General features: G+C 43.1%; 2 protein-coding genes across 2 annotated transcripts; one reads left to right on the forward strand and one right to left on the reverse strand.

The window, feature by feature from the left end:
* Positions 1 to 16,318: 16,318 nt before the first annotated feature.
* Positions 16,319 to 17,629, reverse strand: LOC147853062 (uncharacterized). Its single transcript, XM_087333355.1, has one exon. The coding sequence runs from the start codon at positions 17,627 to 17,629 to the stop codon at positions 16,319 to 16,321; it is 1,311 nt and encodes a 436-aa protein (XP_087189481.1).
* A 1,658-nt stretch (positions 17,630 to 19,287) lies between these two features.
* On the forward strand, positions 19,288 to 53,378 carry LOC147853063 (MBOAT (membrane bound O-acyl transferase) family protein). The gene is made up of 22 exons (XM_087333356.1): positions 19,288 to 19,407; positions 19,525 to 19,611; positions 33,157 to 33,244; positions 34,591 to 34,661; positions 35,715 to 35,896; positions 37,065 to 37,113; positions 37,209 to 37,312; positions 38,875 to 38,939; positions 39,920 to 39,996; positions 40,075 to 40,134; positions 40,238 to 40,351; positions 40,425 to 40,549; positions 43,927 to 43,978; positions 46,809 to 46,871; positions 46,952 to 47,061; positions 48,618 to 48,710; positions 50,610 to 50,691; positions 50,766 to 50,843; positions 50,939 to 51,014; positions 52,426 to 52,475; positions 52,553 to 52,848; positions 52,968 to 53,378. The coding sequence occupies exons 1-21, from the start codon at positions 19,288 to 19,290 to the stop codon at positions 52,610 to 52,612; spliced, it is 1,806 nt and encodes a 601-aa protein (XP_087189482.1). The 3' UTR covers positions 52,613 to 52,848; positions 52,968 to 53,378.
* Positions 53,379 to 72,089: the final 18,711 nt, after the last annotated feature.

Consider the following 72,089-nt stretch of genomic DNA (forward strand, 5'->3'; position numbering starts at 1 on the left):
TTTGTACACTACGTGAAAAACGTATATAGTATTAGATTCAATAAAAAATGAAGAAATAGAAGAAAATAGCAAAATAAATGGAACATGCATAGGGCAAGATTCGAACCTTGCACCTCCATGTTAATAATGTAATGTCTTACCATTACACTAGCATTTCATTAGTGTTAAAGCATAGATGTCCCACATAGAAAGGTAAATTCACGCTAGGATAAACATTAGAAAAACGCATAACAAAAGAAAAAGCTACACATACACATCTAGCGTGCATGATAAAAAACGCACAAGTTAGAAAAAAGCATGATCACTTTAGATAAAGCATATAGTCTATCTATAGGAAAAGCATGGGGTCTATAGTTAGAGAAAAAGCATGGATTGCTAAGACTTCCTCATCACTACATAAGGATGGGGAGCACAATGTAATTGTGTGTGAAAAATATTTGGAAACTAGATATGTTTCTAAAAAACACCAATTAATAAACTATACTCGTGGGATTCACGAGAATTCTATATCATTCTCTTTCAACCGAAGTTTATATTCTTATATTCATATTGATTAATCTAATACAATACACTCGTGGGATTCACGAGTTTGCTATAACTCTTTTTTACAACATATTTATATTCTTATTAGCCTTAAAACTCTCTTCTTCCTAGTCCAAAACCCCAGTGGTTCCCACCCGACTCACGCAAACGATCCGGAGCCGAAAGGCACGACACCGTGGTAGTCGATCCCGTCAAGTCGGTGTCATCAACCCATTGGCGACGCTTGTCGAGCCTATTGCATGCCCGCTTCACCGCGATCCAATCTGCTACGAGCCCATTTGCTTGGGTATCATCTTCGAGAAGAGTCCCCAACTCCCATCTATCCTTTATGTCCACGGCCTTCAAGAAGTACAAAGTCTTGTCCTCTTCAAGCAACACTTGGTCCGTATTGGGGAGACGACTAAACATCTGGTCGAATTCGTCGTACACCCTCGAGACGCTCATCTTCTTATTCTTCTTCTCTATCCACTTCATCAGGGCATGTCGAGTCATCCTCGTTGAGTCTTCAGTCACGAACTCCGCTAGTATCATTTTCTCGAACTCGGACCATGTTGTCTTACCTTCTTGAAGCTCAATGACGCGTCTTTGGATGTTGTTGGCGACAACTCTCTTGAAGCTTGCGATTTGACGTGCCTCAGACACGTCCCTCTGATTCATCTCCCTTCTATATGCATCAAGGAACTTCGTAACATTCCTTCCATCGAATTGGCCCTCGAGCTCTACGACACGATCGACAGCCTTCTCCATGCTCGCGTCGTTGTCCCGAGATCTCATCATTTGCTCGACGATTAGCATCATCCTTTCGAGCTCTCCTGCTTGGTTGCTTGAGGACGCCATCTCCAAGTATTAATCTCGACTTGATCCTTCCTACCACCTCTTTCACGTCGGGTTCACCACTTAATTATGTCGTGAAGATCCGTCACTACGCGCGGATCGTGAGGTGGAACCGTCGGGGTTCTGGACCGGAAAGATTCAAAGTCGGTACAAGCTTTTTGTAAGCTTTAGCGAGAAAGTACTTAAGATAGATTGGGAAAGAGAGAAGTTGAGATCACCCGATTGAGAGAGATTGATTGAAGTTTAACTTTAGATTTAAGAAACAAGTTACACGATCAATTTGATAATGAATCTCTTCCTCTTAATTTTCATAAAAAAAACCGTGTTTTTTCTCCTCCCCCTTCCCTCTTTTATAGATGCTCTCATGCATATGATGCATGTGAGGGTACAAGACATGCATAAATTGCATGTTTGCCATTTGGCGCTTATGTATTACATGTGGTGCATGATAACCATGTCACTCATTTTAGTTCTCATGTATGAGAATTTACATGTAAAAGTACAATGATAGAAATATAATTTCAACTAAATAGCATGGCTTAATGGTAAGCCAATTGACTCCTAACTTGGAGGTGCAAGGTTTGAATCCTTACTTGCCCTCCTTGTATATGTAAATATGTATATATATTTATATATTTATTTATCTAGTCGTCGGACGCCGGTTCGCCGGATACCAGTGCGTCGTCGGATGCCGTCGGTTACCGTTGCCGTCGCCGGATGCCGTCGGTTACCGGTGCGTCGCCGGATACTGGTGCCGCCACTGGATGCCGTTGGTTACCGGTGCCTCGCCGGATCACCGGCTCCATCGCCGGTCCGGTTTTGGTTGGCCAAAACCCTTTACAAGTAGTTAGCCCACCTCCACTCTTAGTTCAAGTTACCTTGAACTCTCTATGCTCCACACATAGACACAAAGATAATATCTTTTGCTCCACCTTATATATGATGAGAGCTGTATTTGTCGTGCCTATGTGGGATATCTCACAATTTTCTCCTTTCCTTTTACAAACTTTATACCCTCATATCTTGACATTTAGTTGTCCGTTTCTCGTGTAATAAAGTGCATTCGAAACCTCCATCATTTTGTACTTAGATATTAAATCTATTTAAAATGTTATCTTCACAATTATTGTACTATGTGATTCATACTCGATTTCATACGTTTTATGGGATTTTCACTCTATTGCCGAAAATCTTCACGACAACGTGTGCATATGTTCACATACGTATAGACTCACAACTACATTTATGCCCCCTACACATACACAACAACATCATGATAACATTCGACCCTCGCTCATCACACTTGACTCTCCGTACATCTCCTACGGGGTAACACAATATGGCACGCCCGTGGGAGAGTGTCTTGCACGTCGATCCCGCATGCCTTGATGATGATATTTCTTCGACCGGAACTTCCATCGGTCCTTTCAACGATCGACTCCCTCGATCGGAGTGCTTGACTCGAACATCTTTGTCGGTCAGCAAATCTTTACGCGACACGAACATTCTCGTTCTGTCGGCTTACGAACTTCGTCATGGGTCCAAAATCATATCGTGTATATGTATGTTCTTCCTTTGTTTTGAGTGTGTGTGAGTGAGTAGTCTTGGTGCCCTCTTGTTTTTTTAATATGTACCCTCGAGTTTTGAAAATTTCATTTAGTACCCCCAAGTTTCTGAAATTTTAGGCTCTACCCTCAACATTTTAAAATTTCTTCGCATGCCCCTCTCTTCTCTTTTTCCCTCTAATTTTTTTTCCTTGTTTTCTTCTTTTTCTCTTGCATCTGTCGTTTCCCTCCTTCCTCGGTTTTGTGCCTTCTCTTCTTCCATGACTTCTTCCTCTTCCTTCTCTGTTCCTTCTTTTGATTCTTTCGAGAGTTGTGTTTCGTCTTCTATTATGTATTCTATTTCTTTGTTTGCATCTTCTATGTTGTTTCCTATCGTAGCCCTATCATAGCTTTCTCCTCCTCCTTCTCTTCTTCTTTTCTTGTCTCTGTTTTGGTGTTTTGAAGAATGGGGAGGAACGACATCTCCATTGTCGTTGCCGTCTTTGTTGATGTTTCGCTTTTTGGCTCTATTCGACTGTTTGTTTGGTAGCCGTTAAGACGTTGTCTGCTATTCGGTAACTCTCAGGTCGCCAGCTCTGTTTGGTCCGGCATTGTCTGTTGGTCTCTTTCCGACCCTCAGTTTGGCCTCCGCTTTCCAACCTCTCCGGCCTTTGTCTATCTCGTGGCCGCTGTCAAAGTCTTTGTCGGTTTCCGTCAGTTTGAGTCCGCTTCTGTGTCTCCGGCTCCCTTGCGGTTCTCCGGCTCCGTTGTCGTCTCCTTCTCCGTTCCGGCGCCGTTCGACCGCTCCGACCGCTCTCCGGTCGGCGCTTTTCCGGCCTCTCGTCAGTCTTTGTCGGTGTCGCCGTTCTGGCCATCGATCCGTCTTCGTCCGGCCCGTTCCAGTCGTAGTTTGGTCCATTCCGACTGGTTTTCCGGCAGTCGGTTCGGCTGTTGTCCAGCTGCTCCCATCTTTATCCATTTCGGTCTTGCTTTTCTCAAGCTTTCCACTGTTCGACCTCTGTCCGGTAGACTCCATCTTCGGCCAGTGTCTCTCCGGTCTTCTTTCGGCGTCATCATTGTTGCTGCTGTCGGTTGTCGAGCTGCTGTCGTCGCTACAGCCCCTATCCGGCCATTCTGCATGCTGTCCGACCACTCCGGTCACTTCTTGGCCGTCGTTCCGGTCGCTTTACGGCCGTTGTCTGGCTATTCCGGCCCCGTCCGGTCGTCACTATCTTTCTGGCCCTTCCGTTGTCTGATTTTGGCCATCCATCCGGTGTCTCTTTTCGTTTTCGACGTCTTTCGGGCTGTATTCTTCCGGTTCATTCCGTTCTCTTCCCGTTTCTTCTTTCCGGACCATTTCATCGTGTTTATGTATTGTCTCCGGCCCCCATCTGTGGCTTTCTGCATCACGTCGTCTCGTCCGACTTCTCTGTTTCTGGCTATGTCGTGTGTCCGTTTGGCATGTTCGATCATCCCTTTGTTGTCCAGCCCGTCCGTTGTCCGTCTTTGTCTAGTGTGTATCTGGCCGGCCAATCTGGCCATCTTCCTCTCCGTTCTGGCTATGGTTCGGTTATGTCTTTTCGGCCGCCTCTGCAACCTTCTGATCATCGTTGCTATTCTGGCCGTCGTCCGTCCGGTGTTGTTGGTTTCTCTGGTCGTCGATGTCTGGTTTGCGTTTGCATCTCTTCTTTGTCTTCTATGGTCCTTCGGTGTTAACCAACTCTGGTTCTTGTTCCGATTCTGGTTCCGACTCTCTCCGTGTTGTTTCTTCTTGAACCATTGCCTGTGCATTCTCAGCACATCCTGCCGGTTTCCGCTCCACACACTGCAACTTTCTCCGCAGTCTCCTGGTGGGCTTCTCTTTTCGATTGTGTTGACACCGGTTCCCTCTGCGTTGTTGTTTGTCCAGCCGTGCATCTTGCACCACGCTTTTGAGAACACGCACATTGTCGCTAACCGCTTTTGGAAACACGCACATGGACACTAATCGCAACCTCGCACAAACATTGTTGCCATTCATGCATTCCTCCATAGACTTCCTCCAACATCTTCACCGTCATTTCCGCGTTTTACCATTTCTTGCACTTAGTCGCTATGGCTTGCACATCCGCGTATCATTCTTCGACTCCGTTTCCAAAGGGGGGTCGCCTTAGTGGTCGCCAAAAGGTGTTGTACATTTTAGGGTTAGGGTTAATGGTAATGATGATTATCGATGACGAAGATAGAAATGGTGGAATAGTGAAGATGGTGGAGAGTATGATGGTGAGAGAGATTGAGATGAAGATGTTGAGAATCATTGAGAAGCATTGTGGGGTGGGGGGTGGTGCCTAGAATGGCTCCACCCACCTCCCAAGGGGGTTCAACGTTAAGGGGAGAGAGAGGAAAAGAGATGAAAGAGAGAGAGAGAGAGAGAGAGAGAGAGAGAGAGAGAGAGAGAGAGAGAGAGAGAATGATTATTCCTCTTTCATTCATTCCCTATAAGGGGTTAAATAGTATAAGAGGGGGTAGATACATACGGGTGTAAGCCCCCTCGAGCATTCATACTGGACACTCACTCACACCTCCTCGTATCCATCCACATGCACACACGTGTGCATGTGTTCACATACGTATAGACTCACGACTACATTTATGCCCCCTACACATACACAACAACATCATGATAACATTCGACCCTCACTCATCACACTTGACTCTCCGTACATCTCTTACGAGGTAACATAAGTGACAACAACAAATAACAAGATCAAGATTCACACCAACTTATGCATCAGTAATGGCGCAATCATCCCCAAGGCAAACATATAGCCTTGCTCCAACTCCAAGGCAAACATGTAGTCCAGTCCCAATGGATAGTCCTACACCCATGGAGATCAATATGACTCAATGACGAGGACCGTTGTCGGACGAAGAGAAGCAACGACGCCGAGCAAACCGTCTGTGCTTATATTGCGGAGGTCCAGGACATATAGCCATTCATTGCTCCCGTAGGCCGAGACATCAGGTAAATCAAATTCACTATGACAATAAAAATGAGTCCAACATTTTAGACGCAGTTAGTGAATTTAATATTATGAATAATCCACCCTTGTCCAATAAGTTTGAAGTCCTAAACCAATTAGAAGAGGAGTCAAACGAATAAGTCCGGCCAAAATAGGAGCCATTTGGTTGGACAACCCGAGATATGTACAAGCTAGTGTGGGTTCCATTTCTTCCAAGCATGTTAGTATGTTGGGAAGTCGGTCCCTCCGGTGTGTGTAATGGAGAGTAAACATCCTATGTACTCTCTATTGTTCATGTGTGTACGTGCGTTCACCCTCTACTTCCCATTACTATGTTTGATTCTCATTGAAGTGATTCAAGACTCGGTTGTGACCGAGCAATATTCCGCACTATTTCCTTCAATCTAGTATCAGAGCGAACAACACAGGAAATGGAAGAATCGTTCGGCGGCATGTTCAAGCTCACTGGCTCCAACTACTCAGTGTGGAAGTCGAAGATGAGGGATATGCTAGTGGTTAAAGATCTTTGGTTCCCGGTTCAGTTCGGAGACAAGAGACTGGATAAGATCGACGCCACAGTGTGGGAGGTGATGCACATGAAGACGACGGCATACATCCGGTGCTTCATCGACATGAGCCTATACAACAATTTCAATGACGAGAGCAAGGTTCATGAACTCTGGGAGAAGATCGGCATCATGTTCCAGAACAAGAATGCTATTAATCGGGTTTCGGTATTCCGGAAGTTAGTGAGGCTTCGGTACCAAGATGGCTCCAATATGGCGGAGCACATGTATGCCTTCCAGGGGCTAATACATCAAGCTACCTCGTTGGAAGTACCTCTCACGGATGAGGTACTTGCATTGCTCTTGCTCGGTTCCCTCCCGGATAGTTGGGAGACGTTAGTTGTCACGTTGGGCAACGCCGGGCCGGAAGGAAAGCAGTTGTCCCTAGCAAGGGTAAAATCAAGCTTCCTAGATGAAGAAGCTCACCTAAACGACCGGGAGTTCGGAACCGATCCAAAGGCCTTGGTTATAGAAGATGACCACAACCAGAGAAGAGGCTGGTATCGGAGTCCCCAAAACTGGGACAAATCAGGGATGAGGTCGAAGTCAAGGGGGAGGCCTACTTGCTTCTAATGTGGGAAGCCGGGGCACTTCCAGAAAAACTGTCGGCATTTCCGGAAAGAGAAAGGAACCGACAGTGCCGATTCGAAGAAGGGTTTGGACCAAAAAGGCTCGAATTGGAAGGGAATGTCGGCAATCACGACAAGTGAAGAAGAACTGATGCTCATTATCGAGGAGGATGCGTTAAACCTTGGAGGCGATGAGACAACATGGGTTGTCGATTCCGGAGCATCGTTCCATCTTACACCAGACCGGAGATGCTTCTCATCCTACACAACCGGAGATCATGGTTGTGTCCGGATGGGAAATGAAGGTACATGCCAAATTATCGGCATCAACTGGATGCAAGTTGTTGCTGAAGGAACCTAACACGTTCCGGAGGTTCGACTGAACCTGATATCAACCGGTCGGCTAGATGATGAAGGCTACATGGGTAGCATCCAGAACGGAGTCATGAAATTCAGCAAAAGAAGACTGATTGTGGCTTGTTACCCGACCGACAAAGGACTTAAAGACCAGAATGTGAAAGGGATTGTTATTCGGAATCTATTTTAATTAAGTAGAATAGATTATAATTGAGTAGTGAATGGACGGACCAAAATCGGTATGCCGATCCGGATCCGAACCGGTTCCGAACAGGTGCCGATTGGCACCGTTTTGTACGTAGCACCGATGACCTATATAAAGGCCCGGTTACAATGTAAAACTTTAACGGAGAATTAATATAAGCTTCTTGTTTTATCTTCACGTATTGATTACTATTCTGTATTAATGGTTATATCTTACGTGTGTATTAAGTGAATGTCATATTGCTAAGTAGCCAATTAAGTCGGATTAATCGTTGTGTCTTAAGTTATCTCGTCGTAACACCCCTTTGGTGAAGTGTCCTCCGTAGACACCTGTGTTAGGCCATTGTCCGACCCTAAGGATTAACACAGTTTTTGGCGACCACGATTCCTGCACAATCGCAACAAACATCGGCGGGAATGGATGACTAGACCAACGAACGACTCGGTTACGGAGTGAGCAAGGAGACTTGCTGAACAGCTGAGGAAGCGAGAGGCTTTCCAGCAAGCGGCAGAAGAAATCAGAGCGGATCGCTAATTTTCCAAAGTGATCCGGAAAGTGGCCAAGGAGTCACTTCGTTTACAACAAAACGACTACCCGGACGAAGGAAGCAACCTAAGTAGCCTCCGAGAAGTGGAATCCCTTCTCCAGGTATTGGCAGCAGGCGAAGGCGAATCCGAAGCATTTTCGGCATTTGAATCGGGTTCAGACGAGAAATACAGCGCGAACACAAGAACACAAGATCCCAACAACATCCCCATGTTTGAAACATTAAAGACAAAAATTTTGCATTTCTTCCATAAGGAGATGGTCCAACGGGAAATGGTAGGGTTATTTTACAGTATCCGGCAGGAACCAACGGAGAACATTCAACAGTTTGTCCTCCGGTTCCAGCAGATCCACAGTCAGCTCAGCCGAACACCACCGAAGGAAAAAACAAAGGCCATACTCTTAGGAGCACTCCGGTAACCCTTACGGACAGTGTGCACCGTCATTGATTTCCGCACCAGCAGCATAGATCAAGTGATCGACCGAGTTCGGGAAATGGAAAACTCAAGTTCATGGCTAACCATGGGCACACTTCAGCGTCCACTACCGACAGATGAGGACCTCCGTTTTTGGCAAGCAATTCAATGTACGACATGCCTGAATGCCGGACATTCGATGCTGGAATGCACCATGCATTCCCAATGCTTGCTCTGCCACTCCAGAAGTCACACAATGGAACGGTGTGAGTATAACTTGTTAAATCGGCAAGCACCACCGATCCGGCAAATTGAACCACGAAGCAACCGGGATGAAGAAGAAGAACGTTGGCGGCAAGAGGAGTGCTACCAGCCGGCACAAGATGTCTGGTACAGCGATCGAAGAGACGCTTATGACCAGTATGACAGACAGGATAGATACCAGGACTATAATGGATAGTACGAGAGATACAACCGGGATCACTCCCCTGGTTACAACCAACGACGGGACGACTATGGCAAGTATGACGACCAGCACCGTCAAGGTTATCGAAACAAAAAGAATTTCAACAAGAAACATCATTTCAACAAAAACGGGGGTCATCCACGGGAACCGGAAAAGGGCGCTCCAAGCAGCCAACTGGACCAAAACGAAGCACTTACCATTGGACCATCGATCCAAGCACCGGTGACTCCAGTAGATGTACAGAATAAAGAAACATCGGCACCTATACATAACAATAAGACCTCGGAGACGGAACCAGTCCCAGAGATAGTGGCGGCGCAAGCAAGAGAGCTTGCTGAATTGAGGGATGAACTGGCCGCACAAGAAGCATTATGCACCCGAGAGAGGAACTTGAAGAAAGCGGCAGAAGAAGAGAAAAGAAAGACTATTGAGAAGCTTCGTCGAGCAGAAGAGAATCTGCGGAAAGGACATCAGGCATATGACCAGCTGAAGGAGGAGAAAGAGAAGGCGTTGCAAGAAAAGGAGAAGCTGCGATGGATGGCAGAAACAGAGATCGAAAGACTTAAAGAAGAACTCCGTCAACAAAAGGATCAGGAAAACCGCGCTCGTCGGCAACTCAACCAAAAGCTTAAGCAGAAGACCGATGATTTTGAGCACCTACACCGGGACTACAAGCACTTGGATACGGAGCATAAGAAACAATAGGAGAAGATGGCAGAACTCCGACAGGAGGTGCATCGAGCTGAGACGGCGCTAGCAGAGGAACGGGCTGAAAGAACCACGTTGTTGGAGGAAGCCGCGCAAGAACGTATGGAGCTCCATAAGCAGCATTATGAAGAGAAGGAAAGAGCAACAATGGTATTGCAGAGGTTGCAGAACACCTATGAAAACCAATTGTCACATTACCGGGAGCAGGAGGTGGATACGGTGGCACTGATCAAGCAATTGAAGGACGAACGGCAAGCCGCGGAGGACAAATCGAAGATGGGATTGGAGCGGATCCAGTTCATTGTCCATGCATGGAGGAACAAGACCAAACGCTTGATTGACGAAAGCTCTGTGCAATGGTGGGACAAATGGACAAAGCACACAACCGAGCTCCAGTTGCTAAGGGCAGACGTGGAAAACTGGCAGAAGGATGGCGACGATTGCTACATGCTAACAAAAGAGGACTTCACCGCCATGAGAGATGAGTTAGCAGAAGATTTTGTAACTCTGGCGGAGGAACAGTCAGCAATGGTCCGACAATTGGTAGCCTAGCTAGACGATGATCGACTGGATGATCAAATCCAGTTTGAAAGCTATGAGCGGACCAGGATACGAAGAGAAGAAACAAAGCAGGCCGCGACCGTCAACCTTAGCGTTGAGGAGCCATCACCGGAGCAAGGATCGGACGGAGACAAGGCCGGGGCGAGTCAACCGGAGTCAAATCCGGCAGAGCAGCTAATGGAGGAATCACCGCCACAACCGTCGGTACCGGGAGCCGAACAAATGCCATCAAAGTAGCAATAGTCGGAGGAGCCGGAGCCACAACAACAACAACAACCACAACAACACCCACAACAACCACAACAGCAACAACAGTCGTAGCAACAACAACAGAGTTCCGAACAACCATTGGATACCCTGGAGTAGAGTATTCTGGATATCTTGGACGAAGGCGAAGGGCCGGATAGTGGGATTCGACGTACAAGGTACTGTCCCACGGGCGTGCCATGTGTTACCCGGCCGGCAAAGGAGTTAAAAACCAGAATGTGAAAGGGATTGTTATTTGAAATCTATTTTAATTAAGTAGAATAGATTATAATTAAGTAGTGAACGGATGGACCGGAATCAGTATGCCGATCCGGATCCGGACCGGTTCCGAATAGGTGCCGGTTGGCACCGTTTTGTACGCAGCATCGGTGACCTATATAAAGGCCCGGTTACTGCCACCTCTTGTAATGGAAGTTGCTCCCCCCGCTCAAAACCTGTCTTTGGCAAAACAACATCATTACTAGCATCCTCTACAATCAACGGCTCACCAACATCCTCATGTTGCTCCTCTTGTTGTGAGGCACTCTCTTGTGTATCATCATCCATCATAGGAATTGGATAAATATCTACTAGGTCACCATCTGAAGAGGTACTTGACCTTTCCGCCTTGTCAATGTCCTCAATGGTTTGGTCTTCGATGAACACTACATCACGACTCCTAATAAGCTTCTTTCCCACATGATTGTAACACCAATAACCAAAATCATCTTGACCATATCCAATAAAAATGCATTGTTTAGATTTAGCATCTAACTTCGATCTTTCATCCTTGGGTATATGTACAAAACACTTACACCCAAACACACGTAAGTAATCATAAGAGACATCTTTACCATACCACACTCTATTTGGTACGTCACCTTGCAATGTGGTAGTAGGAGATAGATTAATGATATGTGCAACAGTATTCAAAGCCTCACCCCAAAATGATTTAGGTAACCTTGCATCTGAGAGTAAGCACCCAACTCTCTCAACTAGGGTTCTATTCATTCTTTCGGCCAAACCATTTAATTGGGGAGTCTTAGGAGGGGTTCTTTGATGTTTGATACCTTGGTCTCGACAATACACATCAAAAGATCCACAGTATTCGCCAGCATTATCGCTGCGAATACATTTCAGTTTCTTCCCTGTCTCTCTCTCAACAGAAACGTGAAACTCTTTAAAAACATTAAAAACTTGATCTTTTGATTTCAACATTCGAACCCAAAGCTTCCTAGAATGATCATCAATGAAAGTAACAAAATAAAGTGCTCCACCCATTGACCTTACCTTCAAGGGTCCACACACATCAGAATGCACTAGCTTGAGTATACCTTTTTGTCGAAGAGAAGAATGCTTAAAGGAAACCCTCTTAGCCTTCCCTGCCAAACAATGATCACATGTATCTAACTTCACATCTTTTAAACCTGGTAGGACGTTCGTTTTTGCTAGAAAGTCAAGTCCCTTTTCACTAATATGGGACAATCTCTTATGCCACAATTTTGAAACATCTTGATTTTCAACTGCATTGACAAAGTTAGTAGAGACAGAAGCTTGCAAAAGATATAAACCATTGTGACAACATTTATTTGCTTTCGCAACAATCAAAGAACCCTTACAGATTTTCCACTTACCATTTTGAGACGCATGGTTATAGCCCTCGTCGTCTAATGTACCGGTGGAGATTAGATCCAATCTAATATCGGGCATGTGTCGTACTTGATGTACAATCAACTTGAATCCTGTGTTGGTTTGCAAGCAAATGGTTCTTGTGTCGACTACCTTTGCAAATCCATCATTCCCCATCTTCACAACACCATAGTCACCTGGAGTGTGAGATGAGAAAAAATCCCTTCTAGATGTAACATGGTGGGAGGCACCACTATCAAGAACCCAAGTGGTTTCATGGCTACTTATGTTAACTTCATTGTAACTTGTACATACAACAAGTAAATCATTAGAGGAAGCAACATTAACAGAATTGATATTGTCATTCACATTTTTCTTATCTTTCATGTAGTTCGACACTTTATTTTCCTTCTTCCATTTGAAACAATATTTCTTTATGTGACCTATCTTACCACAAAAATGACAAACTAAATCTTTATATTTAGACTTTGACTTACTTCTACTTCTACCTTTGTTGTTTCGGTCATCACTCTTCTTTTGGTTTCTTCCTCTATTTTCAGCAACGAAGGCTTCCATGTTTGATGTTGCTCCTTGCGTCCTTCGCCGCATTTCTTCATTTAGAATTCCACTCTTCACAAGTTCCATTGTCATACCTCCCTTAGGAGCCGCACTAGCTAGAGTAACCCTAAATGTTTCCCATGACTCGGGAAGAGTATTTAGCAACCATAAAGAAAGAACTTCTTTCAAAGTTTATACCCATGCTAGACAATTGATCAAAACATCCTTGAAATTCATTTAAATGATCTAAAACCGACTTATTTTCTTTATAAGTCAAATGCATCGCTTGTTTGAGTAAAAACAACTTATTATTACCGATTCTAGAAGCATATAAGGTTTCTAATTTATTCCACAAAGTCTTTGCATTTGTTTCATTCACAACATGATTCAAGACATTATCTCCTACCCATTGACGAATGAAACCACATACTTGTTCATTTTCAAAATCCCATTCCTCATCATTTTTCTTTTCGGGTTTGATCTTTGCGAATATCGGTAAATGCATATTTTTAACGAAAACCAAATATTTCATTTTTCCTTTCCATTTTTGATAGTTTGTGCCATTTAAAACAACCATTGTTGATGTGTTTGCCTCCATTTATAATCGAGCAAAAAAAAACACAACCTCCGCTCTGATACCACTTGATGAGGTATAGACACGTAAGAGTGTAACATGCGTCACGTTTTATGCTCGATTATAATGAAAAAGAAACACAAGAAACACACACAATGACACAACAAAGATTACACAAGATTTAACGTGGAAAAACCCTCAATGAGGGAAACAACCACGGGACAAAAGTCCAAAACCAATCCAGTATCACCAAAGAGATACAACACAAGTACAAATTCTACTTCTAGATATACTAGAAATAAGTAGAGATATGTAGCATAGTACTACCGACAAAGATGGTACAATAATCCAAAGGGATAAGATTATCTCTCAAGCATATAAGAGAAAAGAAGAGAGAAGAAAACCCAGATAAGAACGTCCACAAGTTGAAGTAGTAGCCGTGTAGATCTCACGTTGAGTAGTGGAGATGGAAAGGAGATTGGGAGTAGATGAGTTGAGCACCAAGCTTCACCAAGCTTCACCAAGCTTCACTATGCTTCACACTCATCATACTTTGTTCTCACCTCTTCCCATATATATATCTCTCCTTTCCACCCTCTCTTCGGTTTGTCTCTCTCAAAAACAAAAACGGTCGTTTTGTTTTGTTTTCCTCTTTATTATTATTATTTTTTCTTTTCTTTTCTTTCTTTACTCACTAAAAAACGTAACTTACATTTACCCTTTTAAAGAAATAAAGTAAGGGTAATAATTACTAAAGAAACAAAACTTTCGTTTTGTTTTATATTACTATCTAATAATAATAATAAATATTATTAAAAAGGAAAAGACAAAATAGTGACCAGATACATTAACATATGCCTCCGATTCGGCTCCGGTAAACCCCTCATGGAAGGCTTCACCGATTTGAATATGTCGGCTGATGCGAATACCAGCCGATCTACATCCGGATATGTCATGACTTATGCAAGGGGAGTTGTTTCGTGGCAATCGAGGCTGGAGAAGATGGTTGCGTTGTCAACCACGGAGGCGGAGTACATGGTAGTTGTGGAAGCCAGCAAGGAGATAATCTGGATGAAGGACTTCATTGGAGAGCATAGTTCTAGCCATACATCTCAAACGTTGTCGTGAAGGATTTGCTTCACGTTATAAAAATAAACTTCAATATTGTATGAAGTAACATTTGAGAGACTTGAACCCATAACCTCACACACCAAGGACAAAACATATACCATTAGGACAAATTATTTTCTATAGTTATGTTTTTATCATCATACTTATGACATGTGTATCGAGATGAGCATGATGGTTATCATGCATCACATTAAAGCATGTGCGCCAAATGGCGATCATGCATCACATCCATTATATGCATGTCATGCACCCCCATATCATCATATGCATGAGCAAACCCATAAAGAGACGCAAGGAATTAAGGGATGAATCAAGGGGAAAACAGGGTAATCAAGAAGAGAAAGTAAGAAATCAAATAATATAATCAAGCAAAGAAGCTAGCGCATTTGGGGAAGTGTCTTGTCTCTCGGAGGTGAAGTCGAGGGTTCAAATCAAGGGTCGGTAGAGAATGTGTTCAGTTTGCGATCAAGGATTATAAAGTTGGTAAAATATTGTCTTTTTAATATACATCATGTTTATATCAAATACTCTTGCTTCTTGAATCATACTTTCTCTCAATCTTCCTTCTTAAATCATACTTTGTCTCTATCTTGCTTCTTGAATCATATATTGTCTCTATTTTCTATCTATTCTCATCTCTCTCTCACACACACACATTACTCGTAACTCTTCTTCTTGCTATTCTTAACCTTTTTAACATCACCATACAAGCCTTATTAAAATTTAAATTCCTTCAACTCCCCTTAACCTTCGTCCTTGCGACTTCGTCGCACAAACCACAACTACCCCGACAACGTGTCATACTCATACGTGAATATTCGTATCATACTCATAAGTGAAATGGCTCCAAGTATGATTGGAATCCATTCATCTATATTTATTTTTATTTTTATTTTTATTACTCTAAATTTTATTTTTTAATATGAAAAATAAAAAATAAACAAGATTTTTATAGACAAAAATCAAGACCATAAATTCATTGAAAACTAACAAAGTAGCATCCAAAGTTCTAAACATGAACTAAAATTTATCCAAAGTTCAAACATGAACATTAACCTAGAAAGTAGCTCTAAATTCATAGTACTAATACTTAATCTCATCTCTCTATTCTTGAGGTGCATTGTCAATGTTAACATCTTGCCCATCATCATCATCTTCTTCAAAATCCTCATTAACCATAGTTGCATGTTGTCTTTGCAATAGAAAAAGCCTATCATCATCATCTTCTTTATTAATCATATCCAATGTCACTTCTATACGGCTTGAATCTCTTTTTTTTACTTTCTTTAATAGACGATGGTTTGTATGCAAGTATACTAGCTTCTCTATATGATCATGACTCAACCTATTTCTCCTCTTAGTGTGTATCAATGAAAAGGTACTCCAATTTCTCTCCCATGGAGATGCACAAGTACCTTGAGAAAGCACTTGTATCGCAAGTTTACTTAAATTTGGGGTTTCTCCTCCAAATAATTCCCACCACTTAACACCATCTTTCATTCTAGTAGGATCATTTGAAGGTGGAAGTTGAAAAATACCCTTCTCTTTACTTTTATAAGCATGATACTCATCTAATAAATTACCTTGCATCTTAATGTCACCATTTGCATATCTCATAATGGTGTCTATCCAACAAGCATTCACCACATTATCAAAAACTTGAACATTTTCCCACCAAATTGGATGTAAGAGATATCCAATTGCATGTAATGGTGAATGTAACATTTTGCATCTATCCATGCATAATCCTCTAATTTCATCAAGCAACATGTTATTGATTCCTTGCATTTTATTTATTTATTCTATCATTCGTCGTGTACATTCATATATCAACCCCATTGTTGCACCTTCTCTATCCGCCAATCACAACACTTTTAAAATTGGTGAGCATATTTCCACTATCATCTTTACATTTGACCAAAAGGAAGCATTCAATATTATCGAAACTACTTCTTCTGCTTGTTGCGTTTTAGATCCCTTCCATTGGCACCATTCTTCACTAACTACCATTCTTCTTAAACCACTATACACTCTATCATTGAACAAATTTGATAGCACAATGAAACTATAAGCAAACCTTGTAGTAGAAGGCTTCAACAATTCCTTTTTACTAAACTTGCGAAACATTGCAAGCACATATAGCTTTCTTGTGATGAACGTAGTAACCTTCAAACCTAATCTCAAAGCATCATTAACCCAAGCACATTTTCCTATATCCTCAAACAACAAATCAAGGCAATGACATGTGCATCGAGTAAAAAATATCATGGGCCACTCTTTCTCTATCATATGTCCCGTTGCCACACAATTTGATGCATTATCCATGCATACTTGCACAACATTTGTTGGGCCAATTTCAAGAATGGTAGCTTTTAGAATATCAAAGATATACTCCCCCGTTTTACATTCTTCACTTGTATCCACGGACCTCAAAAACACTAAACCAAACATTGATGAAGCTAGAACATTAATTATTGGCCTATTTCTAGTACCTGACCAACCATCACTGACTATAGTGCATCCATATATTTTCCATTTCTCTTTAATGCATGAAAGTTTATCTTCAACAAATTTTACTTCTTCATCTAAGTGCCTCTTTCCCAATTGGAAAGAACTTGGTGGCTTATATGACGGACCAACCTTTGCAATTGCTTGAACCATATCATGAAAAAATGAACTATCAACCTTAAGATGTGGAATATCCTCTACAAAAAAGAATCTTCTCATTGATTCATCGGCAATTTTATTCAAACTTTTTTGCCAAGAGATTTGTAGGGATCCACCAATATTCTCAATTGTCCTCTTCTTACATGATGAAGATGACATGTCAACTACAAATGCACAAGTAGATGGCACAACATTGGCATTAGATATGCTTACATCGACATTATTCTCACTTTCTGCACTAGAATTTTCATTAGCATTAGTATTTTCATGAGCATCAACATCCGATATCAATTTTTTTATCTCATCTTTTATTGCTCCAATGACTTTGCGGCATTTATCCACACCTTGTCCTTTTAGCCCCAAAAGATGGGCTTTAATTCGGTGTGGACCACCAACAAATACATGTTTGCAATGTTTGCAATGTTTGCATTCATTTATATGCATTCCTTTATCGTTTCTCTTCAAGACAGTAATGTGGTCCCATAAAAAGCTCTTTGGTTTACCCATACTACAATCACATTGATTTATAAATCAACAATTTAGGAAGTGAGCTAATAAATCTACAATCTACAATCACGTTGATATGAATATATAAAAAAACATTAGAAAACTACAATTACATTGATTTAATAAAACTACAATCACGAACACTCAGAGCTCTCGATTCTCTCGATTCATTGTTCTTGATTTTAGTTGTTTCCTTTTGAAGTGCTTTTCCTTTTCGGAGTTTATTAAGTTCTATTCGATTTCGAGCAACATTGCCTCAATGTAATTCATTTCTATGTCACTTTCTATGTTACTTTCTATCTTATGTTTCAAATTTCAATATCAAGAATTTCTATGGCTGAAAGCCAAAAGGTTCAATGGTGATTATCTCTCTCTAGAGGCCAAATTTCAATTAGATGAAAAACGTGAACAACTAGTTAAATTCTCTACATTATTACGAATCTTATATGGCCAAGAGGTATCACTTTTCAGCACATTAAGACCTTCTCAATCCCATGCAAGTCAAGTCACAAACCTAAGACAAAGATGTATCATGCAAATTGTTGTTTCTCTTCCTCTTTCAATTATTCGATTAAAAAAACCAAAAAAATGGGTAGTGAAGGAGCGGGGAAGGGCGACATGTCTGGTTTTCTTATCCCTTGAATGATACATCCATTATTTGAGAAAAACAATTTACCTTTATGCTTCCAAGAAGAATCAAGCGAGACAAATTGGTAAGGCAACAGGTTGTAGGGGGGTGAGCGATGAGAAGTAGCACCGAGCACTGAGAAATTAGGAATCGGGAATCAGAAATTAGAAATTAGAGTTGATGGAAGATTGTGCCTTGTTCGTTTCGTCCTTCACAGAAATCTGATTCTCACAATTTTCTCCTCACTACTCACTCAAAGCTCTCGATTCTCTACAATCGAATCTTAGTTACAATTCACGAACACTCAAAGCTCTCGATTCTCTACACTCGACTCTTAGTTATGATTCACGAACACTCAGAGCTCTCGATTCTCTACACTCGACTCTTAGTTACGATTCACGAACACTCAGAGCTCTCGATTCTCAGCTCTCAACTCTTAGTTCAGATTCACGAACACTCAGACTCTCAAACTGTTATCGCTAGGGCCGGACAATGGCCTAACACACGGTGTCCCTTTGAGACACTTCACCAAAGGGGTGTTGCGGTGAGATAAACTTAGACCGAACTATTAATGAAACCCTAATTGGTTACTAATCAGCAATATCATTAGTCACAATACACGCGTAAGATAGATTTCACTTAGCACGGAACGGTAATTAACTTGATTAAGATACAAAACAACAACACTCTATTAATTATCCGTTAATGATTACAATCTAACCGGGCCCTTTTATAGGTCTCCGGCTCTAGGTACAAACCGGTGCCAACTGAGAACCGGCTACAAACCGGTCCGGATCTGGATCGGCATACCGATTCCGGTCCGTCTATTCGCTTCTCAAAATATCCTTCTAAATATTATAGATAATCAGCTCTCAATTATTAATTATCCCCCTTTTCCCATTCTGGACTTCCCTTGCCGGTCGGGTAACACATGGCACACCCGTGGGACAGTACCTTGTATGTCGAATCCCACGATCCGGCCTTCATTCTTCCTCCCAAATGTGTAGAATGCTTTGATCTAAGGGTTCCAATGGTTCCTTGGGAAGCTGTTCAGTCGTCTGTTGTTGTTGTTGTTCCTCCTCCTACTGTTGCCCCGGCTTCTGTTGTTCCTGCGGCTGTGGCTGCTCTTGTTGTTGCTCCGGCTCCAACTGTGACTGCTTTTGCTTGACTTCAGTTTCCTGCGGCTCTATTGATCTTACCAGCTCTTCCTCCTTTTCTGGCTCTACTGGTCTTGGCGTCTCCTGGTGTTGTTGTCCTGCATGCACAGCTTCTTGCAGATGACCTTCCTTTAGCGGCTCCTCCTACTACTGGTTTTCGATGTGCTAGTTTCCGTCTTCCGGTTGCGCCTCCAGAGGTATGTTTGCCTTCTCCTCCTGAGTTCCATACGACTGGCTTGCCCCCGTTCCGGCTTCATTCAACACCTACTCCGAAGACTGCTCTTCATCACTAATGTTGATCGTCGCAGTTCTTCGGACCACTTTGTGTCGTCGCCATTCTCGTTCATACCGCTCGAGCTAGAGTTGTGTATCCAGCTGGTCATCATCCAGCTGCTCCACCAATTGTTTCACTGCCGCCGATTGGTCCCCAGCTAATTATAGGAAGTTATCTGACAATTCCTCCCTTATGGCAACAATGTTTTCCTCGTCCAATTTATAGAAATCGTCGTCGTCCTTCCGTCGGTTCTCCGCATCCGATCACAGCAATTGTAACTCCGCCGCCTGCTTAGCCCATTGAGACCATTATTGAGCCGAACTATCTTCTACCAGTCTTTTCATCCGGTCTCTCCATGCTAGTACAATGTCCCAGATCCATCTTCAACTTGTTCTCCGCGGCCTATTTTTCGTCCTTCAATTGTTTGATCAGATTCGCGGTTGCCACTTCTTGGCTTCTGTAGTGCATGAGATGGGTCTAATAGGTCGTCTGAACTTTGTTCAGAGCCATTGTAGCGCACTCCGTTGCCTCCAAGTACTGTCGGGTCAGCTCTACCTGTTCCTTCGCTGCTTCCGCTAGTTGTTTTGCTGCTTCCGCTAGTTGTTTTGCTGCTTCAGCTCCCTTCGATTGTTCCTCTACCAAGGCTGCCACAGTCCGGTTAACTCCATCATGAAGTTCCAGTAACTTCTCCTACTGCCGGTCACTTTCGGTGATCAATTTCTTGTGTTCCGCATCCAAGTGTTTGTGATCCCGGTGCAGCCGATCAAAGTCCTCCGTTTTCTGTTTCAGTCGTTGGTTGATCAGACGGTGAGCATGGTCTTCCCGATCCTTTTGTTGCCGGAGTTCTTCCTTGAGTCACTCGATCTCTACTTCCGCCGAGCGCTGGAGTTTGTCCTTTTCCTGTAGGATTCTTTCTTTTTCTTCCTTCAGCCGGTCATATGCTTGATGACCTTTTCTCAAGCTTTCCTCTGCTCATCGGAGGTTGTCGACCATCTTCCTTTGTTCCTCCTCCGCCGCTTTTTTCAATTCCCGCTCTCTGGCTCGTAAGGCTTCTTGTGCTGCCAGGTCTTCCCATAATGTGGCGAGCTCTTGTGGTGGCGTTTTATTAGTATCCAGGCCTACTTCAGTCACCGAGGTCTTATTGTTCTGTAAAGTTACTGGAGCCACCGGTTCCAATTGATGTGGTCCTTCTATTACCAACTTGGTCATTTCTGTTCTGGCCTTCTCTATGTCTTCCTCCATGCTCCAGATTCTTGACTAGGCCTTCTCTAATTCCTCGGTTGTGGCTAGCAACCGGTCTTTATGCCCTCTCTCTTCCGCTTCTAATTGGCAGACGACCCCAGTCACTTGTTTTGCTATCCATCGTAGCCATTGACTGTCAGTGCCTTGTTGTCGTGTCGGTTCTGGTCGTGGGATGGCTTCTTCACTGGCCATGAGCCTACTATGGACGGTTAGTCAAGCAGCCACTCCGGTTCTGGCTGTTGCTGCTGCGGCGGCGATGCCGGCAATTCAATGACTGGTTCTTGATCCACCGATACTGCCGTGTCTTGGCCCGTTGATTCTGTTATGTCCTGCCGCACCGATTGCTTTGCCACCAATTCGTGTTGAACCAATTCTGATGCCCTCCTTGGCTGCAGCTCCTCAAGGAGGAGTTCTAGTATACTGTCCTCCATCGGGTTTGATTTCTCCCCTTTGTGGCCCTTGTCACTTGTTTGTCGACGCCGTATCAGAGTCTCGGTAGGCTCGTCTTCTTGCTCTTCTTCCTCTAAGGTCTTACTATTTATTAACACCATCAAGGGGTCCTGCCCCTACGGTTTGTCTGGTTGTTGTTCTACTTGTTGTCCCGTCTGGCGCAACTTGATTTTCACAGGTCTCACCGGGGTGTTCACTAATGCCTCCTCTCTGCCAACTGCTTCCAATTAGGCCGCTCCTTTGCCTTTTGTGAAGTGTCAGCCTCCTTCCAACCTATCGCCTGGGTAGCCATGAGTTACTGCCGTTTTGAAGTTGTTTTGGGGGTCGATTCTATCAGTCTTCCCCGCTTCCTTTGTTTCATGGGCTCCACCAGTGGTGCTAACAGAGTGAGCCATTGCGCCACAGTTGTCCACATCTCTTTGCCATCTTTTATTGAGACAATGGCAGCGCTCAGGCCGTCAGCGATCATTACCGGCCAATCCACCTGTACTCCCTCGTAGGTGGCTATGATCAAACCGGCTCTATTCTTGGGCATGGCCGGTGGTCGGGGGTATACATGACCATACTCGTGGAGTACCCGAGCAATTTCCCGAAACAATAGGTCTTTGCCACATTGTGTGCGGTACGCCTTGCTGCCCAGTGAGTATTCTCCGAAATACCTCGTCAGCAGCTCCTGTGAAGGGTTGTCGATCGAGTATATTCCCCCTTCCGGTAAGCTGGTTAGGGCTCGGATGGCTTCCTCGGTGATGACCTTCGTGTCAATGTCTTTGACGACATTTTCCGCATCTCCATGTGGCGGTGCTTCGACTATCCTCAAGAATCCCTCCAGATTGTGTTGCTTAAGCCATTTCTTGGCCGCTTCTGAGAGCACCATGCATTCCATGTCGTCGTTAGAGTTGGTAGGTTGTGGTAAGATTGGTGCGCCTATGTGTTCTACTTGCTCTCACCTGATCACTCGTAATCGCATGTGTGCGCTGAGATCTCTGTGTTCGTGAAATGAAAGGGACTCTACGCGGTAGAGGTTTTCTTTCTCCATGCGTGGCACCTTTTCTTGATTCCCGCGCATGCATGTCTTGTACTAATATAGCAGTCAGTTGACACATGGTGCGTTTTTAAAGAGGCTTTAATTAGCCACCCACCACACCTTTTCAAAGTGCCCAAAGTGCCCAAAGTGCCCGTTCGCTCCTCGCCTATACATGATGACTTTTCTTTTTCCTTTTTTTCTTTTTTCTTTTTGCAAGTTGAGTTTTTAGTTAACCGGAAGCACCGGGTCCATATCCCAGTTTTTCCCCATATTCACGTTTGCCGGCCACCTATTTGTCATTATCCAGTAACACCAGCTCCGCCTGATTGTCGGGTACTTGTTTACTGCTTCCTACTGTTGCATCAGCCTTTGTCTGCTCAAATGGATTCTGTGGCATAGGTTCACAATATGGTTTGAGTCGAAACCCATTGACCCATTTGCCCATTATCTCACCGGCGAGCGTTCCGAGCTAGCATGAACCGTTGAATTCCCGTGTTATCCAATACGGTCCGGTCCACTGGAACCGTAGCTTTCCCGGCATCTGACCCATCCGGGTCTGGAACACGAGTACCAGCTTGCCGATCCAGAACATCTTCTCATTGCCCTTCCGGTGCCGATCGACAAACGCCTTCCTTCGTTGCTACTCCAGTTCCAATTGCATGAGACTCGCGATCCGATGCTCCTCGAGTTCGCATAGTGCGGCTAACCAGATTTTTTCCGATTCCTTTTCACTTAGTCGTTCTCTAACATGTATTCGCAAACTCGAAACCTGAAATTCAATAGGCATTACTGCTTCCAACCCAAAAGCTAACCGGAATGGTGTTGACCGGATACTCGTTTTGTATGTCGTCTGGTATGCCCATAGTGCACTATTCAGCTTCGTGTCCCAATTGGTCTGGTTTTCATTGACGATCTTTCGCAAGATGTTTTGGAGCGTTTTGTTTGTGGATTCGGCCAATCCATTGGCCTATGGATAATAAGGGGTATTGCGCTTGTGTACCACTGCATAGAATGTTGTTAAGCTCTCCACTACTTGACCGAGAAAATGTCTGCCTTGGTCGCTAATTAACTCAATCGGGCATCCATATCGGCACAAGATGTACTCATATAAGAACTTTGTTGTTGATGTCGCAGTGTTGTCCCGCAAAGCCTTGGCTTCTACCCACTTGGTGCAATAATTTGTGGCGACTATAACATATCTGTTGCCGGTTCTCATTACCGGAGGTTTAAACGGCCCAACGAAGTCCAGCCCCCATTTCTGAAATGGCTCTAAGGGTAGCACCAGCTAGTTAGGCATCCTTGCCTGTTCTGTTGGTTGGCCCATCCGTTGGCATAAATCACAGTCTTTCGCGTATCGAACCGAGTCCTTCAGTGTCGTCGGCCACCATAGCCCGTTGTGCCATATCTTTCTTGCCGTAGTGTCCCCGGCATAGTGCCCTCCGGCAACACCGCAGTGCACTTCTCGTAATATTGTGTCCTTTTCGTCGCTTCGCACTACTCGCCGCCATATGCTATCCGCACCTTTATGGTACAAGGTGTCTTGTAGTAGACAAAAATGTTGGCTTTGTACCGTTAACCGCTTCCGCTCATCCTGGTTCATCTCCTTCGGTGGTAGTTCCGTGCTTAGGAATTGATGCATGTTGGTTAGCCACTTGTCTTCGTCGACTATCGTGCTATCTGTTGCCGTTTCTACTGTTACTTTAAACAACTCGGCATCCGGAAACTCATCTGGGACTCCATCACCGGTCTCGCCGAAGTCTAACCGGTTCAGATAATCGACAACCGCATGTTGTATTCCCGACCAGTGATATATTTCGAACTCAAACTCTTGTAGCAACAATGTCCATCGGGCCAACTTACCGGTGAGCAATGCCTTTGAGACCAAATATAATAGCGTTGAGTGGTCGACATGAAATGAAAATTTCCTTCCCAATAAATAGTGCCTGAACTTGAATCATCCCTAAGGCTTCTCTTTCCGTTGTTGAATAATTTTGTTCCGCCTGGGATAGCTTCCGGCTGACATAATAAACCGGTCGGTACCATTTCGGTTCAATCAATTGCATTAGTGCGCTGCTGATTGCTATGTCGGACGCATCGACGAACACATGGAACTCTTTTGACCAGTCCGGTGGTTGCACCACCGGCGCTTGTGACAGTTGTACTTTCAGTGCCTGGTAAGCCTTATCCTCCGTATTTGTCCATTGAAACGGTGTCTGGTGAACCGTGGCATGCAACGGTGTAGCAAGATTGGCCAAATACCAGAGTATCCAATTATGCCACCAGATTTGCCCTAGAAACTGACTCAAAGCTTTAGCCGTGGATGGTGCCGGTGCTTCTAAGATTGCTTTGACCTTATCGGGGTCTACTGCAATCTCGTCCTTACTGACGATATGGCCTAGCAATGCACCGCTTGTTACTCCGAACACACACTTTGCTGGATTCAGGCTTAACCGATAACTCCTACATTTCTCAAGACATAGTCGGAGGTGTTGGAGATGTTCTCCTTCTCGGCTATACACGGCAATGTCATCCAGGAATACCTACATGAATGTCGGGATGAACTCGCCAAATACTTCCATGATTATTCGTTGGAAGGTCGCCGACGCGGTCTTGAGCCCGAACATCATTACCACTACGACGAAGACTCCCCATTCGGTGACGAACACCGTCTTGTCTTGGTCGTCGAGGTGCATCCTTATTTGATTGTTGTCGTTGAAACCGTCTAGGAAGCTATACACTTCATGACCGGCTACCGCGTCCAACACTCCATCCATAAATGGAAGTGGAAAGGCATCGGTCACTGTTGCCACATTGAGTTTCCGGTAGTCGATGCACACCCGGATCTTACCGTTCTTTTTCGGCACGACGACTATGGGACTTAACCATGTAGCTTTTTTCACTAGTTGGATAAAACCAACCCGTAGCAACTTGGCAATTTCCTCTTTGACCTTTGCCGCATAGTTAGGGTTCATCCGGTAACGCCGTTGTGCTATCGGTTTGGCATCCTTATTGAGATGTATCTGGTGTTGGTACAACTGAGGATCCAGCCCCCGCGTGTCTTCATAGGACCAAGCGAATACATCCCAGAATTCCTTTAATAAAGTGATCATCGCCGTCTTGTTGTCCGGTGACATTTCCTTAGCAATATGAACCGGTCTTGCATCGTCTCCAGTTCCTAAGTTCACTTCTTCTAACTGGGATGCTTTCACGTGTTGGGATACCGCCATCTCCCTCTCCAGAGCTTCCTGTGCTTGTCGTAGTTCTCTGATAGCTTCCTTTTCCGGTTCCTCGTCGGCATCATCCGATTGTGTTATATATGGTGACACTACTTTTAGCCATGGGCGGCCCAACAACAACGGGTGAGCCCCTTGTGCATTGAGCTAGAGAACCACCGCCGAAATGCGGAATGCGTGTCCTCCGATAGTTACGTCTAAATCCCGTATCAAACCAGTAGGTCTTACCGAACTTGTATCTGCCATCCAGAGCCAAAACGGGCAAGGCTCCCATTCCAGGATTCCTAGGGTATTACAAGTCCGTAGACTAATCACGTTCACGCCCGATCCTCCGTCCACAATCGTTCATGGTAGTTCTCGTCGTTTGACGATGGCGATGATTGCCGGACTGTTTGTGTCAACCACTGTTGGCCCTTCTTCCGGATTTGAGAAGAACGCAGGAGTCGGCAACGGGTTTGATGTGGTCATTCTTGATGTCAGCCCTTCTGTAAACCGGGGCACTAGCCGTAATAACCAACCCAATGGCAGTGTAATTTGACATTCTTGTAACGCTTGCCATGTTGGGTTTTTAAGGCTGAATCATGTTGGTGGCCTCTTCCAGTTTGTCCTTTTGTTGTTCAAGCTTAGCCACATTCTGCTCATTTGCCTTCTTCACCCACTCTGTGGCTTGCTTTCGGATTGCCTCCTGTGTTTCCCACTCCGTTGTTTTGCCTTTTGACCTGGTGGTGACTTGTTGTATGTCGACGACTTCTGCTACCACTATATTTATTGTTGGTCATTTCTCGTAACTTTTAACCGAACATTGATTACTATAATGTCCTTCTTGCTGGCAATAGTAGCAGTATGGTTTCTGGGTGTTGCTAGATTCGACGTTCACTCCGGTACCCGGTTGAGGTCCTATTGGTGGTCGGTTAGGTGCTTGGCCTTGGTCCGGTTGGGTACTTGGTGTGCCCTTGTCTGGTTGCCATTGGTGGTCCTCCTTTCTAGTGTTCCATTTTTTGTTGAAGCGTTTTTTGTTCCGGTAACCCTATCGGGGCCGGTTTTCATAATTGCCTTGATCCTCCCTTCGTTGGTTGTAACCGGGGGAGTGATCCCAGTTGTATCGCTCATATCGATCACTGTTGTAATCCCGGTAGCTATCTTGCCGATCTTGGTCGTGAGTGTCTTTTCTGTCGTTGTACCGGACATCTTGCGCCGGCTGGTAACGCTCATCTCGTCGTCAACGTTCTTCTTCCTCCTCCCGGTTACTTCGGGGTTCGATTTGCCTTACCGGTGTCGCTTGTCGCTTGCCGGTTTAGCAAGTTATATTCGCATCGGTCCATGGTGTGCGCCCTAGAATGGCATAACATGCACTGTGTCTGCATGGTACATTCTATTGCTGAGTGCTCGGCATTGAGACAAGTCGTACATTGTATAGCTTGCCGAAAACGTGGGTCGTCTTCTGTCGGTAATGTACGTTGGAGTGCCCCCATTGTTAGCCATGCGCTTGTTTTCTTCATCTCCCTGACCCGTTCTATGACTTGGTCGATCGTGTTGGTGTGGAAATCGATCATTGCGCACACCGTATGCAGGGGTTCCCTGAGTGCGGATAGGAATATTGCTTTAGCCTCTGCTTCCGATGGTGCCCGATTTAGCTGGTTGTGCATTCGTTGGAACCGGATTACGAATTGCTGAATCGTTTCCGTAGGTTCTTGTCGTATAGTGTAGAATAGGCCGACCATCTCCCGCTGATCCACCTCCTTGTTGAAGAACTGTAAAAATCTGGTTTTTAAGTTCTCAAACGTCGTGATGGTGCCGGGAGAGTGCGTCAAGCGCCATTGTGTGGCTGGTCCTTCCAAGGTCATGTCAAACTCTGCAATCTTCGAGCGTTCTGCTTCGGCGGCGGTCAAGCGTTGCGACACATGGTTTGCTTCCCATGTTTGTAGAAATGCATAGATATGAGCTTCTTCATCCCGATCATCCCAGTAGTTGGGATATTGGAACGACATGTCGTCGTCCAGTGTCGGAACGCGGGCTAGTGGTGTCAGAGGTCTCCCCTCTTCTTTCGGTGTCAGAGGTATTTCCTCCTCTTCTTTCGGTGTTTCACGTGGCGGTGTCAAAAGTTGATCCGCCACTTGCTGGTCTGGGGCTTCCAGTTCCGTTAACTCTAGTTCTGGTGTCAGCAAGGTATCCGACTGCTCGTCCTCCGGTCCGTCTGGGGTGTCGTGGTTGCTACGGTAATTCAAATGGGCGATGCATTCGCCGTCCGAATCCGATTTGAGGGCTGAGAACGGTTCCGAATCGCCTTCCCCTATTGCTAATGCTTGTAGAATGGATTCTGCGTCCCGGAGACTGCTCAAGTTGCTTCCTTTGTCCGGGTGGGGAGTCTGATGCTCGCGGAGTGACTCCGCGGCCACTCGCCGGATTACTTTGGAAAATGATTGATCCACACGGATCTCTTCTACCGCCTGCTGGAAAGCCTCTCGCTTCCGCAATCGTTTGGCAAGTCTTCTTGCTCGCTCCGTAATCGGGTCGTTCATTGGTCTAGTCATCCATTCTCGTCGTTGTTCGTTGCGTTTGTGCAAGAATCGTGGTCGCCAAAAACTGTGTTATCGCTAGGGCCGGACAATGGCCTAACATAGGGTGTCCCTTTGAGACACTTCACCAAAGGGGTGTTGCGATGAGATAAACTTAGACCAAACTATTAATGAAACCCTAATTGGTTACTAATTGGCAAGATCATTAGTCACAATACACGCGTAAGATAGATTTCACTTAGCACAGAACGGTAATTAACTTGATTAAGATATAGAACAACAACACTCTATTAATTATCCGCTAAGGATTACAATCTAACCGGGCCCTTTTATAGGTCTCCGGCTCTAGGTACAAACCGGTGCCAACCGACAACTGGCTACGAACCAGTCCGGATCTGGATCGGCATACCGATTCCGGTCCGTCCGTTCGCTTCTCAAAATATCCTTCTAAATATTATAGATAATTAGCTCCCAGTTATTAATTATCCCCCTTTTCCCATTCTGGACTTCCCTTGTCGGCCGGCTAACACAGACTCTTAGACTCGTCACTCCTCACAACCCATCAGAAAAAAACCCCCAAAAAAACCAAACGAATATCGTGTATCATACGCATACGTTTGCAAATGTTCGAGTATGTCCAGTAAATTGGACGTACGTGAATATTAAGAACTATGTTGGAGAGCTAGGGATCCAATAGGAGGAATATCGGCTCTACTGCGATAGTTAAAGTGTCATCCACCTTGCGAGGAACATGGCCTACCATTCCCGGACGAAACATATCCAGCGGAGGTACCACTAGATCTGGGAGAGAGTAGAAGATCAAGAGTTCGTGCTAACGAATATCCACATAGAGGAGAATGGGTCGGATATGTTGACCAAGGTGTTGACAACCAACAAGCTGGACACGTGTCGAAAGCAAATCGGATTGACGAGACATCCCATGCCGGACTAAAGAGGGAGATTGTTGGGAAGTCGGTCCCTCTAGATGGGATCTAGTTATGAATGAAGAGGACCCAGTGAGAACAGGAAGATATCCGAAAACTGGATCAGATGGACCCGGTGAGAACCGGAAGAGAAGACATATTTGTAAATATGTTTTGAGTAAGCCTATTGAGGCTATATTTGTAAATAGCCCTAAGTTCATATGAGTATAAATATGACCTAGGGCAATCACAGAAGTGTGTTGTCATATTGTTGTATGTGCATAACTGTTGTAGAGAGAGAGAGAGAGATACAGAGTGATACCCTGTTGTAACCGCTGCTTGGCAAAGATACTGTGAAGTCAATATTTGCTCGTAAGAAAAGACCATGGCAAATACATCAGATGCTAAGGTGTATAAGAATAAAGCACAATATGAAAGGTCTAAGAGCTAAAAGACGAATAAAATTAAAGGGATATGAAATTAGAGGCGTTTTCCAAAAGTAGAAAAAGCAAGAAAAAAGAAAAAAACGCATAAAAAAGGCAGAGAAAAAGGCTCATAACTTCTTCATCTCATATCCAATTTTCAAAAGAAAAGATTTGTAAGAAAGCTGACAAAGAGAGATTTCTTGTATGACAAATTTGGATGCCAAACTGGAAATAAAGATATGAAAAACACATCACACAAACTCAAGGATATGTAGAAAGAAAAGAAAAGAAAAAAGCAAGAATAACGCAACTAAAAACCTATAAATATGAGGGTATTCTTAGCAATTGGGAGAGACAAAAGGATGAATAGAATATCTACAAGAAGAAGTGAGGAAGAATAAGAAGATTAGAAGAACTGAGAAGAATATTAGTTGAATAAAGAGAGAAGAAGGAAATACTATTTTGGGTAATAGTATATTGAAGTAGTTATTTGGGGTTGTTACTTTTGGAGTCTAAGAGGATTGTATTGTTTTCCTAATAGTATATCGAAGTATTATTTTCTCTTCCTCTTCTCTTCTCTATCTTTTTTCTTTCTCTCATCATCAATACAGAGCTCGAGGTCGTTGCCTCCGAGTCTCTAATTGTAACTTTCTTATATAGTGATAGTTTGGAGTTTGTGGGCTCCCGTGGTTTTTTCCCTATTAGGGTTTTCCACGTAAACATCATGTGTACTCTCTATTGTTCGTGTGTGTACGTGCGTTCACCCTCTACTTGCCATTAATGTGTTTGATTCTCATTGAAGTGATTCAAGTCTCGGATGTGGTTGAGCAATATTCCGCGCTATTTCCTTCAAAAACTTCAAGATTGCACACGACACTCTCCACAATAGAGGCAGAGTATATAGCCACGTCAGAAGCAGCCAAGGAAGCCGTCTGGTTGCACCGATTGTTTATTGATGTTTTGGCTTAAGGCCAAATCGACCATACGACGCCAACCCTTTATTGCGACTCACAAAGCGCAATACACCTCATCCGAAAATCCGATATAACATGCTAAGACAAAGCATATTGAAGTGAGGTACCATCATATTTGGGAGCTTGTCACTCGTAAGAAGGTCAAAGTCCAAAAGGTGGATATCAAGGTGAACATCGTTGACAGCCTGACCAAGCCTCTCCTAGATCAACACTTCAACGCACTAAGAGGACATTTGGGACTACAACAAGTGAGCAAGAAAAGAGGAGCCGAACGAGGAGTAGAAGGTAAGTCGAAGAATAACATGACCAAACAAGTCAAAATGATGAAGTCGAAGGAGCAAGACAGCCTAAAGGCTGTAGACACAATTGAGTGCGAGGAGACCGAAAGGACAGATGACGATTGAGGATCGAGGATCGAGGATCGAATGGAACCGAAAACCAATCAACGACCCATTAAAGAGCAAGGGTACCAACACGCACAAAGAGCCAACAACTTAAAAGCCAAAAGCCGAATCGGTCATCAACCAATTCGAACACCAGCCTACTTGACAAGCAACCGATCAATTGACTCTGACTCTACATCTGTCGATTCAACTACCAACTGATCGGCTTGTAACATACATATAGTAGATTAAGTTTAAGATGTAATTTGAGCCTATGGGGGAGATAACCCAATCACATTGTACGTAAAACAAAGTAGTCCTTTTTCCGAGAGAGTTTGTTGGGATAAAAGTCCCACTCCACCCACTTTGTATTTGTAGTGTGAACATAGTTAACCTAACTATATAAGTAGGTAATTGTTCTTGTAAAGATGAGTTCGACGGTTAATGTAAGATAGTCTTTTTTTAGCACATCTCTCTCTCTCTCTCTCTCTCTCTCTCTCTCTCTCTCTCTCTATATATATATATATATATATATATGCAACTGTCTGATTTCATCTTCTTGAATATTGTCACGATGCATATCTTTATCTTAATCACTACGTGTGTTGTTTGCTAGACTCATTGACAAGTCCTCAATCTTCCACAACATCAATCATAAGATACTCCACAAGATACACTTCATTTTTGCATGAAATATCATTTTTTTTGTCAATATGGTTGTAGTCTAATTGTTGCTATTGAGAGTTGAACTTTGACATATTGCTTGCATGGGATAAATCTATTGATATATGTCTATCTCTCTCTAAACGTATTGCTCCCATATTTTTTGAGTCAATTGACCTTTGACAAGAGGGTGTTGTAATGGAAGCACATGCAGTGAGTGGGTGGAAAGGCTAGTTGGCTACCCAAATCTAAGGCCTTCAAACCCCAACATATTTTAGAAGAGATCTTGTGGATATATAGAAATATTGCATATTATCTCTTGGTTGTTAAATTCTTGTTGATCATTGCATTTGTGTGTGCATAATTGTTGATATCATAGAATTACTCCTAAACCCTCGTAGTTTTTGGCACAACATTGTTGTGCATAGGTGCTCACTAGTTGGTTTGGTACATTTGTTAAGCTCCACAAATCCTACAATATCCTACATTTTACACATGTCAATACAAGTAGAATTGATTCTCTCTAACACTCTCTTTTCGATAGGTTATGTTTCAGCTTCCCTAGGACATTAACCCACTCCATTATTAATCCATTATGATAGAATTATACTCTCAATTTGTTTTGACTCAATGGAGTATACTCATGGGCTTGATCTTGCCTCAACCCCAAGAATAAGAGGAGAAAGAACACCGGTATAACTATTTCCCAAAGGACTTAACTCACATTCTCTTCAATGTGAGATTGTGAATTGTGCCAATATGTTGTTTTGTGTTTGAACAAGGCCACAAGTCAAAGTATCACATAGTAATGAATGCTCTATCCTTCGATTGCATCCAAGCTTGGTGTCCCCAAACCCTATCCATAGACTTTGTTTCTCTCCTAGACACAACATGCACTCTCAACTGAAAACAACCCTCCATAACGGTCAAAAGGCGGAGATGGAAAGAATAGGGACGAATGAACCACCATAAAATCGCTTGAAATAGAAGCCTTTCATGTGATAAGGGAATGAAGTGACCTAGATGGCTTACTCATATAAATCAATCGATCGATATCTATGCATGCATATAAACATGTTCAAATGGGCAGGTAGGTGGACAACACCCCCTCCCCTCCCCCTATATGTGAAGAAATGGCCAAAGGACAAGAATAGGGGCATTTGGGGAAATAAAGGAACTGTAGGGGTTGGGGGGCATTTCTTAGAAATAAAGAAAGAAAGAAAGCAAAAGGCTTCTTCTTCTTCTCTCTTTTCGTTTGAACTTTGAACATTGTTACACACAGTCCGTTTCCATTTCTTTCTTTATTTTTTTTGCTTGAATTCGTTGGCTCCTTTTGTCTGTTGAGAAGGACGAGCAGAGCAGGAGCTGTCGGGATTCGAATGCTTCTAGCTAAGCGGAGCAAGAAAGGGTCCATGTATGGCTTCTGGGGAGCCATGGAACTCGTTTTCCTACTCGTATACGCTGCTCTTTTCTACGCCTTCCTGGCCTCTAGATCGCTTCGACTTGCTGCAGGCCAGTTTCTGATTATATGAAATTTTAATTATCGCTTTTCCAGAACGAAGGAATGGGAGTCTTTTGGATCCCTAATGTTTTCGCCTTACTTATTTTTATTTTGGATCTATATTTTTTGGTTAGTTTTGCTTGGTTCTATGTTCACGTAGACAAGAATTTAGGACATCAAACGTTGTCATCTTAATATCAGAAGGACGGACACGAAATCATGGTAATGATTCTTATCATGAGAGAAATCTCCATTTTTGATCAATCTGATGAATTGACATTCATGTGTTATCAAGCCGAATGATGACTCCATGGTCTTGGTTCGGCATTCTCTATGCTCATTGCCAAAGACATAATAGTTATCATGGAGCCATGTATGGATTTCAAGCATATATTTGTGGTTGAGCCATGTATGGATTTCAAGACTCATTTTGACTATTTTTTGGGATAGTTTCCAACTGCATATTAGGGGTTAACGTCATGAATCTGTGCAAGAATTCCTGGATCCGAGTGATGATTAAATTCCACCTGTGATCAAGTGGAATGATGATTCCGAGGTATGCATATCATGAATGCCAAGCCCAAAAGGTGATGACTTTGTGCAAAGTCTGTTGAAACAATGTGATAATCAATATCCAATCATGATCAACAATGATGACGACTCCAGGTTTCAGTTTGATATAATCTAGATGGAGGGATCAATATGTCCTGGTAAAAATGTGTAGACAGCCATGCTATTGGGTAGATCCTCTGAAGCAACATGATGATTGACATCCTCTTTATGATGATGTCTCCGGAGTCTTGTTTCCGCAGTCTCTCAATGCCTATTGGTAATTATATAGTAGTGAGCAAAGCTTGTGATGGACATGTCATGAAAAAAATGCCAAGACTAAAAGTCTTGCCTTTGTTCAGGGCTCATGGGCATAAGACTTGAGTAATGCTATGCTGCTTGCTTCGTTTTGGAGTGAACTATGGTCTGTTATGTATTGATTGGATCAATGAAGAAGAATGCTTGTACTTATTGAAAAGTTACATTCGGTATATCATTCCGTTGGCTATATCGAGCACTATTGGGAAAGGAGTGTCATTTTGACCATTGAGTTTGGACATTATCAACATTTTTAAATAGAAATTCTGTCATTATGAGTAAGATCTGGTTTGCAAGGGGTGTCTGACATGGCTGAGCATATTAGAAGCTACCAGCTTATGTTTGGAATTTACTGTCAGAAGTTGCAAAAAGGAGCAATAGGGGAATTACACATATTTTCATTGGTCACTCTCAATTGGATTGAAATATGGGAGACATCAATGCTTGGAATTTCTGATGTGGCAAAGGTGCAAATGGAAGACTTCACGAAAGATGCATGATGGTCAAAATTATATTGTTAATAAACTTGGTTGGAGATGTTTAATGATAATTTTGTTATTTATCATCCTAAGTGCACTTTGGAGAGAAGAATAGAATATACTGTTGATTCACAATGTGTCTTGGATTTTCAAGAGCCATTAATATTTGTAAGAATATACTGATTAATTTCTGTTTTCTCCCATTATGAATTGTTTTTACAGAATACAGTATTGGGAGCAAGAATAGTAGATTATGGGGATTACAAAAAGAGAGGTTTTGGATGCAGCTTAATGTAACTTCTCAAATTCTAATGGTTCAATTAAAGTGAATTATACTTCTCTACCTGTCTGTGGAATATAGATCCAGCTATCATACCATATGGGTTGTTTTATGGGAGACTAATGCTCTTTTTATCAATAAACTAAATTAGATTGATGTATTAATCCAATATTGATGTCAGAAAGCAAAACACTCCATTGGGTTTTAAGACAATTTTTACCATCAATTCTTCCTTCACAACAGAGCTCCTTATGTCATTGTTTTTCTTCCACGTTGGTAGAATAGGACTTTTCCATTATGTTGTTGTAGTCATGACTTTCCTTTGGGACGACCTGAAGGAAAGGCACGGGTCTTTCTAAAGGCGTGGCTTCTCTGGTGTATTTAAAGGACGCTTGACATAGATCTCTCTAAAGGGTTGCCTTCCATGGTGCGTATAATTGCATTGGCTATCAGATCGGCATGCCAAGGCATGTTTTTTATTCCTGCTGTATTAGTCTGTGATAGTTCAGTACTTTAGTCCTTTCAATTACAATTGGGGGTTCCTTGCTACAGATGCAAAACTGATTTCTTACACCCTTTATTATATGGTTCTTGTGTCTTTACAAGGAGATAAGAATTCTGACAGGACATTTTTGAACAATGTGAGTTACGGCTACCAGCAATCCATACGATAATGCTGTATACCACTTTAAAGTAAGTTCTACGGCATCCTTTTGGGAACAGAGGGAACAGAGGTTACCATCAACCACAATTAGGTCTATACCTATACATGAGCAAAAAATCACAGATGATTAGGGGTACACTCTATGAAGGGTTACATGTGGTGTCTATTAAGAATTGTGGTTGGGGTGTCACTTCATGTATGGTTTTTCTGTCAAGATTGGGATGTCCAGAACTTCTGGATCCATGTAATACACTGAATCTTTGATTTGGCTTCTAGGATTTAGTTCCCAAGACACTAAGTGCAATATTTTCAACTGTTTGATTAATTTGTATCTTGTAATTTGCATTGCTGTTATTGGATTTGACCTTTTATAACCCAACCTTCATTACCGAATTAATGCAGGATTTGTCAGATAGCCAGTGGCGTAATTTTCGTCAGAACCTGCCAGTTTTGACATTGGTGATGGCTTTTTTCATCCTTGCTGCCAATGCATTGAGAGGATATTTCTCATTACATGGGAAAGGGATGGCACGTGTACTGCTTGTCTTCTCGCTCATCTACATTTCTTATTTGCATGGAGCATGGTATGCTTTCAGTGTAATCAATTTTTTAAAGAAAAACATAGCTGTAAAAATTCATCAAAACTAAGGATATACAAGATATGCATGGTATGAGATAGGTAGATATAATATTTATGTCCATGGGACGCTGCGTATGATCTGTGGAACAGGGCTGAGCTCATGGTGAGGGTCAAACTTGGGTTCCCTCAAGGGGTGAAATGGTGGAGAATCATTGAGAATCAGAAAAACAAGATGTCCATCAAGTTGTGTTGACATGAATCTCTTTTGTTTTAATCAATACAGGAGATGATGAGGATATACTTATCACTTTATTCCAGCTTTCTACTGGAGTTCATTTGAGAGATTTGGGGAACAAAATAATACGCATGCCCATCCATAGAAGAGCACTTTGCTTCTCCAGTATGTGATTTCATGCTCACAAGGGCCAAACTGTAAAGAAATTGGGCAGAGAATTATTGATAAAGTCATTGCTTTGCACATTAATGACCCTTATATATATTGAATGGCAATGAGATTTTATGCTATCCCCGTTTATGCACGTTTAGCTGATTTCTCAGTATTAGTCATATAGTTCTGCCTTAATTGGATTGGTCAAGCTGACAATTATGCAGCACACCTGTGGTAATGGTGGGATAGAAGGGTAAGTATGTCATGTTCACCCTCTATTTTGCGGCTCAAGTTTCAGATACTTTGAGAGTGGAAGTTATTGATGTGAGAAGACAGAACCTTCACACAACTTTAATGGGATTAGGAAAATGGTATTGACCATCAACTGACCATACCATAATAGGTTTCATTTTTTCCAGCACACACCTAGGATAGGAAGATGTCTGCTGCACCAGAGTATCACTTGAAGCTCATATATTGTGTAACAAAGGGGCTGGGTTTGACAAAGTCTTTCGTTTACAGATTTGGATTTAAAATTCTCTCAGATGATTATGTGAATTCATATAAGATTCTAATGGTAGATGGTTTCCTAATATCTTTGAACTTATGACCGTGTATGTTTCTGAAATGTAAGCCATTACTCAAATGGAGTGATTCTAATAAACTAGCTAGGATTCAGGAAATAAGTGGTGTCATGGTGTTATATGACTTTCTAGAAATTAGAAAAATGGGGCAACAAACTGGTTTGTCCTTTACTTAGATACTTTCAAAAATATGTTTGCAGCATTATTTTTCTGCTGATTATTATCTCGGGCAATTATGTGATTGTAAAGGTGAGTTGATTATTTCTTGTCGTACATCAATTGACATATTCTACTGTATCAAAATTCTTTTCTTCCTCATTGCACCTTATTTTGAATTTTTGCAGGCATTAGCCGGAAATTCCTTTTTTCCAGTCGTGTTGTGGGTGTACAACTTACTTTTCCTTGTCAGCAACCGGGTGTTTGAGGGTTACACATTTTCATCATTTGGGTAATTTCAGAAACTTGCAGATGGTTTATGAGCATGGCATTCTTATTTTACATCTGCATGTATAGCCAGCCAGCTGGAAGTCAGTCATTAAATTGGTGAAAATACTTGTAGATGCATTCACATGTTGTGCATTAGAGATTGTTTTTCCTAGTCAAACTACTCTTAAAATTTTCCTTTCGAGCAATATGATAATTCTTTGTTGCTTTGCACTGAATTGGAATGTTTTACAGAATGTGGAAAAGGTCCAGATTTGACTAATGGTAACTATATCTTATTCTCAATCTGCATTTAGGCCGAATAACCACATATGTGCAGCCCTACTCCATCCTTCTTATGGCCAAGGCAATATGTTATTGACACTTACACTACCGAATGGACGGTGGAGAATTAACAAGATATAAAACAGTGCAGTGTTTCTGGGACATCTTTAACTTCACTGTGTCCTCGTCAAAGATACTGTATATCGTGCTTCAAACCACCTTATTTATCACCTGCTTCTATTATATTCTTAGGAGTTCTTATCTCTTTTGTGGGTAGAGTTTTTGTTTTATTTTTCATTCTCCGGTTGTCTTACCATAGGGTAGTATACTTATCATATCCTGTGATATTTTGGTGCCAACAATATCTCTTGGCATTAATGATGTGAGTTGCTCATTGTTCAAGCTATGAAGCCTTGCATTATAAAGCAGGTGATATTCCACATTTTGACAAGGGCATTCAAGTGGCTGAAGTTTGTATCTCTTTTGTGGGTAGAGTTTTGTTTTATTTTTCATCCATTTCCCAGGCTTATCATAAAGATGTATACTGGTCATAAACCATGATGTAATAGAAACTTACTGGATTGTTTCATTTAGGAGCCAACACCTTCTCTTGGATTTATTGATGCAAGTCTCCCATTGTTCAACCTATGAAGCCATCCACGATGATGTAGATAATGTTCCACATTTTGAGAAGGGCATTCAAGAGCTAAAGTTCTTAGCCCTTTTGTGGATGGAGTTTTTCTTCTTCTTTTTTATCCTTTTGCCCGTCTTACCATAAAAAGCGTATGACGCAATAGAAACTTGCATGATTGCTCATTCAGGAGCCAACACCTTCTGTTGGCTTTAATGATGTGAGTCGCTTATTCTTCAAACCATGAAGCCATGCACGATGAAGTAGATGGTGTTTCACTTTTTGAGAAGGGCAATCAAGAGCTGATGCGTGAACTCATTGCATGTGTCTGTTAATGTTTTCTTTTACTTCATTCTTATTTTATCATGATTTGTCTCAACTTGTTTGAGCTTTTTTTTGCTTTGCCTTGGGAGTTTTCTTTATTCAACTTTCTATTCACAAATCCAAATCATAGGAAAGTATATATCATTTTGAGAGCAAGGAAAACTTTAGATGAGTTGAAATCAATGTGTTTGCTTGTTTCAATACAAATCTGAAATTGTTAAATTATGAGTTTGTAAATTGATAGCCAAGTTATATGAACTGTTTCTGGGCAATAATAAATAAAAATTTGAAGACTTGTTATTATCTTAAGGGTCACTTAATTGCAGTGAGTAACTATTTTTCTACAGGAGTGCATTTGGCTATTTGGACAATTATCGAGGCGTGCAGCGCTGGCACATCTGTTACAATTTTGGTACTTGTACTAGTGTTTAAAAAGAAGATGTTTAAATATTTTGTAAATCAATCCTTTTCTCTGTTTTTGTTCTTTGGTGAGTTGTCAATGGTGCTTAAAAATATGAAAGCCACATGCTAGTTGTGAAAGTGAAATTACAAGAAGACGGACAAACTATGCCTTATTGAAGAAACACAAAAGGTTGCGTCTGTTCTTTGACACATGGAAGGAAACCTCTTCCTCAGAAGAATAGCTTGGTGAAGGGATGTCTGACCTAATCTTAATAATCAGACTTTAACTACATTATACAGAAATTCTGGTGACATTTAAACATTCACCAAAGGAAATGGAGATTCTTTTCTCCTAAAGATATAATAGAAAGGTTCTTAGCAGATACATATTTGAACTCTTTGTCAATGATTAAAATTACACAACTTACACCAAAATGACCATAAAAGGATGGGGTTGTCTGGCCTCCAAGCCCATTTGTGACTGTGGAAGGTTTGTCAACAACTCTTAATTTTGCAAACTTGTTAAATGTGATTGAACCTGGCATGAAAGGAGATGTTTGTATAAAGATTTTGGATATCGTGTCTTTGCTGAATCAAAAGCGATGACATTTTGGTTGAGGATCTTTTACTTCAGAAAGAAAGAAAGAAAGCTATATTAACAACTTTTAAGAGACAAAAAAGGCCTATAAGACCAAACAAGAGGTTACATTTTACAATGTTCTCTCGTCTTTGTGAACAACAAACTGAAACAAGTACAACTAAACATGTGATAATGAAGAATCTATATGTCTACCTGGAAAAGTACAATGCTTATTCACTTGGAAGTTTACATCTTATCATTCAAGAAGCTGTAAACTAATCATGCTGAAAGTTACTTCTTCAATATGCATGAGCACAAATTATATTCTACTATCAATACTGTGATATTTTGGCTGTGATATGTGGTCAGATCTGACTTCAATAACTAATGAGTTTGCATATGTCTGCCAGTTATGTTAAGAATGCTAAGCTTTGGCCTGGACTACCACTGGGGTTGCATTTGCCGTTTATCTTCAATTGATTGGGAGGCATGCCAATTTTCATGCACATTCAATTGTTGATGAAATGTTAAAATTGTCAGCTAAAAGTTTTTTTCTTGTGTTTAGAAACATTCTTCAAGTTGTGATGCATGCCGCTCAGGAGCAGTTTGTTATTTGGTCAGGCAGGTCATTGCCTTCTTTAACTTGCATCTCAGTATAGATTTTCCCAACGTGCTTGCATCTTATACTTTGCTTTCATGAAATTGAAATGTATTTGTGTTTGTCATAGGAGAAACACTTACCTTCCAGCAACTGTTCCCCTGAAATATACTTGTGTTATCTCTTTTATCCACCTCTGTACATTGCAGGGCCAATAATATCATTTAATGCTTTTGCATCACAGGTATTTAATCCCTTTATATGATTAGCTTTATATTTAATGCACTTATGTAATTATCCTGATGTGAATAATATAGCTGGAGTCTCCTCAAAAAACGCACAGTAAAGCAGATATCATCGTGTACGGATTGCGATGGATTGGGTGTTTAGTCTTGATGGAGATACTGACTCACTATTTCTACTATAATAGTCTGGCAATCAGGTTTGCTTTTTCTTTCTAGCTCATTGAAACATGTTTTTTATATCTGATTAACTGTGGTCACAGATTCTTTAGTACATGATTTGGATGGTGGTTTCTCTCACTATCCCCCACTCTCTCCGGTCTCTATATAGATGAGGTATCACATTACATAGAGAGATTCGGGGGTTCCGGAGCACGCCTAGAAGGTATAGCTATACAAATATTACTATATGCTGATGACATTGTGCTGATTTCTGACTCTCCGGAGGGACTACAAAGACATCTAAATGCATTAAAACTATTTTGTACGGACAAAGGTTTGTCAATCAACATGGACAAAACTAAAGTGATGGTGTTTAACACCACTTAAGCATGGGTAACAAGATTAGAACCAGAATTCTTCTTGGGAGAGGAAAAGGTGGAATACACACACTCCTACACATACCTAGGAGTAACATTTACAGGACCTAGGTTCTCCTTACAGGAGGCTGCTTGTGCCCGACTTTCTTGTGGATATCCAGCCCTTGGTGCTCTCGAGAGACAATGTGCACATCTGCAGTTCCAAGAGCCACGGACTAAGCTATTGTTATTTGATACACTTGTCACACCAACTCTTCTCTATGGAGTAGAAACATGGGGACCGAGTCTTAACAAGGCAAATCATTGGAAAGATTTAGAGAGACCTTTAGTGTCAATGATTGCTCGCATGATAAGGAGCAAAGCATCGGTGCCCCGCGATATAATCCGGGCAGAGATGGGAGCAGCACCTATAATAACCGAGACATTGTTCCGATCAGTGACATTTATCTAACGTCTTTGGGAGCTACCTAAACAAAGGTACCCAAGGCTGGCACTTATGTCATCAAGACAACTGGCTGAAATTGGAGACACTCATTGTTGGTATGCTGAAATGCAGCAATGGTTCGAGTCACATGGCATGAGTATAAATGCACTACCGCCGTTCCAATATAGCTTGGCCTGTCCCCACGTAAATATGACCAAAGTGGAAAAGAATAGAGTGATCCGGACTGATATTATTAACTTGGAAAACAAGATAACATGGATCAGCCCCAAAATACCACTTGGTACAAAGATGGCCCACTATAAGACGCACTTCTTACATACATCGGAGGATGGATTCGTCATCAGACCACCTTATATGGACATACATCTATCCTATGCGTTGTGTAGTGTGATAGGGCAGCTAAGAACTTCATCACATCAGCTATAGATTGAGGTAGGCAGTAATACACGACTACCTCAAGAAGAGAGAATTTGCCAATTGTGTCATCAAGGAGTGGAATCCGAGGAACCTATGTTTGTCATTGTAGTGTCTTTTATGAAATCAGAGGGAGATACCATTGCCTCTTTAAACAAGGCTTTGGCCCACTACGCAAGGTAATGGAATATGAGGACCAACGATGCCTAAGACTTTTCTTGCTAGAGCTCAAGAGACATCGAGAAAAGTTGTTGAAGAATACAGCCACACAAGCTCATCCACAAAGAACAATCACAACTTTCTTTAGCCCCATCACTCCTACTAATTCTACAAGTCCATCACGGGATACACAAATGGGCTCCAGACCAGGACATAACAAAGGGGTTAGAATTGATCGGGCAATGACAATTTGCCGTGCACGTAGGCCCCGCGCCCATGGACCATGACCTCGACACCGTTGTCATCGATAGATAAAAGCCATTATCTCCCGCCATCGTAGGTGCTTCCCTCGCTTCGGAGACATTTCCATTTGGATCGACCTATGCTAGAGATCTTTCGAAGACAAAAGCTACAATATACCTAACTTGAGAATCTCACATGTGCCAAAAATCAGATTCCCTCGTTTCTTCTCTTTTCATCTTATTTACTTTTATATTTACCAAGTAGTATTTATTTTATTTTGATTTGTTCTCAAAGACGAGACAACACTCAAGATGTAATATCTTATTTGGTCTTATAGGCCATTTTGGCCTTTTAAAAGACATTAATATATCATTTTTCTTTCTTTCTTTCTCATGCACCTCTCATTTCTTTTACGAAAAAAGAAAATATTGAAAATTGAAAAGTATGTGTGAAGTTCTTTAAACACAGAATTTGCTCATATTAAAAATTTAGAGGACATTCGAGCAAAACATTTAAGGGTTTCTCAATAATGGTAACATGCTATCTAGGTATATGCCGATTGTCATGCATATCTTCATATTGGTCTTTGAACAATGGGTGCATAATTAATGTGTAATGCTTAATGACTACGTTTGCCCTCAGAGGTTGACACACCAAGGGGTTTTGAAACTCAGACTTCAAAACAAGAAAGGACTCAGGCATGGAGGTTACACTAACCGTGGAGATTTTGGTCTGAAAATTTGTAAAGATTGAAGCCTACAATTAGTAAAAGTAAGAAGATTCAAAACCTCTGCCACCTCCCAATGGTTCTTGGTTGGACATGAGTATATTGATGGCGCCTACTGCAATGCAACGTTAAGTCTATTGCCCACCATGGCATACATTGAGCACCCGAAAACAGTTTTAAAAGTATGAAACATTAAGCATGCGTTTCTTAGCAACAATCCTCCTTTCTCAATATGTGGTACATCAACAATTGTGTACCAAGAGGTTTGCCCCTCCAGCACTTTGGAGATACCGCGAAATAACTTAGTCTTTTGATTTTGCCTTTGTGCGATCTGCTTGTATAGAAACTTTTGGTGCCCCCAAATCCTTCATGCCAAAGTTCTGACACATCATCTCTTTAGAGCCAACTTGCCATCTTTTGATTTTTCTACAAGCATCATATCCTCGACATACATGTAGCATGATGACATACTGTTCTGCGTGGAAAGCAGTTGCATATTCCATTTGTGAAATACATCAGGCTGTTTGATCCTCTGGATGTTGTGAAATTAAAATCTGGGGAAAATTTAGCACATGCAATGAATGTTAGCGCTATAAGGGGAAAACTAAGATATATTTTCTATTCCATTTGTGATTTTATGGTAATATAATTAAGGGAAAAGTACCATGATACCCTTGGAAGTTCGTCTATTTACCAGAATGCCCTTGGAAGTTCCAAATTTACCAAACTACCCCTATGTCCAAAAAATTACACTTTATGAAGTAATTATACACTCAAATCTTTGGTAAATAGGGCTAGTTCGGGTCCATTTCTTCCATCTTTGGTAAATAGGGCTTGTAGATTTGAGTGTATAATTACTCTATAAAGTGTAATTTTTTGGACATAGGGGTAGTTTGGTAAATTTGGAACTTCCAGGGGCATTCTGGTAAATAGACAAACTTCCAGGGCTATCCTGGTACTTTTCCCTATAATTAACTACCTTGTATGATATGTTAGAAGATGCATAATACCAAAGTGTGTGCATGACTGATGCTAATTTTGTTTGTACAGTGGAGTGTGGCAAACATTATCTCCCTGGGAGATATTTGCTGTTGGTTATGGGGTAAGAATTTCCTCATTTTGATGAAATGTGGATCTCTATTTATAATGTAACTTGTGGTAGAATGCTACTGTGTGTGAAACTCTTAAATTGGGCAAAGATAATAAAGTGTGCATGTTGCATTTCTACTCCTTGTTTGAGTCTACTTCAAATTAAGTCAATTTCTATTTCTATTTCTTTTCAGCTAATATGCAGATTTATTGCTCTTTGCTGTGTTTTTTTCCCTATTCCCTGATCTATTAATAGACCTAAGTTCAGTGGGATGCAATATAGTTTTCACCTTGAAATGCAATAATAAAATACTAACACTGGTGAGATTTATAGCTCGGTGTCTCCATGTGTTTTTCTTATTTTACTAATCAAAAGTCAAGGATCACTATTGTTCTGGAGTTCAGATAGTCAAGATTTAATTGTTGTCATTATTCTGAATACTGAACTAATTACCAGTTTGTGCAATCTGATAAACTCTATGGTTAAGACCAATAGGAGTTTAGAGCTCATCCTTGATGTGCCAGTCAAAAACCCTACAATTCAGGAATCTTGAATCAGAAAACTCTAATTTTTGAGGCAGTAAAAGCTCTAATATTTTTCCGCTGTGAGAAATCCTAAATGTATCTTCAATTGGAATTTAGCACCAATTTACTAATCTACAAAACAGAACATTTCATAAGAAGAAACATAAGTTTCCTGCGGCTAGTTACACCCACCCAACCCAAGGCTGACCATGACACAAAAAATTCAAAGATTTGCACCATGTACTCATGAATAACTTGACTTTATCTGGGTCTTGTTTAACCCCAGAGGCTGAAAGGAGGGTGGAAATGGCCCCGATCACGTGCACTATCAGCTTTATCCAATACATGGTCTTGGATAAAGATTTGCTGTTTACTGCTTACGGAAACATCCGATGATCACACCCCACCCCTGCCACGGGATATTTTTCAGAACTTCAATGACAATGAAATCATAGATTTTACTTAAGACTGTCTTGTAGTGCTGTCTTTGTAAATTAGATGTCCACTATAAGTGCTGAGAAGGCTTTCACATTACATTTTTTTAGGTTTTTGCACTAACTTTTCCTTTGTTTTTAGTTTGTTTACTTGATGTAATGCTCAACCTTTTGATTCCATACACACACACACTCTTTATTTGCATAATTTACAATGTGACGCATGTCAAAACTGTCATACCTGTCCGCATACATGTCAATCTGAGCCTGGGATTCAGTTTCATGTACAACTGCTTGTTTCATGCACCCAAACTGGTCCATAAAGCTTATTTTGAGAAACCATAGGAAACTCAGTTAAGGCAATTACTAATTCGAGGAATGCTGTATTATTGTAACTTGTGCAGTTCAGTTGCATTACACATGCTCGGTTGGGTGATAGTATTGATGGAGATGATGATTGCATGGATGAAAAATAAAGGCCATGATTGTGGATATGAGGATATTTTTGCTAGAATGTCATATGGTCTTAGAGAACCTGGCTATTTCACACAATTTGTGAAAATAGTGTGCTTCCAAAGTTCTAGAGATAGAATTCATAGGAAATAAAAGATCTTTACATAAGCAGTGATTTGGATGGACATCGGATATAGGATACACACTGTTATATAAGAAAAGGTTACAATGAGAATAAGGGAGGTTTAATGTAACTTTAGTGGAAGGGTTCTTCTTTGAGTTTGCAATCTCTCAAATTTCAGTTTTTTAGTAAAACTCTTATATGAAGCAGTAAGACCTATCTTGAGTCCCTGTATTTTATGTCTTTCCCTCTATTATTTGGGTACTGTTTTAAGGTTTTTTTTGTTCAACTAATTACTGCAATAGAAAGTTCTCTAGAAAGAAAGAAATATATATTAAATCTAAGATTTTAAAGTGGCCTATAAGACCAAACAAGAGATTAGACCTTAAAAAGGTGGTTGTGTCTTAGAGAACAACAAAACCAAATAAATGAATTAAAAAGTAAATAATAATAGAAGTCACAAAAGAATCCCATTATCAATATTTATAAGATTCTCAAGTCAGATAGATCATAAATTTTGACTTTGAAATATCTCTAGCATAGATCAATCCAGAATGGATAGATCTCTGAAGTGAGGGAAGCATCTGTGATGGCAGGAGATATCGCCTTTATATGTCAATGACAAAGGTGCTGAGATTGTGATCCAGGAGGTCAGGCCCTACGTGCATGACATTGTTATTGACAGATCTATTTAACCTGTTTGTAATGTCCTGGTCGGCAGCTTCTTGTATAACCCTTCGTTGACTTGTAGCATGAGTCAGAGTGACATCGCTAAAGGAAGTTGTGATATGTTCTTTATTGAAGAGCTTTTGTGGTTGTATTGTTGTGTTTCAACAATGTCTTTATAAAGGTGTTTATGTTCTGCTTTTCGTTAGTCCAAGTGATGAGTGAAATTCTTCTCCCTCTGTCTCTTAAGTTCCAGCAAGAGCAGTTCCAAATGCCAACAGTTCTACCAACTTCTACCTTATTTGGTAGGCCAAACCTTGGTTAAAGAGGCAATGTTATCTTCCCCATTATTTCATGAAACGTAGTACAGTGGCAAACATAGTTTTCTTTGGATTCCACTCCATGATAAAACAAAACAACTGGCAAATTCTTTCTTCCAGGGGTGTGCAATTCTTTTATCTTCTAACATAATGTTCTGTTGGACATCCACATTTACGATTATCCACTCACAAACATAGCAATGCTTAACACCAGCATTCATTAATTTTGCCTTCAAGCCTGTTTAATATGCCTCTTTAATATAGAGAGGTTTGTATTTTGGTAGAAGGGATATATGGATGATATTGGAATTGTTTATGGTGAAGGTTTTGAACTTTATGTGGCTCAAATTTCTCTTAATTTGGCGTTTCTTCAGATTTTGGGCATTGGTATGTCCTCTCTCTCTCTCATTATTATGAAGATTTTCAATAAAATTATGTAAGTCATGTTGACATATAGACAATTCCAGGTTGGTGGCATTGAAGTTATAGAGAACATGCCACATTGCATCAATAATTGCTATGATCTTGAGGGCTTTTGGAAGAGCTGGCATGCTTCCTACAACCGTTGGCTTGTTCGGTATGTATCCTGTTTCTGTGTATGTATATCATTGAAGAGAAGAAAAATCAGATGACAACACAACACATCCATAAATTCAACACTGTTAAAAATGTCATTAAAATATTCTAGATGGGATTGCATTAGCCTTCTATCTCTGTCTCATTTACACTTTCTCCTCTTTCTTCCATTGTTTAACGGCAAGTCCTGCCCCCTAAACACCACATCCATACAAGACCACTGATTGTACTAAAGCTTCATTTCAAAATTCTAGATTTCAACTTTTGCACTTTCATTGCATGGTGTATAAAGCTTGAAGTCCACCATGAGCTCTTTGTTCCACAACCTCATTTCATAAGGTAGGAGTTTAAAATGAAATGATACGCTAACATCTTCAGACAGCTAGAATGGCCTACGAGACCAAAGTTACATACATGTGAAGTTTAGAAATCTGAAAACATAAAGCAAAAAATAAATTGTGTAAAGTAATTTTCTTCCTTATGTAACTGGGTTGTGACCACACTACAATGATATGGGAACCATGGTTACAAGTAATGTGGAGGATGCAATGTACAAAACAATTAAATAGATATCTCGCAGAAGTACAATGTGAGCCAATCAGCTTGCAGTGAATGTGTGGGTGTGGTGTTCCACCTTGGGCAATGATATTATGTATCCTCTGATGCAGACTAAGCTTTCTATGTGATAATTCACATATCCTCCAGCACATGAAATGAACCAAACAAACTACTTAGTCAAGAAATATACCTTTACAGGATCCTGGTCATGCTTTCCCTGAAGTATCTTGGCACAGCCTTCTAAAGAAGCCCTAACATCTGCCTTTGTCAGGTCCTGCTGGCAGTCTACTCAGGAAATTCTCTACATATAGATATCTCTAGTAGAAACAGCCCCAAACATCTCTGATCATAGAAGTCCATGACTCGGGAGAATGGTCCAAATCCCTCCCTAAACAGCCAGTTAAAGCATCCTCGGATCTTGTAGTAAACTGTGCAGCAGCACACGTAGTGGTGGTCATGCTCTGGCAGGAGAGAGAGAGAGCACTGCATCACCATTCGTTTTGTTCATGTTCCCAGGCTCACCTCTTCCACCATGGCTTTATGGTCTTGTTGCTGCTCAGTTGTGCTGTCACTGTTGCTGCTGGCCCCTGTCCCTCAACACCTCCTGCATCTGCTTCTGCCTCTGGCTACTGACATTTCTGATATTGTCAACAGCCACAAAATTGTGAAGGATTATCAGTTTTAATGCAAGCCTTAGGGCCTCTCTTTGTTTCACACCAGCAATGATTAAATTCTGCTGATGCTGTGGTTTACTAGCACGGATGATTTACATAGTTTCATGTGATAAGAGGGCCCTCATGGTTGATGATGCAGTCATACATGTAACCGACGTACATTATGGGGGGACATACATTGCATGAGCTTACATCAGAGTCTGTCTACCATGTGGCTATTTCTTGACTTGGTAGTTTCAACTATGACAGTAATTTTCTTGATATAGATTCTCCTAAAATACCTGCTTCTGGTTTACATTTAGACTTAATAATCTTGTTGTGATAGGTATCTATATATTCCCCTTGGAGGAGCTCATTGGAGATTTTTGAATATTTGGATTGTCTTCACATTTGTGGCAATATGGCATGATCTCGAATGGTAAGCATGCCTGTTTTTTTTATAAGGATTGTAAGAAGATTTTTTTATAGATTGCTAGATACTTGTCCGATGTATTTCAAAATTATTTATGGGTGTGTGCTGTCGGGTACAGTGCATTTAGAAGGAGAAATCTTGAGTATGTTTTAGACAATTGTGCAAATATACGAGTCTAGTGTCTATTTTAAGCGGTTGTACTTCGTCGTTCATGCCTTCTGTGACATTCAACTACATGATTCGTGTGCAGTGTAATGGAAGTACAGGAATGACAAGTTGCTTTGCATCTTATATATATAGATACTATTTCCATTTCATTTTGATTATCCCCTCTTTGTCAAAATAGAGCCAGCTGCTAGTCCGTAGCACATCACCTGATCCAAGAGAGCAATTGAGAAGGGACAAGGTAAACACCTAGTACTATGACAAACCAAAAGTTATTCTCAAACTGGCTGAAGAAAAGCGAATTTGTAGAAGAGATGTTTCAGCCAGTGATGAAAACAGGATCAAATTTGAAAATGTGATGTGATTGAAATAGAGCCAGCTGGTTGTGTACAGCACATCACCTGATCGAAGAGAGCAATTAAGAAGGGACAAGGTAAACACGTAATACCATGACAAACCAAAAGTTATTCTCAAACTGGCTGAAGAAAATCGAATTTGTAGAAGAGATGTTTCAGCCAGTAATGAAAACAGGATCAAATTTGAAAATGTGATGTGATTGAAATAGAGCCAGCTGGTAGTGTACAGCACATCATCTGATCCAAGACAGTGGGAGAAGGTAAACACATAATGCTTTGACAAACCAAAAGGAGATTCCAAAACGGACTGAAGAAGAGATGTTTCAGCCAGTGATGAAAACAGGATCAAATTTGAAAATGTGATGTGATTGAAATAGAACCAGCTGGTAGTGTACAGCACATCATAAGATCCAAGACAATGGGAGAAGGTGAACACGTAATGCTCTGACAAACCAAAAGGAGCTTCCAAAACGGGCTGAAGAAAAGTGAGTTTGTAGAAGACATTTTCCAGCCAATGATGAGAACAGAATCATTATTGAATCTGTGATGTGATGATTGAAATAGAGCCAATTGCTAGTGCGTAGCATACTACCTGTCTGAGACAACCATACTGAAGGGAGACTGAAGGGAGAAGGTAAAAATGTAATACTATGACAAATCAAAAGAGTTTCCCAAAAACGGCTGAAGAAAAGTGAGTTTGTCGAAAAGATGTTCCAGTCAGTGATGAGAACAGGATCAAAATTAAGAATGTGATATACTGATTGAATTAATGTCTGAGTTACTCTCCGACGAGTGGTTTAGGGTTTAGGGTTTAGTTTAAAACTCTTGCAAGGCATCCAGAAAGGAAGAGAAGACTTAGAAGGTTATTTAGACTGCATTAATGAACCTTTTTTCCTTTTATTGGCTGAAGAGTTTTTGAAGATGCCAAAGCTACAAGTTGACAAAGTGGCCTGACATCCCATACAATCAACTGTCATTTTTTACAGTGGAACCTCTCTGACTAATGCGTGTAGCTTTGGCATCTTCAAAAACTCTTCAGCCAATAAAAGGAAAAAAGGTTCATTAATGCATTCTAAATAGCCTTCTAAGTCTTCTCTTCCTTTCTGGATGCCTTGCAAGAGTTTTAAACTAAACCCTAAACCCTAAACCACTCGTCGGAGAGTAACTCAGACATTAATTCAATCATCAACTGTCATTTTTTACAGTGGAACCTCTCTGACTAATGCTTGTAGCTCTTCCTGGGCTGCTGCACATAGCCACAATTAGGTGCCCTATGAGAGAATGTAAGAATACCAATACAGAAATTTCTCACTGCAGATCAGAGGCCGTTTTGTGTCGAGTAATATTAATCTGAATTTTTAGAGAATTTAGTTGATTTTTTCAGGAAGCTTTTATCTTGGGCATGGGCCACTTGTCTTTTAATGGCTCCAGAAATCTTAGTGAAGTCATCCATGCGAACATCTATGGTAAGTTCATCCTGAATACCTGCTATATAAAGATGAAATTTGTTCGCCTCAAACATTATTATGTGTATTTGCAGATGAAACCACTACGTGAATCATTTATATACCGTGAGCTTTGTGCTGTTGGTGGTGCTTTTAATATAACTGGTCTAATGGTACATTCCATATCCCATGTATGTTGTTTATTCGAGGTAATGGACATTAACGTTGGAGGCGTTAACGATTCTTTGGATTGTTTACCACAATGCAGACAGCCAATCTGATTGGTTTTGTAGTAGGCCCTGAGCGAATGCATTGGCTTCTACAAACAATGGTTGAACCGAGTAGTAGGTTTACTGAACTTTATGTTCATGTCTTTCCATGTGTGACATGTGTATGTTTAGATATGCATCTGGTCTCAATGGCTGTGAAGATTTAAAACTAATGGACAGATTACTCTAAATGTTACTATGGGAGTACTAATGGCTAAACATTTGTTTGTTTATGTGAATCTTTATGTACAGACATTCATATATTGAAACAGTGAAAATTTCGTTGTACATCAGTAATACCATAATTGGGTAGAAAATGTGCATGCATTAACCAAAAGAGGCTAGGTCGGTGAAATGAAAGAGCTTTCCTATTGGATTGCAGGACAAGTTCCGTGCTCTATGTTTCTACCTTTTTGTTGCCTGACCTAAGAGATCAATTCATAGAGTAACTCTTTTTGTCTACCACCCTGATTGTCTTTCACCTAACCAAGGCAAGTCAGAAGCAACTCAACCACTAATGTTGTGAATAAAAGGTCATCAGGGAGAGGATATGGAATGCCATGACATGGCTTTAGGAGGAAGATATGAGTAAAAACTAGTACTGAAAATATCCTTCTCCAGTCATGCAATGCCATTACTACATTTGTATATCTGGAATGACACACTCAATTTTATATAACATGGTTTCATTCCATCACAGGCATCAGAGTTGGAAGGACCAAGAAAGCTGTATTTGAACTTCTGGAAAGATACCCCTAGTAAAAGCAAATACAATCTTGCATCCTCTTCTAGCTGGGGACTTGTAGAATCACTAATCTGACAATTCCATATAGGTGGATAAAAAAATGTTGACTTACAAGAGATAGTGGCAAGAGGGCGATAATGTGTCCATGAAAAAACCACAGAATAAGCTTCACTGTGGGGGCATATGATAACTAGAAATATTGCTGATTAAGCTTTGGCACCTCTACCATAGTGCATTACAATTAAGCTTCCTTATAGCATCTTAGGTGCGTCAGTATAAATTATATGCGAAATTGTGTAACACCTGATAATCAACTTGTAAATGTCAAAGCTAAACAGAGGCCCAGTATCTAGGAGACCCATGCATGCAAGAAAGAAGACAGCCTAGCCTACTCACGGAATAGAAACAAAATAAGCCTTAGGGTTGACCTCAGAAAAAATAAACAAGGGAAAAAAAAAGAAAAATATATTAAGGTCAAGAGAAAAAAGTTCCCAACAAATGCTCCTTTCAAAACTTTCTTCAAGGTATTGTTCTCTTGAGAGAATTCATATGCAAGATCTTTAACTTAGTCATTCACCATTTGAACTTCAATATTATTAATATAGAAGACTGAAATCAAAATTTGTGACAAACATCCATTTGTGTTAATATCTGCCCTTTATGCTTTGTTTCATGAGTAACATTCTCTGTGCTATACTGCTGAAATTTGAATTATTGACATTGGTGGATTCAAATTTGCAGATCTTGGAACCACAGCTGGCATCTTGTGCTCATTTTATGTTGGGACAAAGGTACAGCTATTTTAACTCATGACAAACAGGTTGTGGCTATTCATCATTGACTCTAAATATTTTAATATTTGCTGTAGCTTATGTTTTGCATACAAGAGTACAAAGCTCATTGTGATGCTGTGAAACAAGCTGACTGAAGGTGCTGTTTTAAATGCTAAGCCTTGCATTTTAATGCATTTCTCAGAGGAAGAACCGGAAATAATTTATTCTTGTTCTTGTTCTAATGGATAATTCATGGATTCTTTATTGCTTCTTCGAGCTGATCAAGAGGCAAATAATGACAGACTCTATTAGAAATGTGGCTATCCTTCCTCATCAAAAGAACACTATAATATCTAGTGGGGGAGGTCTTCTCAACTGATCAAGGGCATAGGTAAACCATCATGAAGTACGATACCAAAATATAAATGACATCTTGTTCATAAAGCTTTTAATATCCAATTCTAGTCACCAAGTGATTGTCAATGTGCTAACCAATTTTTCTTGACATAGATGAGCATTTTACTTCGAGTGCTGCATTTTAAGACGAGGGTATGGAAACTCGAGATGGCCTTTCGCTAGTACCTTTAAATGAATCCTAGAAGCTCAGGTAAAGCTGTTGTAGTGGTGGCAGTAAAAGATATAAGGTTCATACTAAGAGAGATTAAGCTGTTGCCCTCTAAACAGAATGATATTAACCTTTAAGTGAATCCTAGAAGCTCAGTTAAAGCTGTTGTAGTTGTGAGAGTAAAAGATTCAAGGTTCATACTAAGAGATATTTAGCTGTTGCCCTCTAAACAGAACGATATTAACTTATATGAATATATTTTCATGATTTCTTGATAGATTCATGAGCCAGCTCAACTAACTAGTAGCTATGTTGTATGTGACATCCTATTTTCAAAAGTTATTGTTGTGATATCCTATTTTTTTTCACTGATATGCTATCAATAAAGATGAGTGATGATTTTATTTTGTCTAGTAAATGCAAGTTTTACATGATATAAATTTTTGGGAAATACTCGCTATAAATATTTGTGAGTAGATATTTAATTACGTTTTAAATCTTCTTTCAAAATTCACTAACAAATAATGTGTCAATAACCAAATCTTTCTTCACATACAAGTACCTACCTTACCTACTTTTGTCAGTTATATATTATGTTAAATGCTCATTATTTGTCACATAATGTAACAATTAAGAAATATCTTGATTTCTCCAGTAACAAGTTCAGTTGAATTTAGCCAATGACTGGTACTTGAAATCTCCAGTAACAAGTCACGAAAAGACACTTTACATACATTGCACAAAAAGTTTGCCCAATAAATGCTATATTGATGACAAGATGTTTGACGACAAGCTAATGAGTCGGTTGATCAATGAGCTCTACAACCCAACTTTGCCGAACTTCTTAAATGCCTGGATGTTCCAGTCATTCATCAAAGCATGTTCGGTGGTGATGACGTTCAAAGATTCTACGACATACCTCCAAGTGCCAATCAATATGGTGAGAACAAACCCGAACAAACACCAAACCCAACACCATTTCCCCTCATAGTGAAAAGGTCACACGTGCATGCCCTATGAGAAAACATTTGATGTTCAACCTTGGGCTCATTTCACATATAACATTTATATTTATAACTTTTCATAGATAATCTTGATTACATGGAATATTATGAGATGTTGTTACCTTGCACACACTTGCATGATCACCAAATGGCAATGCTTGCATGAATGTTAAGTGGTGTATGGATGAGAGTGGCTGAGCATTAATGGGTTGAACCATGTATACACAAGTGATTTAGTCATTGATGAACCATTCTAATTAAATACTAACTTCAACATATTTTTGTAATCTTGTTAATATAATTACATTCTCCTCTTATTTTCTCTTGTCTTTTCTTATTCTCTATCATTTTATTTTGTTCTTAGCTACACCTATCAAGTGTGAGAGGTAGTATAAGAGGCATTTATTCCTTAAACTTAACATAAACATGTGTAAACATTGATTTTGATTAGTAAACATTTTGAAACAGAAAACAAGTTAAGAGACTTTTAAATTCTAAACGCATTAGGACAACCAAGACAATCCCAAGAAATCTTTATCTATTAATTTAGTGTAGTTGATCTCGAGTGTAGAAAGAGATTTAGTCCTAAACAAAGGCCAACATGCCAACCAATTAAACTCAACGATCATCTCCCCTTTCATCACATTTAAGCACAATAGCACGCGGATGGATGCCAACACACTAAAACATGACTTGACTAGCTTAAAGTGATAGAAAAGGAGATTGAACTTTTAGTGGCCTAATTCTTTAATGGGACAAGGACAAAAGGTTTAAGACAAAATAGTGTACAGATTCACTCTAACATCACACATCCCTAATTATTGACTATTCAAAAAAAAAAACCAACAAATCATGGAGCCCACCTTCAACTCCTTTAGGAGAGGATATATCCAACGAAGTTCTCAAAAGAAAAGATACAAGACAAACTACAGACATGAATCCAAGCCTCATTCTATAGCCAAAATCGCAAGGCAACCACCTCTTAACTTAAAAACTTTGACATCAATACAAACCCCTATATCCCAAATGGATAGAGAGAGTGCAAACTGAGACAACCATGTATAACACTTCAAGAAAATCACCATGGCCTATGAGCTCCTCTCAAATGTAAGAGATATAGTTGTCACTTTAGGGGGTCACTAGTGACAACTATATATATTAGACTAGAGTTTGAATTGATTTAAGGGTGATTGCTAGCTCAACTTTAGGAGGTGGATTTGAGCTTAGGTTCACCATCAATTGGCTGTCACATACACTTTGATGTGGTGGTTGGGTCTATCTACTATGTGAACTACTACTAGTGCTTGAGGGGGGATGGGACGTTGACCCATGGTGGGATGAGGGTATCTCTTTAGAATTTTGTAGGTTTAGATGTGGGTATTGATGACCTATGTGATAGCCAAGACAAGTGGTAGATTAATGTTTTCTCTTGTTGCGTACCCTTGTGGCCTTTCTATTCATAGATGACGTTTTCTTGGGTTTGGTGTGGGATTGGTTTATTGTACTCTTTTGTTGGTTGGTGCCTATATTGGCACTTAAAGATTCTTCATGGAACCTTTGAACTTCATCACCACCAAACATGTTTCTGTGAATGATTGGCACATTCAGGCTATTAAGAAATCCCATAAAGCTTGTTGATGAATTGATTCATGAGTTTGTTGTTAGACATTTTGTCACTAGGGTTGTTGCGACAATGAAGAGTTTTGGTGTGACACATGTAATCTCTGAAAGTTTCTTTCACTTCTTGCTTAAGTGAGAATGAGTGGTGGATAGGTTTCTATTTGTTCCCTTAACGAGCAAAATTTGTCAAGAAGTTTTCAATGAAATATTCAAAGTTTGTCATCAAATCTTTTGTGAGTATTCAAAACTAGTTGCTTGCTTGGTCGTCGAGTGTGAGCCAGAATGACACCACTTTTGTGGCCTTGGTGAGTGGTGCGTGTGCTTGACTTATTTACTTGAATCTTTCTATGTGGTCATGGGCATCTTCATACTGTTACTCTCTCAATAAACACAGGTTGGATATCCTATCATAGAATACCCTTCACCAAAGATTGTGGTCGGAGATATGGTATTCACACTAAGTTGATTGTCGAATTGGCTACATAGACACAATAAACGCAATAAATACATACAATGTATAGCCGAAAGATATCTCCATATTAAGCCCTTCTCTGTACAAGACACATGCCCCCTTATATAGGAAAAGAATGGAGAAGTTACATTGCCAGTTGACACACTGTTTCTAATCTAATAGTTACAATGTCCTTCGACATACCGTTACAAATATACTATTTACATTTTTTTCCTAATTAATACATAATTTCATTAACTATTTTGACTATAACGTATTCGACTTCACACAATATTTCTGGCTTCACACCTTTTTGGCTTTCGACTATTCGACCCCTTTTAGACTACTTTCAGCCTTTTGGCCCATTCACACTTCATTTCAGCTTTCAGCAACTTCATACCCATATGGGTAACATATCCCGAGGAAATGGAGGACCAACATTAAAATTGAAGCGCTTTCTCCAGAATTATTTGTAAGGTGTTTCGGGCCCATGTTCCATGTCTTTCCTACTCCATCAATGAGATTAGAGTCTAATAGATTGCAAGGCAATAACCAACTCGATGTTGGAATATGTGTTTGAGTGTGGGTTTGGCGCAGGTTGATTTTCTCCCATTCCTTGATGTGTGGACTCTTGCATTTTCTACTATTTGGGCGGCCACTAATTGTGCTTGAGTAGGGGTTTTGACATATGGTGAGATGAGGGTTACTCTTGTAGATTCTGTATTGTTATTTCTAGGAGTGTGAGATTTTGTTGAATGTTGTAAAAGATTACGTGCGGAAGCTTATGCGACACACACAGAAAACACAGTCGATTATCTGGAAATACGACAGTTAGGTATGAGAGATGAGATGAGATAGTGACAAAGATGGGGCAGACAACAATAAAACTTGATTCAAAATAATCAACACTTTGTACATAAACTGTGCTTAGTGAGCACTCTTTATACAAGTCCTAGAAGGACAGACAAAAGTACCGACAAGTACTTGAATGCTCATTAACTGAGCTTGACACTAACAACCTATAATATTCCTATTTACTACAATAGGAATATAGGCCCCTAATGGCCTTTCGAATTCCATCCGACTCGGCCTAGCTGATCGGTCTTCATCTGATCTTGCTCCCGGCTTCCTTAGTTGATTCGGGCCTAGCCAATCGATGTCCATCCGATCCGGCTCCTAACTTCCTCAACTGATCTGAGCCTAGCCGATCGGTGTCCATCTGATCCGGCTCTCGACTTCCTTAGCCGATCCAACCCAAGTTGAGCTTGCTCGCTCAACACTCCCCCTCAAGCTCAACTTGAGGTTCCTTGTTAGCTCTAGTTGGTACACTGCTCCAACATCTCCTGGCTTTATGCCTCCGTGCTTGCACTCCTCGACACGTCCGATTTGAGGCCCCTCGACCTGTTCAGTTGGCTTGTCTTCTGCTAAGGCCTTCGTCGGCCTTCTTCTTGCCTTCCCTAAGTCAGTTGGTATTTAAAATGACTCTTGTAACCTAGTTTTGGGGTTGTTCATTTTTTTGTTGCCATTGTAACTCTCTGAGAGAATAATACAGCCACACACTATTGCGCCTACACCAAATCCGACTCTTCCTTATTCATCCAAAAAGGTCCAAGGGGTCCGGTTTGCATTCTGCTATATGTGGACGACCTGGTTGCCACGAACCCCGACCTTGCTGAAATTGGCAAAGTCAAGTCCCAACTGTTAGACACATTCAAGATGAAGGACCTAGGGGACCTTCACTACTCATGAGCAACCAAGCTCAACATGATCCGGATCGATGTCCAGAACGAAGATCCAGATCGGTGTTTGGAATGGAGTGTAACCGGTAGGCCGTTAGAGGCCTACGATTCTAGCCTAGTACGTAGGCATATTTTTAGGAGTCAGTGTTAGTCGCTCAGTATGAGCATTGAAGTACATGTCAGGACTTCTCTCAGTCCTTTTAAGGACTTGCATAAAAGTGCTCTCTGAGCACATTGTATGTATAGAGTGATATTTTGAATTTTAGTTTATGCTATTCTGCTCTCTCTGTCTCTCCCGCGTACTCAGTGTGTATATTGAAGCTTCCATTAAACCCGCACATATTATTTGTTGATATCAGGTGATGTCGGTTGTGTCTACGAGCTTCCGTATGTAACTCTTTTCATGGTATTAGAGCGCGAGGGTTGAAAATCCTCTGCTGCGGACAAAAAGTGCTAAGTAGACAAAGAAAACCTAACTTTCGGTAAAGAAATGGACAGAGGAATAGCTAGCTTGCTTCCGATGGAGATGAAGAGAACAACGCGAAATATTGCTCGGCCACAACTGAGTAATGAATCACTTCAATAGAATGAAACATAGAAATGGGAAATAGAGAGTGAACGCACGTACAAACACAAGCAATAGAGAGTACTCAAGATGTTTATGTGGAAAACCATAATAGGGAAAAACCATGGGAGCCCACAGACTCCAAACATACAATCAGAGACTTGGAGGCAACGACCTCAAGCTTAGTTTCTTTGCCGAGCGGCGGTTACAACAGAGTATTGCTTTGTATCTCCTCTCTCTCTCTCTACAACAATATATGACAACTACAACAATGTGATTGCCCTAAGTCATACTTATATGAATTTAGGGCTATTTACAAATATAGCTTTAATAGGCTTACTCAAAACATATTTACAAATATGTCTTCTCTTCTGGTTCTCACCGGGTCCATCGATCCGGTTTTCGGATCTCTTTCGGTTCTCATTGGGTCCCCTTCATTCATAACTGGATCCCATCCGGAGGGACCGTCTTCCCAACAATCTCCCCCTTCACTTTGGCATGGGATGTCTCGCCAGCCCGATCCACTTTCGGCACGTGTCCAACTTGTCGGTTGTCAACACATTGGTCAGCATATCCGACCCGTTCTCCTCCATGTGGATCTTCGTCAGCACGAACTCTTGATCTTCTACTCTCTCCCGGATCTAGTGGTACCTCCGTTGGATATGTTTCGTTTGGGAATGGTAGGCTGCATTCTTTGCAAGGTGGATGGCACTTTGATTGTCGTAGTAGAGCTGATATTCTTCCTGTCGAATCCCTAGCTCTTCGATGAAGTCCTTCATCCAGATTATCTCCTTGCCAGCTTCCACAACTGCCATTACTCTACTTCCGTGGTTGACAACGCAACCGTCTTCTGCAGCCTCGATAGCCACGAAACAACTCCCCCTGCATAAGTCATGACATATCCGGATGTAGACCGGCTGGTATCCGCATCAACCAACATATCCGAATCCGTGAATCCGTCAAGTTGGGGATTACCAGAGTCGAACCGGAGGCACATACTCGAGTATCCACTTGACTGCGTTCCAATGCTTTTTTCCGGGAGTGCTCATGAACCGGCTCACCAGTCCGACTGCATATTCGATATCCGAACGGGTACATACCATTGCGTACATCAAGCTTCCGATGGCAGAGGCGTATGGTATCTTCATCATATCCGTCTTCTCTGCCTTTGTCCTCGGGCTTTGTTTTTCGGATAGCTTGCAGTTTGCCGGAAGTGTCGATCCGACTGGTTTCGCTTCCGACATATTGAACCGTTGAAACAACTTTGTCACGTACTTCTCTTGTGACACCTACAACAACTTCTTCGACCGGTCCTAGATGATGTGTGTTGAGCGGCAAGCTCAACCGGATTTGGATTGGTTGAATAAGCCTAAGCCGGATTTGTGGGCTGGTGAGCTGGGGAGTTGGTTATCTGGATCAAGCAGTAACCGGAAGCCAAGTAGCAGCTAGTCTACTAGGGAGTTAATATCTCGTAGTTAGTGTCAGATGCTCGTGTGAGCATTGAAGTACACCGTACTTTTGTCAGTCCGGATGGACTTGTATAAAAGTGTTCACTGAACACATACGATGTACAGACTGAGCAGTATTTTTTGAATTGAGTTTCAGTGTGCTCTCTCTCTCTCTCTGTCTCTCTCTCTCTTGCGTACTGTTAAGCTCTCCATTAAACCTGTTTTTTGCTTTCTGTTTTCTATTGCTTCCGCACACTATTTGTTTCTACATGGTATCAGAGCGCGAGGGTTGAAGACCTCTGCGGTCGACATTCGCTTTCGCAAGACAAACCCTATAGGTTGTGAGAACAGAACACTAGAAAAAGAAAATGGACAAAGGAATGGCTAGCTCGCTCCCGGTGGAGAAGCTCGACATATCCAACTACGCATCTTGGTCATACAAGATGCACCAGTACCTGCTTGGGCATGGTTACTAGAGCTATGTCGACAGAGCTAACGACACAGCACTTGATGCGGCACACAAGGACTTCCCGGTGTGGGAACAATTGACAAGCAAAGTGATGTACTACTTTGTGTCCAGTGTCGGAGACCAGTTGCTGAGCCAGGTCCGAGATGCCAAGACGCCAAAAGAGGCTTGGGGAAACCTAAAGAAGGTGTTCGCCGCAAGCACTACAGCCCGGAAGCTGCAACTCTGACAGGAGTTGAGGAATGTCCGGCAGAAGGACATGTCAGTGGCTGATTACACGGCCCGAATCAAAGAGATCTGTGACTCGCTTGCCTCTATCAACGTCACAGTAGAGGATGACGAGATGGTAGAACTCTGTCTTGGGGGCCTGACGTCTAAGTTCCAACCTTTCCGGACAACAATATGTACGAGGGAGAATATACCGTCATTTTTCGACTTACAATCGATGCTCCTTGTAGAGGAGAACCATGCCGGTGCGTCAACAAGTGCACCCACCGACAGTCGGATGCTGTACACGGAGGCGGATCGGTCCTGTGGGTGTGGTGGATGAGGCGGGTCGGCACGCACTGGAGACGGCCGGCAAGAGCAGGAAAGACGACACAGAGACCGTGCTGACAGCAGTCCCGGGACCTCCACAACCAGGGGGAGTCAAGGTGGCGCTGGAGGCCGGCAAGACAAATCCACCACGGAATGCTGGTACTGTGACAAAAAGGCCGATAGAGAAAGTGAGCGCTAGAAGAAGCGCGCCAATTCGGACAGATCTGGATCCGGCAAAACTAGTCGGGAGAACCGACAAAGCTCGCACTACGCGCAAGGATCGAAAGGATCCGGAACCAGGAAGATCGGTAAGGGGCCAGCCTTGGTGATGAAGCACGAGGCAAATTCGATGAAGAAGACCACTTCCAAATCAAAGGAAGTATGGTATGTTGATTCCGGTGCATCAAATCACATGACGAACCACAAAGACTGGTTCTCCTTCCCGGAGAAACCATAGATGACACTCCTCACCCAATCGTGCATATTGGTGAAGTCACTTTGAGCCACGTCGGACAGAGGGGGAAGCTGATGAATGTATTACACGTTCCGACTATCATAAAGAACCTGGTGTCGGTCGGTCAGATCGTCGACCAGGGAATGCAGGTGCGGTTTACGCACCTCGGGTGCTTCATCGAGGAGGAGGGCCAGATTATTGTGCAAGGGCGCAAAGACGGGAGGATGTTCATCCTCGACACCAATGACATCGGCACCGCTTTATTAGCCAAAGGATTGAAGATTGAATCGGACATTGATCTCTGGCACAAGTGGATCGGCCACGTCAATTACCGGAGGCTTCAAGAACTGCAAACGAAACAAGTTGTTTTCGGTTTGCCGAAGTTCAGTGGCCGGAAGGCCCAAGTATGTGAAGCTTGTCAACTTGGGAAGCAACACCGGCTTCCATTCCCCACCGAACGAAACCGTAGCCGTAACAAGCTCGACCTTATTCATTCGGATGTATGGGGACCGGCACAGAACGTGAGTCTTGACGGGAGTCGATACTTCGTCTCCTTCATCGACGACTATAACCAACACACATGGATCTACCTCATTGAGCGGAAGAGCGAAGTATTCGACTATTTCCGGAACCTCCAAAGCATGGTGGAACGGGAATTGGAGAGGAAGATCAAGTGCCTATGGTTAGATGGCGGAAAAGAATATTTTTCCGGCCAATTCAATAGTTATCTGCAACAAACAGGAATTCGGAGAGAGTTCAGCTGCAGATACACACCGGAGCAAAACAATGTGGCCAAAAAGAAGAACCGGTCGCTTGTCGACGCGGCAAGGGCAATGCTGGAAGAGAAGAGCATGCCCCATTTCTACTGGGTGGAGGCGGTCCGGACGGCCGTCTACATCCAAAACTGGATCGGTGACAAGGTGTCCGCACATGAGCTGTATTTCAGGCGCAAGCCGAATTTGAGACACCTTCGGATTTTCGGCAGCATAGCATATGTGCATGTGCCAGATGAGAAGCGGAGGAAGTTGGATGCAAAATCGGAGAAGTGCATCCTCATCGGCTACTCACATGAGCAAAAGGGGTATAAGTGTTATAACCCTCGGACGAAGCAGGTCCGAGTTAGCCGGGATATTGAGTTTGATGAGACGGCATCATGGTATGCATTACTGGCTCTGACTTCTGACCCCGACCTGATACTAAAGGATGAGGCTAGTGAGCCAAAACTGGTCCAGATAGAAGATGATGAATCCGAGACTCAAGAAGAGAGTCCAGAATCATTTCGGTTGAGTGGGCCGAATGAGAGACTAGGTCAATCCAACTAGTCAGAAGAGGAATCGATGAGTAGTGAAGACTCTGCCGTGCTCTCCCCGCACAAGGAACCGAGGAGACGGTTCACGTGCAAAGAGAAGGGGAAGAAGAAGATGCCGGATTATGAAACCGGTAATGATGAGTCGGATCAGAGCGGATCAGACTCCAAAAAGGATGAAGACAATTCTTCGGCACTGAATACCGAACCGGCCAAGAAGGGCCTCAAACCGGGTAACGGTGGGTTACGCCGGTCAACCCACCAGAAGGAACCTGTTAAGCGGTACAGGTACAACGAGTACATGACGCATCACTATGCGTACATGACCAAGGTGGCGGAAGTGCGTGAGCCAGAGAGCTACGTAGAAGCGGCAAGGGACGCAAATTGGCGTGCCGCTATGGAGGAAGAGATGCGGGCACTTGATGCCAACGATACATGGGACCTAGTTGACCCTCCCCGTCACGGTAAACCGATCAGATGCAAGTGGGTGTACAAGGTAAAGTACAACCCCGATGGTTTAGTTAACCGGTACAACACCCAATTAGTGGCGAAGGGATACGCGCAGACCCACGAAATCGATTACGACAAGAGCTTGGCTCCGGTAGCAAAGATGATGACGGTTCGGGTAGTGCTAGCGATTGCTGCGGCAAGGGAGTGGCATCTTCACTAGATGGACGTGAAGAATGCATTTCTTCAAGGCGATCTAGAAGAAGAGGTCTTTATGACCCTGTTATTCTCTAGCCGGACAAGGCCTAACACAAGGTGTCACGGAGACACTTCACCAAAGGGTGATTACGGCATAGGATTAAGATTCAACGATTACACCGACTTACATAGGTTACACGATTAGAATGCTTCGGTTAATTACACGCGTAAGATATAACAGTAATTACAGAACGGAAATCAAGACAGAAGTATAAACAACATAAGCTCTATTAATTATCCGCTGTCATTACAATGGGGTCCGGGCCTTTAAATAGGTTTCCGGCCCGTAGTACAAAACGGTGCCTCTCGCACCTATTCGGGATCCGTCCGGATCTGGAACGGCATATCGTTTCCAGTCCGTCCGTCCACACTATGCTCATTTACAACCATATCTAATTAATTCCTTCACTCCGTATTTTGGACTCCTTGCCGGCCGGTAACACATGGCACGCCCGTGGGACAGTACCTTGTACGTCGAACCCTTCTCGGCCCCTTCATTGTTCACCCAATTTGTCCAAATTACTTTGTTCAAGAATTTCCACTTGTTCTTCCGGTTGTGGTTGTTGCGGCTGTGCTTGCTGCTGCTGCTGTGGTTGCGGTTGGAACTGAGGCTGCTCCGGCTGCTCTGTTTGTCTCTCTGGCTCCGGCATCTCCGTTTGACTGCTTCCGGTCCGGTCTCCTTCCAGTAAGGGTTCCTCATCACTGAGGTTGACCGTAACTGGTTCTCGTTCTTTCTCTCCCCGGATCCGGGACCTCTCGTAGCTTTCAAACTGGATCTGCGCCTCCAGCTTGTCGTCGTCCAGCTGAGCTACAAGTTGCCGGACTTGCTCTAGTTGGTCCTCTGCCAAGGCTTGAAAGTCTTCGGCTAGCTCATCTCTTATACCGGTGAAGTCTTCGGAATTCAGCATATAGCAATCATCTCCCTCCTTCTGCCGGTTCTCTACGTCGGCCCGGAGCAATTGGAGTTCCACCGCGTTCGTGGCCCACTTGGTCCACCATTTGACGGAACCGTTGTCAATCAAGCTCTTCGTTTGGTTCAACAAGGCCCGCATGATATCCTGGATGCGACTTGCTCCCATTTGTGCTCTGCTTTCCACCACTTGTCGCTCCTCCTTCAACTGCTTGATGAGATTTGCCGTATCCTCCGCCTGCTCTCTGTAGCGCGTCAGCTGCCCTTGATATGTCGTTTGCAGCCTCTGCAGTACCTCCGCCGCTCTTTCTTTTTCCGCCTGCTGTTGCCTGAGGAGCTCTGTCCGAACCTTCTCCGCCTCTTCCAACCGTCTTCTGTTTTCCGCTTGTTCCTTGGCGAATGCGGTTGCGGTCCGATCAACTGCTTGCCGGAGCTCATCCGTCCGTTCCTTGTGCTCCGTTTGCAACCGTTTATACTCCCGGTGCAATTGCTCAAATTCCTCCGTTTTTTGTTTGAGCTTGCCGTTGATCTGGCGATGGTTCCGGTCCTCCCGGTCCTTTACCTGCCGGAGTTCCTCTTTCAGGCGCTCTACTTCTGTTTCGGCGTTCCTCCGGAGCCTCTCCTTCTCTTGCAGCATTTTCTCCTTCTCCTCCTTGAGCCGGTCGTACGCTTGGTGGCCTTTCCGTAAGCTCTCCTCGGCCCGGCGTAGATTCTCAGCAGTCTTTTTGAGTTCTGCCTCCGCTGCCGTCTTCAATTCTCTTTCGCGGCTCCTCAGCGCTTCTTGGGCAGCTAGCTCATCCTTTAAATCCGCAAGCTCTTGGGCTTGTGCCGCATTTCTCTCCGGAACGGTTTCCGTTGCCGGGGTCTGATTGCTATGTACAGGTTGATCTGCCGCTTTATTCTGTACATTGCCCGGAGTCACCGGTGCTTGGACTTGTGTTGTCAAAGCGATTTGAGCCATTTCCCTTGTGACCCTGTCCAAGTCTTGTTCAAGGCTCCGGATTCTGGACCGGGCCGTCTCTAGATCTACGGTTGTGACGAGCAACCGTTCCTGGTGCGCTCTCTCTTCCGCCTCTATATACTCGACCGCTCCGGCGATTTGCTCGCCTACCCACCGTAGCCACATGCTACTGGTGCCTTGTTGCTGTACTGGTCGGGTCGGCTCATTCCCTGTGGAATTGTCTGGCCTGAGTGCCTGCATATGCCGTTCTGGTTCTACTCCTTGGCCGCCGTGTGTGCTGGCTGGGCTCGCCGGCTGTTGAGTTCCGGTTCTCGCCGTCTCCGGAGCCGTTGGACTGACTTCTTCTACAGAAGTCGACAAGACCGGTTCCCTACGCACCGGTTCCGGTTCTTCCCTTGTGGTTTGCTCAGGTTGAGTTGGGGGCGTTTCTGCCTCTCGCGGGTACGACCGCTCCCCTCCTGTCTCGGCGGTCCTACTTCTTGACCGTCGCTGGAGGTGCTCTTCTGGCTCCTCCGTTTCCTCTTCCTGTGTCACGGCATGTTTCTGTGCCGTCAAGGGTTCCGGTTCCTTCTGTCCCGGTCTCCGTAAGGTTATCTTGACGGGTCGGACCGGTGACACCTCCTCCGGTTCTGGGACCCGTTTCTTCCCTTTCGTCGCCTTCGACGCCAGCAGCTGCTGTCGTTTGGACGCCGGCTTCGAGGTGCTTCCTTCCGATACTCTTGGCCGCTTCTTTGGCTGGACGGTCTCGACCGGCGGCACGAGCAATGTTATCCATTGAGCTACGGCGTGCCACAGCTTCCAGCCCTCCTTGCCGTCCTTTCCTCGTACCATGTCGATTGCCGTGCACAAACCGTCTGCAATCAACACCGGCCAGTCCACCTTGACCCCTTCATAGGTGGCTATGATCATCCCTGCCCGATTTTTTGGCATGACAGGGGGTCGGGGGTACACGTGACCGTACTCATGGAGCACTCGAGCTATCTCCCTGAATAGCGGATCTTCGCCGCCCTGCGTCCGATAGCCTTTGCCGGCAACAGAGTACTCACCGAAATATCGGGTGAGTTGCTCCGAGGTTGGATTATCAATCTGAAAAATTCCTCCCTCCGGAAGGCCTGTTAGCGCACGGATCGCTTCCTCGGTGATGACTTCCTTGTCGAGCTCCTTGATGACCTGGTCGGCTTCTCTGTGCGGTGGTGCTTCCATGATGGCCAAGAACCCCTCCAGTCCGTGTTGTCTGAACCATTTCCTGGCCGCTTCCGACAGCGTTTGTGGTTCCATGTCTGCATCCGATCGCGAATGTCGGAGAAGTTCCCCTTAGCCATGTTGGGCAGAAAGGGAAACTCAAGAACGTGCTGCACGTTCCGACAATCACGAAGAACTTGGTTTCGATCGGACAGATCATCGACCAAGGGATGGAGGTTCGGTTTACACACCTCGGGTGCTTCATTGAGGAAGAAGGCGTGTGATTGCGCAAGGGCGTAGAGACGGGAGGATGTTCATCCTCGACTCCACTGACGGCGGCACCGCAATGTTCGCAAAGGGACAAAAGACCGAGTCGGACATCGACTTGTGGCACAAGCGGATAGGCCACGTCAACCACCAACGGCTTCAAGATCTGGAATCGAAACAGGTAGTATTCGGATTGCCCAAATATAGTGGCCGAAAGGCACAAATTTGTGAAGCCTGCCAGCTCGGGAAGCAACACCGACTTCCCTTCCCCAACGAGCGAAACCGGAGCCGGAACAAGCTCGACCTTATACACTCCGATGTGTGGGGACCGGCACAAAATGTTAGTCTTGGCGGGAGCCGATATTTCGTCTCCTTCATCGACGACCACACGCGGCACACATGGATCTACCTCATTGAGAGGAAGAGAGAAGTCTTCGACTGTTTCCGGGACCTCAAAGGGTTCATGGAAGCCGAAACGGGATGAAAGATCAAGTGCCTGCGGTCGGATGGCGGGAAAGAGTACTTTTCCGGTCAATTCAACGGTTACCTACAACAAATGGGAATTCGGCGCGAATTCAGTTGTAGATACACGCCAGAGCAGAACGGCGTGGCCGAGAGAAAGAATCGGTCAGTTGTGGAAGCGGCACGGACAATGCTGGAGGAGAAGAGCTTGCCTAAGTTCTACTGGGCCGAGGCAGTAAGGACCGTGGTATACATCCAGAACCGGATTGGAGACAAAGTGTCGGCGCACGAGCTATATTTCGGAACGAAGCCGAACTTGCGACACTTGAGGGTGTTCGGTAGCATTGCGTATGTGCATGTACCGAAGGAGAAAAGGAGGAAGCTGGACGCAAAGGCCGAGAAGTGCATCTTGGTCGGTTACTCGGACGAGCAGAAGGGTTATAAGTGCTATAACCCTCGCACCAAACAAGCGCGTGTCAGCCGCGACGTTGTGTTTGACGAGTCTGCGTCTTGGTACCTACCCTCGCCTCGGAACCCCGACTCCAATACGAGTTCTGACGATGAGGTCAGCGAGGCTGAGATGCCTCCGGATGAGCCCAAAATCGAGACCCGTGAAGAGAGTCCGATTTCACTCCGGTTAAGTGGACCGATTGGACGACTGAGTCGGTACGACCAGTCCGATGAAGAGCCGGCGAGTAGTGGAGATTCGGCCGTGCATTCCCTGCGTAGGAATCCGAGGAGACGGCTTACGTGCAAAGAGAAAGGGAAGAAGAAGGTGTTGGATTCCGGCACGGAAAGGAACGAGTCAGACCGACGCGAGTCCGACTCTGAGGGAACCGGTGATGGGTCTTTAACGGTGAAGACCGCGTCGACCGAGAAGGCCTCAACATCGGCTAATGTGAGATTACGCCGATCTACCCGCCAGAAGAACCCAGTTGTGCGGTTCAGATTCAACGAGTACATGGCGCATCATTATGCGTACATGACCTGTGTAGCGGAAGTGCGTGGGCCGGAGAGCTACGTAGAAGCGACTAAAGACGCGAATTGGCGTGCCGCGATGGAGGAAGAGATGCACGCATTGGCGGAGAACGAGACCTGGGACCTGGTTGACGCACCGAAGGGTGTGAAGCCGATCGGGTGTAGATGGGTGTACAAAGTCAAGTACAACACCGATGGCTCGGTCAACCGGTACAAGGCTCGGCTGGTGGCAAAGGGCTACGCGCAGAAACACGGCATCGACTACGATGAGACGTTTGCGCCGGTCGCGAAAATGATGACCATCCGTGTTTTGCTGGCAGTAGCTGCGGCGAAGGGGTAGCACTTACATCAGATGGATGTAAAGAATGCGTTCCTGCAAGGTGACCTTGAGGAACATGTGTACATGGTACAGCCCCCCAGATTTCACTCTGGAACGAACTCCTCGGCAATATGCCGATTGAAGAAGTCCCTTTACGGACTGAAGCAAGCCCCGCGTGCCTGGAACGCGAAGATCACGCAACAACTGCGTCAGATGGGCTTCATCACGTCAAAATCAGACTCTTCCCTGTTCATCCGGAAAGGTCGACTCGGACCGGTTAGTATTTTGTTGTATGTCGATGACTTGGTCATCACCGGCACCGACCTAGGTGAAATCGACCGTGTGAAGCTCCAGCTTGCGGCTTCGTTCGACATGAAGGATCTGGGAGACCTTCATTACTTCCTTGGGATCGAAGTGATCCGTACCCCCGAAGGCATATTGATCAGCCAACGTCATTACGTGCTGAGTATGCTCTTCAAACTCGGGATGGCCGATTGTAAGTTCGTCTCGACTCCTCTGGACAGAACCGTCAAGTTTCGTCCCGATACGGGAAAGGTATGCGACCTGACGAGGTTCCGACAAATTGTCGGAAGCCTCATATACTTGACCATCACCCGACCCGACCTCAGTTATCCGGTCGGGGTGATCAGTTAGTTCATGGCGCGACCTACCGAGGAGCACCTTCAGTGTGCGCAACGCATACCTCGGTATGTCAACGGCACTAAGTACCGAGGACTGCTATATCGGACCGGTGTAGCCGCGTAGTTAGTCGGCTACATCGATGCTAATTGGGCTGGCAACGCCGCCGATCGCCGATCCACGTCTGGATACGCGTTCTCCCTCGGGAGCGCCGCGATCGCGTGGAGCAGTAAGAAGCAGCCGACAGTTGCACTGTCGAGCACCGAAGCTGAGTACCAAGGAGCGGCTGTCGCGACATGCGAAGCCATATGGTTGAAGCGGCTACTTAAGGACCTGCAAGAGGAGGTGTCCGATCCAACGACGATCTACTGTGACAACCTCAGCAGCATCCAACTCGCAAAGAACCCCGTCTTCCACGCACGGACCAAGCACATTGAGGTGCACTACCATTTCGTCCGTGAGCGTGTCCTTTCCGGTGAAGTCGAACTTCAGTACGTTCCGACGGATCGGCAGACTGCCGACATCTTCACAAAGCCTCTTGGTCTGGACAAGTTGCCGCAATTCTCCGGTGCGCTCGGGTTGCGTCACCTCGACGTGCCGAACTTGAGGGGGAGAACAGTCCCGAACGACCAAGCAAGGCAGCAGGAAAGGAGCGGTGACCATGACACCGAGTCGGTTGACTCGTTTGTTGACTCGGTTGAAGACGGATCGGCTGAAGGAGCCGAGGGCAACTTCGGATCGACTGAAGAAGCCGAGGGCGGACCCGCGGAAAAGTTCGGAAGAGGACAGAAGGGGAGCAACCGAAGGAGAGAGCCGAAGCCAACCAAACATGAGGAGGATGACGCCATCGAAGGCGAGAAAACTGAAGACGAGTTGGAGACAGCCAACTCGGACGAGAGTGAAAACCGATTGGATATAGCCGAGTCGGTTCGGATGTTTGATTCAGACACGCTGAATCAACCGAGGCCCAAGCGGAAGAAAAGGCAGCAGAAGAAGCGTCAACACCGCAACAGCAGAAGAGCTGATAATGGCCGCATGAGCAGACAAGCCGACCGGAAGGGTCGAAGTGCGCAGAGTCGAACAAGTCGAGGAGCGCGAGCGAGGCGAGAAGCCAAGAGGAACCGGTGCTGTGAAGATCCCGAAGAGCCTCAAGTTGAGCTTGAGGGGGAGTGTTGAGAGACAAGCTCAACATCGGCCGGATCGGCTGAAGAAGCCAAGGACCGGATCAGTTGGTACCGATCGGTTAGGCCGAGTGCGTAAACCGGGAGATCGTTAGGAAAGATATTCCGTGAGGAATATATTTGGGAGTTAGTGTAGGGGCTCTTGATGAGTATTGAAGTACTGTCAGTACTTCGGTCAGTCCTTCTAGGACTTGTATAAAAGTGCTCACTGAGCATGTCTTATGTACAGAGATTGAGTATTATTGTGGAATATAGTTTTTTGTGTTTCTCTCTCTGTCTCTCCCACGTATACCGTGTAAGCCTAAGATCTCCATTGAACCTGAGTTTCCTTCCTCTGATCTGTCTTCATACTTGCTTCCGCACGCTACTTTCTACAGTCCGGTTTAGAGCCTTCTTCAACATTTGAATCTTGCCTTGGTCTTGTCCGATGATCAACATATCATCCACATATAGGAGTATCAGGTAATCTCCTCCGTCAAATTTCTTCATAAACATGTAGTGATCGACTTGCGTTTTGTACTACCCTTGGTCGGTCAGGAAGGAGTCAGACTTCCGGTACCATTGCCGGGACGCTTGCTTCAGTCTGTATAAGCTCTTCTTTAGAAAACACACCAGGTGCTCCTTCCCTTTCTTCTCAAATCCTTCCGGTTGATGGATGTAGATATCTTCTTTGAGGTCGCCATGTAGGAATGCCGTCTTGACGTCCAGTTGCTCTACCTCAAGATCCATGCTTGCCGCTATGCTCAATACCGTCCAGATGGATGTCATCTTTACTACTGGGGCAAAGATCTCATCGAAGTTCACTCCTTTCTTCTATTGGAACCTCTTCACCATGATCCGGGCTTTGTATCTCGGTGGGTTTCTGGCATCTCCCGGTTTCAGCTTGTACACCCACTTGTTCCGGAGTGCCCTCTTTCCTTTCAACTATTCCGTAAGTTCATACGTGTGGTTCTCATGTAGGGAATCCATCTCATCCTGCATGGCACTCAACCACTTGCAGATATGGGAACCTCTCTTTGCTTCTTCGAAGCTTTCCGACTCCCCCTCATCTGTTAACAACACATGCTCTGCAGCTGGAAATCTCCGGGGGGCTCTTCTCTCTCAGAGAGGATATCTCCGTCCTTGGTTTCTGACTATTGGTTCGTCCGTTTGTTCCTCATCCTCATCCGATTCGGGATCTTGTCCGGTTCCGGTGTCTTCTACTTCTTACTTCTTCTTCGATTTCGGGTGGTTCGGTTTCTTGTCCGTATCTGGCCAGTTCGTCGAGTGTCATCCGGTTCTTGGCTAACATTTGGTTTTCAACCAAGTAAGTCCTTGTGTCCTCAAGCCGGTTTTCATTGGATGATCCAGAGTTCATCACCTTCTTCTCCGACTCCCAGTCGGCAATGGTCTTGTCTTGACGGGAACTACTACGCTCCTTATACGCAACGCTCGGCCACAACCGAGCTTAGAATCATACATAGAAAACGGGAAAAAGATGTTCGACACAGAAAAGAGAAGAGTACACAGGATGTTTACGTGGAAAACCCAAACTAAGGGAAAAACCACGGCAACCCACAGGCTGCAAACTATCACTATGTTAGAATGTACAACAGTGAGTTCACGGAGGCAACGACCTCGTGCTCACGATCTTCGCCACAGGCGGTGGTTACAACAGAGGCAACAACCTCTTCCTCTCTCTCTTCCTCTCTGTACACAGTTACACACTCTGATCTTGCGCAGACAACAATAACGACAACAACAACTAAAAGTTTGCCCTAAGTCATATTTATACTAATATGACTTTTTGGCTATTTATAAATATAGCCATGATGGACTCTCAGAAACATATTTACGAATATGTCTCTTCATCCGGTGAACACTCCTCACCGGG

This window comes from Azolla caroliniana, unplaced genomic scaffold (genome assembly GCF_043228905.1).
Source record: "Azolla caroliniana isolate FFs.n. ecotype wild unplaced genomic scaffold, voAzoCaro1.0.p SCAF_17, whole genome shotgun sequence".
Classification (NCBI taxonomy): domain Eukaryota; kingdom Viridiplantae; phylum Streptophyta; class Polypodiopsida; order Salviniales; family Salviniaceae; genus Azolla; species Azolla caroliniana.

Coding starts and splice junctions, on each gene's coding strand:
- LOC147853062 (XM_087333355.1), bottom strand. CDS start 17,629: ATGGGTAAACCAAAGAGCTTTTTATGGGACCACATTACTGTCTTGAAG.
- LOC147853063 (XM_087333356.1), top strand. CDS start 19,288: ATGGTTCCTTGGGAAGCTGTTCAGTCGTCTGTTGTTGTTGTTGTTCCT. Junction 40,135..40,237: donor TTTGTTATTTGGTCAGGCAG/GTCATTGCCTTC, acceptor TGTTTGTCATAG/GAGAAACACTTACCTTCCAG. Junction 50,692..50,765: donor CATCCATGCGAACATCTATG/GTAAGTTCATCC, acceptor GTGTATTTGCAG/ATGAAACCACTACGTGAATC.